We start from the raw sequence: 71,167 nt of genomic DNA, 5'->3' as shown, positions 1-71,167 counted from the left end.
CCACAACATGTGTTCTGACCAGGGCCACCAAGCATCAGCTACAAAGCGATCTGCAGTTGGCTGCTACCTGTGCGGGTTTTGGAGGTGTCCAAGAAAGTCCAAGCTGTGAACCAAGGCCACCTGCTCCTGGTGCTGGGCTAGAGGTACTCAGTATTAGGCACTGGGCATGCTGAGTCCAGGTGCTGCTTGTTTAAGAGAGTTTAAAAAAATCTGAAGCATCATCTAAGACAAGCCATTCATATGGAAAAGCTACTGGAAACAGGTTGGGTGGGCCCAAAAGTTGGGTTGGTAGAGCCTCAGGGAATCACCAGGGTGGGGAAAACAGTGTGAGCTAGGTTGATGGAGTCTCAGATATGGCACTCACTTGCCCACCCTGTTGTGGGAGGGCTCAGAAAAAGAACAATGGTTTCTGACAACACATCTACTGTAGAGAAAGCTGCCCCCACCAGCTCCCACCCTGATGCCAGACATTTCAGTCCTTCACTGTATGCCTCTGGTGCCTTTTAGTCTGCTGCTCCCATGCTAGAGCTTAGAGGGAGTAAGACTGAATAAGTCTGTGTGCAGGCCCTTAAAGGTGAACTGCCTTGGACTCTAGCAGTTTGTCTCCCACAGCCTCAGTCCCCTCTGGTTTTTATAACCAGAAGTTAGGGTGACTTTTTCTTCCTGGCACTAGAACCCTGGGCAGGGTGAGTCTGGTGTGGGGCTAGAACCCCTCACTCCCAAGACATTCCTCCCAATTTTTACCCACCACAGGTTGGTGTGCGACCTGCCTGTTTTACATCTCCACCCCTTCTACCAGTCTTGATGTGATTTCTTCTTTAATTCAGTAGTTGCAGGACTTCCATTCAGCTCCATTTCTGGTAGTTCTGAATAATGGTTGTTCTGTAGTTTAGTTGTAATTTTGATGTGGTTTTGCAAGAAGGTGAGTCATGTTTACCTATGCTGCCATCTTGAAAGGAAGTCCAGAAGACAGAATTTCTGTTGGTGTGACAAGATGAATTATTCTTTAGCTACACATAGCTTCTTAGTAATTCTGTCTTCAGAAAGAGAGTCCATAAACATCTTTCCTTGTAATCATCATGTATGCTTTTCTGCAGACTTTATCAACAGCTGGTTGTAAGACCATGTTTGTTTAGACCAGTTCAAAGATCTGGCCCAGTTCAAATCATCCAAAAGTTCAAGAAACAAGAGTGCAAAACAGTTCCTCTGGTATGACTGATCTGGCTTTATTTTAAAATGGCTTCACTATGTCAATTTTCAAAATATCATTGCTGAATGTAAATTTCCTAATTATGAAAAAAGAGATGAGCTAGATTCACCTCTCTAAAGCTTTGTGTGCACATAAAATTACCTGAAATATTAATATTAAATGCAGTTTCACCTGACAATCTAATAGCTCTGAAGTAAAACCTAGGAATTTGCACTTGTATGATTACCCAAGATCACCTTGATGTAAATGGTCCAAGGTGCATTCTTTGAAAAACACAGAATTAGCCCTGGCTGGTGTGGCTCAGTGGATTGAGCACTGGCCTGAGAACCAAAGGATCGCCAGTTCAATTCCCAGGCAGAGGACATGCCTGGGTTATGGGTGCAAGAGGCAACCACGCATTGATGTTTCTCTCCCTCTCTTCTCCCTCCCTTCTTTTCTGTCTAAAAAATAAAATCTTTTTTAAAAAAAGAAAAACACAGAATTAATTTTTATCTCAGAGTGCCTTCATCTTTGACAATGACTGATTTTGTGATTTGACCATCACAGTAAAAGGCCGTTAGTTGCTCTGGTGCTTTGTGACTTGGTGACTAAAGCAGTGAGAGGCAGCAAGAAGAACTCTGAACATGGTATCCCTAAAGCCCTTTTTTTGTTTATGAAACTGAAATAATCATCTTAAAAAGCTCCTACCCTCTCTAATCACAAAATTCATTCTCCAGGAAACCACTCCCATCCTTCGCTTTCCAAAAATCACCTCATTAACATACTGAAAGACCTATTTACATTTACATCTCTCATCAAGGAAATTCCAAGAGTTTTAGAAGGTCTGTGCAAGGAACGGAAGATAAAATTTATTATTATAAATCATAATATCACAAAATATAACTTTATACTAACTGGCATCTGGACTGCTATGGACTGAATTTTGCTCCCCTGACAAATTCATATATCGATGTCCTACCCCACAATGTGATGATATTTGGAGATGGGGTCTTTGGGAGATAATTAGGGTTAGATGAGATCATGAGAATGGGGCCCTCATGATGGGATTAGTGGTCTCAGAAAAAGAGATGTGCTCTCTTTCTCCCTGCCATGTGGGCACACAGCAAGAAGGCAGCCATCTGCAAGCCAGGAAGAGAGCTCTCACCAGTACCCAATCATGCTGACATTCTCGTCTTGGACTTCCAGCCTGCAGAAGTGTGAGAAAATAAGTATCCATAGTATAAGCCACCAGCCTACAATATTTGTTATGGCAGCTGTGGACCCTGAGAAAGAAGATACCTACTAAGAAGGGCTCCTGGTGGCTTCACTGGGTTCAAAATGAAAAAGAAAAAGAAAACAGCCTAGCAGCAATTTTTATGACCTCTCACACAAACTGCACTGCACTTCAAGGAGAAGTCTCCACTGTACTCCCTGACTTTGCCCTGAACTGCCTGCCTGCAGTGTGAATCTGCCAGTCTGCCATCTGAGCCAGCCCTCCTTTATAAGGAGTTTCTGGAATCCTATTTCAACCAATAGAACTGAGGCTTTCCTCATCCAATCAGAACTGTGCAGCTGTTCTGATTGGATGATCTATGTCTCTGATCTATCTCTCTTTCCCTCTCTCTCTCTCTCTCCACCCCACCATGCCCCCATCTACATTTTCACTGACCAATCAGATCAGCTCCAGTCCAACCAATCAGGACAGTGCCTTTTGGACCAATCAGACTGTGAAATTTGGAGTCCTAATTTGCATGAGGATAGACCAATCAGGGACCAGGGGCAAGGACTTCTGTCTGTATAAACCAGCTCCTCTCTAACTTAGAGAGCCTACTTTTCATTCCCTCATAAGACTGAAAGTGTGTTCCCCTGAGCAGACTAATTATAACAGACCAGCGCAGGCCAAAGCAGACCAGTGCAGTGCAAAAACAAATCAGCACAGAGCAGGGGTTTCTAGCCAGAAAGGGGTCTGGCCCCAGACACTGGGGCCTGCCTCACAGCTGTGCAGTTTTTTCAGCTGTGCTGTATCACAATTGAGCTATTTTTCCCTAAATAACATTTCCTCCTGAATTGATGCCAAGACCCCTTGGTTAGCACAGCCCGAGCTAACACAAGGACTTTGTGACTTACTGGGTAACTAAAATGTTTGATAAGTGAATAAATAAAAACCTTTCCTAAATTCTGCATCCAGACCCAGAAGAAGCAGTACCAGACTGTTTCCTTCAAAGCTGCTTTCTCTGCTCCTGAGAAAGTATTTGTAGGTGGTGAATTCCCTGGTCCTGGGAATTTCAAATGATGCCAAATGGTCCTTTGGTGGACTGGCAGTTAATAGGAAGGAAAATTAAGTATGTGGAAATGTTATGAGATCAAATGTTATGAGATGTTATGTATCAAACACTGACTCTACCAAAGAGTCAGTGTTATGTGTGCCAGAAAGAACCCAAGATGTGAGGTAGAATAACTGGATTGGGGACTGAGGGTTTGCAAGATCGTAACCTTAAACAGACCACTCAACCTGTCTGAGTGTCTGTAAAATGGGGACAATAAGTTCACCTCACAAAGCCTCTGTGGAGCTCACAGCTGTAAATCCCTGCCTAGATAGAAGTCACTGTTGTGCTTTATGATCTCAACCAACCTGAGAGTTCCTGACTCAGTGCTTTGTGCCACCTGCATCCCACAGGTGGTGAGCTCAGGCAGGCTCACTCAACCCCTACTGGTAAGCAGCAGCACTGCACCTTATCCATGTCATTTGGAGCCTTTCCAACCAGAAGGTTTGAAGTTTCCTGAGAGAGCAAGCATTTGCCTCGCTCAATCGTAGTGCTGTACAGCTAGCCTTGTGGGCGATCCATATTTTCTAAGAAAGATTCATTGAGCCCATCATAGTTTTTACAAAAGAGGGCCACAGAGCACCCCTGTAACCTTTATGGACATTAGACTAGAAGGAAGTACACTGACTTTGAAGTTAGGCAGGCTTGAGTTTGAAGACCCCACTCTGTGCCCTTATCAGCTGGGCCACATTGGGCTCCTGATTAGCATTTATTGAGAGCCACTTGGTTGTCACCTTTCTGAAGCCACTTGATCTTTTAAGAGAATACCAAAATATGAAGAGATAAAATATGTTAGCTGAAAACAGCAAACAATTCCATATTACTAATTATAATTTCATATTACTAAATAAAAGACTGTCACTCCATCACCATAGAACACAAATTTCCCATATCAACCATCATACAGTTGCAGATGAAGAAACTGAGGTTCAGACAGATTAATCTATCCAAAAGCAAAAAGTTTATTTTTATTTATTTATGTTGTTGTTGTTGTTTATTTTAACTGTGATGATCATATTAAATTCAATTTTAACCCGAGGGCCTCTCTTGTGCCTTATCTGCAGTGAAGCTCACCTCTCACTTTCCTACTCCCTCACACAAACTATTAAGCAACTACTGCATTCAGGAGCCAGTAGACACTGAAGACACAAAGATGAATGGCTCACAGGTTCTAGCCCTGTAGTACCTAAAGTTCTAGTGGAGAAACAAACAGATAAACCACCAATACCATTAGTTCATTAACCATGCCACAAACATTTATTGATCTCTTAGGAGTTGGGAAGTATATCTCAAAATAAGGCAGAACGTCAGCCTCTTCCAAGCTCACAACCTTACAGGTAATGTAAAGAAATAAGACAAAATCCCAACACAGCATGAAAAGCAAGAGTTTCCAGAGTCTCAAATTAAGGATGTCTGTATTAGAAAATTCAGGGATATCAACAGAAGATATTGTGCTGGGTTTTTAAGAATCACTGGGCTGTCAGGCAGAAGAACAAGGAAAGAAACACCCAAGAAGATGAAATGGCACATTGAAAGGCAGAACTAAGAACAGGTCCGGTGTGTTCAAGGAACAGGTGCACTGGTTGTGTCAGGAGAAAACTAAGGGGTTGATGAAGGGAGTGGATGCAGACTAGAAGATCTGAGCGCAGACAGTGAAGGGCCTAGTGTGCCAAGATAAGAAGTTTCTATTTTATCCTATGGGTAATGAGAAATCAGCAAAGGCCTGACAGGTCAGACATGTTTTCTGTTTGTTTGATTGATTTTTTCTTTTATTTTAAGAAAGACTACACCATCAGCAGTATAAGAAATGAGGAGCCAGTAATGTGACTAGTGAAGCACTTGGGTAAGAAATGATGGCAACATTAACTCAGGTCAAAGCATGGGAAAGAAAGGAAGAATCAGAAGCCAATTCTGAGATCAGAACCATAAGACTTGCAGCTCATTGCTTGTTAATAATAGTTAATATTAATTAGGGCCTATAATGTTCTTGACTGCTACTAGGCGTTTCATCTGTATCATCTCATTCTTCACAATAGCCTTTTAGGTTATGTATTTGTATAATGTATTCTGCAGATCTGGAAACAGAGGCTTAGATTTGGCCTCAGTTCTGTCCAGCTCCAAAGTACAAGCCCTGAGCTAGTAACAATATTGCGTCCCATATCGGAAATGGGTGAAGAGGGGGGAAAGAATGACACACAATTTTTCAGCTTGGAAAAGGTTTTTGGGAAAAGGAAATACATCCACTGCTGGACATGTGAGAGCCAGGATGGCCACTGCACAGCTCGTTGCATAGACAAATCTGGAGCTCAGAGAAGGACCTTGCCTGGAACCACTACCTATGGGTCCAGCCAATAGTGAGAAGTTAAAATTATGAGAGAAGATGAGATAATCTGTGAAAGAGTAGAGAACAGGAGAAGGAGGACAAGGACAGAGCTCTGGGGTATTTTGATATTCCAAGCAGGTGGAGGAAGAGCACCTGTGGAGGAGATTAATAAGAGGTAGCCAAAGAGGCAAGAGAAAGACCAGGAGCAGTATGTTCCTTCCAGTGGTTTCTGTCAAGTGGGTTTTCTCTACCAGGGAAAGCTTGGTACAATCTGCAAACCTGGATTTCAGGATACAGTTCCAACTATCAATCAAATAAACAAACAAAAAATGCATTTGACCTACTGTCAGTCCCTTGATGGTTCTCTGTTACCCTCAAGATAAAATTTCAATGAAAACACTGAAATTACACCAGTTTAGGGCCAATCTCTCAAAAATACAAATTTTTACACTTTTCCTTCTGTTAGAGTTTTTACTTGCATACTTAGGACAGGACTCTGCAAATGACAAAACAGTCTCTCCCAGAGCCACTCTGAGTCACTAGCATAGAACACTATCAAAATGTGTTTCAAAGTCCAAACAGGTTACACTTCCATGTTCACCCCCTCAGAATGCTCTCATAGAGGAGACAGATTGGTTTCCACCCAAAGAAAGCATTTTGCTCCCTCAGCTATGCCAATCACCAATCACACACCCCAGCTGGGATGGTCTAGATCAACTTTGTCTGATAGAAATATAATGTGAGCTACAAATAAGAGCCACAGATATCCAGAATTGTGAAGATTGGGAAGAAAGAAATAAAACTATGTTCAAAAATGGCAGGATTGAAACATAATTATGGGACTTCCGGCAAGATGGAGGAATAGGTGGACGCATCGTACCTCCTCGCACAACCAAGAATAGAACAACAATAATTTACAGACAATAACACTCAGAACTGACAGAGGATTTATCTGAATGGAAGTCAGACAGCCAAGAAGTTGAAGTACACCCGTACATCCAGACTGGTAAGAGACGAAGAGCCGGGTGGGCCCAGGGCTGGCGCGGGCTGGCGGAGTGCAGAAGTCAGGGAAAATTTGGCGCAAATTCGGCGCGACAGCCATCCAGGGAGCAAGAACGCAGCGGTGATCCCTAAGTACGCAAGCTGCGGCTGGGGGACCCAGTGAGGCAGCGATTGTGGACCAGGGCAGAGCTCGCAGCCCAGGAGCCCAGAGAAGGGTCTGAGCCCAGGAGAATGGAACTACCACCATTCTTCCCTCTCGTCCCCACTCCCGCTCCCGCCCCCACCCCCACATATAACGTCACAATCTAGCGACTGGGGTGCCCAGCCACGGTGAACACCTAAGGCTCCACCCCCCACCATAACAAGAGCAACCAGATTGGGGGGGGGGGGGGAGGAGAGACAGGGAAAGACATAAGATATGTTTCCAACAGAACAGATCAGTCCCCCAGGACTCATCCTTTTGAGCGACCAAGAAATAGCCAATCTATCAGATGCACAGTTCAAAACACTGGTGATCAGAAAGCTCACAGAATTGGTTGACTTTGGGCGCAATTTAGCTAAAAGGATGCAGGTTACCATAAAAGAGATGCAGGAAGATATGCGGAGGAGAGCCAATAGTGAAAGGAAGGAATCTGAGTCTCAAAACAATACAGTGGACCAGAAGGAAGATAGAATCAACCAAGCAGGAAAGCATGATGAAATAAGAATTCAAAAAATCGAAGAAAAGCTTAGAGCATCCAAGACACCTTTAAACGTTCCAACATCCGAATTATAGGGGTACCAGAAGGGGAGGATCAACAAGTGGAAAAGTTATTTGAACAAATAATAAAGGAGAACTTCCCCAATCTGGCAAAGGGAACAGTCTTCCAAGAAATCCAAGAAGCTCAGAGAGCCCCAAAGAAGTTGGACCCAAGAAGAAACACACCAAGGCACATCATCATTACATTAGCCAAGGTAAAAACGAAGGAGAGAATCCTAGAAGCAGCAAGAGATAAGGGGACAGTAACCTACAAAGGAGTTCCCATAAGAATGTCAACTGATTTCTCCAAAGAGACCTTACAGGCAAGAAGGGGCTGGAAAGAAATATTCCAAGTCATGAAAGACATGGACCTACATCCCAGATTACGCTATCCAGCAAAGCTCTCATTTAGAATGGAAGAGAAGATAAAGTGCTTTTCAGATAAGGTCAAATTAAAGGACTTCATCATCACCAAGCCCTTATTTTATGAAATGTGAAAGGGACTTATCTAAGAAAAGAAGATAAAGAAAAGACATGTATAGTAAAAGGACAGCAAACTCACAATTATTAACAACCACACCTAATGCAAAACCAAAAGAAACTAAGTAAACAACTAGAACAGGAACAGAACCACAGAAATGGAGGGCACATGGAGGGCTAGCAGCAGGGGGGTGGGAGGAGGAAAGAGGGAGAAAAGGTATAGAGAATAAGTGGCATAGAATGTAGGTTGAAAATAGATAGGGGGAGGGCAAGAATAGTATGGGAAATGTAAAAGCTAAAGAACTCATAAGTATGACACATGGACATGAACTAAAGTGGGGGAACGTGGGTGGGAGAGGGGGTACAGGGTGGAGGGGAGAGAAGGGGGGAAATGGGACAACTGTAATAGCATAATCAATAAAATATATTTTTAAAAAATGGCAGGATTGTCTATGTGGAAAATCCCAAAGATTTGACCAGAAAAAAAAAAAAACCCCTCCTGGAGTTTTTTTATAAGCACAGCAAAGTTGCAGAATATAAGGTTAGTATGCAAAAGTCAATCACTTTCCTATATACTGGAAATGAACAGCTGAAACTTGAAATTTAAAATAATTCAATTTACAATATCACCAAAAATAATAAAATATTCAGGGATAAATCAAACTATATGTGTGTATATATACATATAGAATGTATATGCAGAAAATTACAAAGCCCTAATGACAAAATGAAAGAGAACCTAAACAAATGGAGAGATATTCCACATTTGTAGATTGGAAGAATCAGTGTTATTGATATGTCAATTCTTTCCAACTTGATTTATAGATATAATGTAATCCAAGTCAAAATTCCAACAAGCTATTTTGCAAATAATTGCCAAATTGATTCTAAAGTTTATACAAAGAAGCAAAAGATCTACCTAGAATAGCCAACAAAATACTGAAGAAGATGAACAAAGTTGGAAGACTTACACTACTTGACCTGCTCAGATTTGTTAAAAGCTACAGTAATCAAAGCTGCATGGTATTTGTGAAAGAATAGATACATAGGTAAATGGAAGAGAATGGAAAGTCCCAAAATACATCTATACAAATATAATTAACTTATCTTTAACAAAGGAATAAAGGCAATGCAGTGGAGAAAAGATAATCTTTTTAAGAAATTGTAGTGGAACCACTGGACAGTGTGTAGGAAAAAAAATAAAGCTAGATATAGACTATACCTTTCTCACAAATAACTCAAAATAGATTGATGTGGACACCAGCCAACAGTGTCCATGGTGTTGTGGATGAGATGAGGTAAACTCACATGGACTACCGAGTTCTGTGGAGGAAAAGGAACAGCATGGCCACTCTCTCAAGGGGAGAGCACCTTGATCCTTGCTTTGACAAGCTTTTATTGGCTTTCTAATAGCATACATAAAAGAGGGTTTTCATTCATTATACTTAGGTGTGCTTTAGATAATTACTTTTTACAGATGGCAACAGAAAGGGTGTTACTGATTACTTCTGATAGATTAACAAGGAAAAATGTTGCAAATGCAAGGGAACAATAAGAGTAATTGGTCTGGTTACACTTCAATCCTTGGGAGAGTTAGCACAGACTTTGGGAAGTTACTGTAAAGATATGCAGTAAGCATTTGCTGCCTCAACTCAGGGTGAGGGAGTTTTAGCAAGGGCAAATCACAAAGCAGCCTAGGTATAATGCAGGCCTGATTTTCCACAGGAGAACCAATCCATGGGTTTGGCATCCTGTGTGCCACCACGCACCTACTGGGCTTCTCAATAGGGCTGGGCTCCATTTGCCAACCCACGTGGATAGGTTCCCTATAATAGATCATAGACTTAAATGTTAAGTTCAAAACTATAAAGCTTCTAGAGGACAACATAGGAGGAAAGCCTATGTGAACTTGGGCTTGGCAATGAGTTTTTAGATACAATACCAAAAGCACAATTCATGAAAAATTTATAAGTTGAGCTCCATTAAAATTAAAAACTTCTGTCCTGTGAATGACAATGATAAGAAAATGAAAAGACAAGCCACAAACTGGGGAAAATATTTGCAAAATACGTATCTAGTAAAGGACCTGTATCCAAAATATTCAAAGGACCCTTAAAACTCAACATTAAGAAAACAAATGAAATTTTAAATGTCTAAACAGACATCTCACCAAAAAAGATATACAGATGCCAAATAAGCATAGGAACAGATGCTAAACAGCATTTATTATTAAGGAATTACAAACTAAAACAATAATGACATATTGCTATGTATCTATTGAAATGCCTAGAATTTTAAAAACTAAGCCAGTGAGGTTGCAGAAGAGCACAAACTTTTGTACATTGCTGAACATATTGGGAACACAGATGGTATAGCTCTTTTGAAAGACAATTTGTCAGTTTCTTACACAGTTAAACATATAGGCTTACCATATTATCTAGCAAGCATGCATCTAGGAACCTATTTAACTGATTTGAAAACTTAAATCCACACACTTATATGCAAATATTTATAGCAGCCTTATTCATAATTGCCAAAAACTGGAAGCAACCAGTTATCCTTCAATAGGTGAATGGATAAATTGTGGTATATCAAACAATGAAATATTATTTAGCAACTAAAAATAAATGAGCTATCAAATTACGAGAGGACATGGCAGAGCCTTAAATGCATATTTATAAAGGAAAGGAGTCATTCTGAAAGGGCTACATACAGTATGATTCTACTTACACCACATGCTGAAAATGAGGGTATAGAGATAGCAAAAGATCAGTGGTTACCAGAGGTCAGGGTTTGGGGAGAAGATTAAATACTTTAACTACAAAGGATATTTTAGGGACATAAAACTATTCTGTAGGACACTGCAATTATGAAACATGACTGCATTTGTCAAATGCCATTGAACTTCAGCAAGAATGATCCTAAATGTATGCAATTTTTAAAAAGTCATTTAGGAGGTAGGAAGAATTCCAATATAGAATGCACACTGTATTTTTTAACAATTATAGGTGATTTTTATTTTGGAATTTTTTAAATATATTTTATTGATTATGCTATTACAGTTGTCCCATTTTTCCCCCTTCACTCCCCTCCGCCCTGCACACTCCCTCCCAACCACATTCCCCCCTTTAGTTCATGCCCATGTGTCATACATGTAAGTTCTTTGTCTTCTATATTTCCTGTACTATTCTTACCCTCCCCCTGTCTATTTTCTACCTGCCATTTATGCTACTTATTCTCTGTACCTTTCCCTCCTCTCTCTCCCTCCATTCCCCTGTTTATAAACCTCCATGTGATCTCCATTTCTGTGTTTCTGTTCCTGTTCTAGTTGTTTGCTTAGTTTGTTTTTGTTTTTGTCTTAGGTATGGTTGTTAATAATTGGGAGTTTGTTGTCATTTTACTGGTCATATTTTTTATCTTCTTTTTCTTAGATAAGTCCCTTTAACATTTCATATAATAAGGGTTTGGTGATGATGAACCCCTTTAACTTAGCCTTATCTGAAAAGTACTTTATCTGCCCTTCCATTCTAAATGATAGCTTTGCTTGATAGAGTAATCTTGGATGTAGGTCCTTGCCTTTCATGATTTGGAATACTTCTTTCCGGCCCCTTCTTGCCTATAAGGTCTCTTTTGAGAAATCAGTTGACAGTCTTATGGGAACTCCTTTGTAGGTAACTGCCTCCTTATCCCTTGCTGCTTCTAGGATTCTCTCCTTCATGTTTAATCTTAGGTAATGTAATTATGGTGTGTCTTGGTGTGTTCTTCCTTGGGACCAACTTCTTTGGGACTCTCTGAGCTTTCTGGACTTCTTGGAAGTCTATTTCCTTTGCCAGATTAGGGAAGTTCTCCTTTATTATTTGTTCAAATAACTTTTCCACTTGTTGCTCTTCCTCTTCTCCTTCTGGTACCCCTATAATTCAGATGTCGGAATATTTAAAGACATCCTGGAGGTTCCTAAGCCTCTCCTCACTTTTTCAAATTCTTGTTTCTTCATTCTTTTCTGGTTGGATGTTTTTCTCTTCCCTCTGGTCCACACCATTGATTTGAGCCCCCAGTTTCCTTCCCATCACTATTGGTTCCCTGTAAATTTTCCTTTATTTTACTTAGTGTAGCCTTCTTTTTTTCATCTAATTTGCAACCAAATTCAAGCAATTCTGTGAGCATCTGATTACCAGTGTTTTGAACTGTGCATCTGATAGGTTGGCTATCTCTTGGTCGCTTAGTTGTATTTTTTCTGGAGCTTTGATCTGTTCTTTTGTTTGGGCCATTTTTTTTTTTGTCTTGGCACACCTGTTACATAGTGAGGGGCAGAGCCTTAGGTGTTCACCAGGAAGGGGTAACCCAGGTCACTGGGTTGTGACACTGTATGTGGTGGAGGGGTCTGAGAGGAAACAATGGTACTTGCCCCACTCTATGCCAGATTTCAGTTACTTCCCCCACTACCCATAAGCAAATTGGGCCCTTTTGATGCTGATTCCTGTGTGGGTGGGTTTGTGTACTTTCTAGGACCCTGTGGATCTCCCCACAGGTGTTTTCAATCAGTGGTTTGAGGGCTTATTTTCCCTCACTGGGACCCTGGATTATGCAGTCTGTCCTGCTCCCCAGTTTTGCCTGGTTTATCTGCACGCAAATATGGGACCACCCAGTCCGCTAGCTGCCACCTTGCCAGCCAGCTGCAGCCTTGGACATGCTGCCCCACAATCCGCTGCCTCGCTGGGTCTGCCAGCTGCCACCTTGCAGCAAGTCCTTTCCTCTCCTGGCTGCCCATCTCCACTCCTCCTACCGGTCTGGATGAATGTGTCTTCTTTAATTCTTTGGTTGTTGGACTTCCATACAGTTCGATTTTCTGTCAGTTCTGGTTGTTGTTTGTGTTTAAATTGTTGTCCTTCTTTTGGTTGTGTGAAGAGGCACAGTGTGTCTACCTATGCATCCATCTTGGCCAAAAGACCATTTTTTTTCTATTTTGGAATTTTTTTATTATTGTTCAAATACAGCTGTCTCCATTTTTCCTCCACCACTCTCCCCTGCCCACAATGCATTTTTTTTTTTATCTAACTGTATTACAAATGTGTGAAACGACCCCACTCAAGGGAGGGGGCAATGAGTCTGGAGCACAGCGAGGGAGAGAAATAGTAGGACATGCAATCAGAGGTAAAATAAGAAGCCAGTTTGTATACAACCTTTTAGGTCATAGTAAGGACTTTGGCTTTGATTCTGAGAGACATGGGAAGCCACCAGGGAGTTTTGAGTAGAGGAAAGACATGATCTGACTTGCATTTTAGCAGGATCTCTCTGGCTTATGTACTGAAAATAGAGTAAAGGGCTGGGGCACAGCAGAATCTGAGAGACCAACTAGAAGGCCACTGCAGTGCTTCAAGTGATAGATGATGGTGACTTGAACCTGAGTGACAGCAAGGGAGGTGCTGAGAAGTGGCTGAATTCTGAGTTTATTTTGGAGGTAGAACCAGTAGCTATAAGAGAAAGAAAAGAGTGATGGTCCCAAGGTTTCAAGAAGCATGGCACCACATTCACTGAGCTGGGGAAGACTGTGGTGGGAGCAGTTTTAGAAGTAAAGTGTGAGCTCAGCTTTGGACATTAACACTTAGATGCCTATTAGACATCCAAGTGGAGAAACCACATAGAGTTTGAACCTAGTGTTAAAGGAAGGTTCTTGGGCTATAAGTACAAATTTGGGAGGTAAAAGTGGTAAGTTAAAAAGGGGGAGATTTCAAAAGGGTGTGAATATGAGGAGATCAAGGGAAGAAGTGGAAAGTTGGACCTCACAGGAGAGAGGACTCATCACCAGCTGAGGATGATGTGAAGAAAGCTCTGGGCATTTGGCCTCAAACATTTTGGAGGTCACAGGAAGTTGAGAGAGGTCCTGCTGGTGGGCCTCGATTTTCTCTGTGGACAGTAAGAGGGTTGGAACGGAAGCCCAGGGAAGGAAGTGAAACATGAGCATATTTGTGAGGAGTGTGGGAACAGAAGCCAACCAAGAGCAAGTGGAGATTTGTCCTCAGGCAGCACTGGAGATTCATCAAGGAGGTGAGCATGGCTCCTCTCTGACCTCCAAGTCTCAGGACAGGCTGCCTGGCCACTGGATCCTGATGTGCCATGAGCAGATTTGCAGCTAGAAGTACCAAAATATCAACACCTAGACATACCCCTGCAACAAGTGCCCCAGCGGATTTGCATCTCCAGCCATTTTCCCTTCTTTTTTGTGCCTGCACCAGGCAGCATCCCACCTCCTCACTTGGCAGGTCCTGGAAACCACACCCACCAGGACCTGCAGAGTTAGTTCCCAGCCCTGGCCTGGGAGCTGGCTCACCTGCACCACCTACTGGCCAAACTGGGCCAGAACTCCAGTTCACTTCTGTCTCCTAACCAACCTTCCACCCAAACAACTGCCATAGTCAGGGGCCACACTTGGACCCTTAGACACTGAAGCACTTCAGGTGCGGAAAATTGCAAGGTCACCTGTTTCAACCCCACTGTGGCAGAGAATATACGGAGGACATTTATGTATTACACAAATATTTATTTGGCTACCATTATGTTTAGTGTACCTGACACCATCTCAGGAGCCTTGGATACACTGGGGAGTCCCTTGGCCCCATAAAGCCAACAGTCTGGTGAGGAAGACAAATGTAAAATAAATAACCAAACCAAAGACGTAGTTCCAAATTGTGCAATGTTGGAATGGGGCAAGTTTCTGAATGAGTACATGGCTGAGCTGGGGTTGTGGGGAGAGGGGTTTCTCTCTAAAAACATGACATTTAGCCCTGGTTGGTGTGGTTCAGTAGATTGAGTGCTGGCCTGTGAACCAAAGGATCTCTGGTTTGATTCCCAGTCAAGGCACATGCCTGGTTTGAGTGTATGAAGCATCCACAAATTAATGTTTCTCTCCCTCTCTTTCTCCCTCCCTTCCACTTTCTCTAAAAATAAATAAATAAAATCTTAAAAAAAAAAAAAGACATTACATTTAGACTGGAAACTGAAAGATGAATAAAAATTGGCCAGGCAAAAAATAGAGGGAATGCTAGAGAGCATTCCAGACAGAATGGGCCCAGAAAAGGTCCACAACCCATGGCCAGTAGGGTAGGGCTTGGTCTCACATGTTGGTTCCCTGATGGGTGCCCTCCTTCACCTCATTTCCACCCCGCCCCTGCCTTTACTTTACCTGGTGTGAGAACATGTGGGTATTGTACACTTAAATCTATTTGTAATTTTGCAAGTTTTTTCTTTCATCTTTGAGTACTAACCCAGAGAATTTCATTATGAGCTAAATTTGACAGACTAACAAACCAAGAGGGTGGAACAAGTATCCTTGGTTTCATTGGAACTAGAATGTAAACCAAGATTGCCTGCAATTTTAAGCCACAACACACCTTTAACTTCTTTAGACACAGGAAGTTTACAGGTTATTAAGTTCTATCCAACCTCCACAAGCCAAGCCAGTCAGAAAAGTCCTATACTCCTCATATTTGACTCACTATAGAAATACAACACTATGCCCTGTGTGCCTGGCTCAGTAACAGACTCATGTGTCTAGAGTTAACTTGAAGGATTCAGGGGTCATAGCCAGATCAGTGGACACAATGCCAGAAGATGCACACTTGAGATGTAAACCTCAATATATGTATATAAAAAGACTAAGAGAGAGGGCATGATTAAAAATGGAGTCAGAAGATACACGTGCATCTTAGTGAAAAATAAAAATTTCAGATTAGAATTCAGAGTATTGGTGATAACTGAAAGGATGACTGTGGGTGTTCAATAACAAAAATGAATTAATTAATAGTAATGAATAGAGATATTAGTATACCACATATGCCTTAGCATGCACACACACACACACACACACACGTGATTCACAGAATCTCCCTCTCTCCCTCCAGCAGTCACAGAATCACAGGAAGTGAATGACAGATAGTCCCTGTCAGTGCATTGGTGGTTGGTGTATCACACAGCAGAGGCCTGTGGTTGATGGATTACTGTACTCCTGGAGTTAGATTTCTGGAAAAGCTACACAATGCAGCGATGGTGCAGGGAAACGGGCATTCGGCAGGTTCTGGAGCACATCTCCTTAGTTATCCATCTGTGAAGTGGGGACCACAGTGTCCTCCTGGCAGGTTCTTGGGAGGTTCAAATGGGGCGATGTATGTAGGAGTGCCCGGTGCTCATCACCCAACATATGTGGATGTTTGAGGAATGATAATGAAGGAGTTGAATAAAAATGCTGAAGATAACAAAGGAAACATTGCTCATATGACACTAAATCAAGACAAACCAGAGTCCTGCACGTAGGCTGAGAAATGTGCCTGATGAGGGCATGATGGGGTGAGAGGTACATTACTAGCAGTCATGGAAGGACCTTCTGGGCCAGTGAGGCTGGCATTGTGACCAAAAGGTACAGCAATCTTGGATTGCATTGCTATTATTACTATTATGTAATAATAGTAGTAATTGCTATTATTGTATTACTATTATGATTGTATTACTATTATTACTATTACTATTACTATTACTAACATGAATTCAGAACTGTACCATTTGCTTGGAGTTTTTACATATCACCTTGTTCATTGAAGAATATAAATAAATCAAGGGAAATAATTAGTTCAGTGAACTCTGAGTCAGGAGACCCCTGAGTATTTTGTCCACTTCCAGTCACCAGTTGTAGGAATGTGAGCAACCTGGAGGACAGCCTGATATTGTATAGACAAAGGGACAGAAGTTTGGCTCAACCCTGGCACACACTAGCTATGGGAACTTACAAAGTAACTTTGTCTCTTGAAGCAAAACCTCAGTTTCCTCAGCTACCAAATAAGAATGACTGCCCCTGCCCTACGAGCTGTCTCAAGGATTAAATGAAATCACAAGTGTGTACCCAGCACAGAGTCTGCACAGAGGAAAGTCCACTGAATGTTATTAGGCATTCAACCCTCTCAATTATCCACTTACAATGCCCATACTGTGGGTCTGCTGTAATCTGGTTTGATCCCAGGTGAGTTTCTTTCTGATCCCTCCATCTTCATACCCTGGGCCACTTCCCCTCCTCCACCACCACCCCCTACAGGATAAGCCAGTGGGAGCTCAGTGGGGACAGGCCAGACAAACCACCTGTGTTTGGTACCTGCTGCTAGACAAGTCAATAGACAATCATAGCACTTGTTCCCAGACCTTGTGATCACACACATCTGAAAAGTCTACTTAGCACCTACTATGCACCATAAGCAGGTATAGGCATGAATGGGGTAAGCATGGCCTCTGTCCTCCTGGCACTTATAATCTAGTGGGAAAGTCAGACAGTAAAACCAAGGCGGGGGGGGGAGCGGAGAGAGAGAGAGAGTGAATGAGAACTAGGAGAATGAGAATGAATTACAAATGAACAGAGTGCCAGAGAAGAATAGAATAGGAGAATGTTAAGTTGGGAGCTTCAAGAGCCAGACTCTTAGAAGAAGGGACATGTGAGCTGAGCACTGGAGAATGAGTGAGAAATATACCCCCACCCCCAGGCACCATCAGTCTTGGGTACCAAAGGGCTCTTGGCCATGCTAAGGAGGAACCTTCAGGTCCCCACCATGGGAGGCACTTCTTACTCCACCCCACTGTAGAATGTCCCCCAGAGGCCCTGCCACACCTCCCAGGGGCTCCAACCCCTGCCCATCACCCCTCCTAGATAATAATACCCTCCCTCTTTCAGAGCAGCTCTTCTAATTGAGGCCTTGCCCCATTCAGCCCTGCCCCGCATTACCTGCTGGACCAGAAACACACCTGTTCTGATTCTGTGTGCCTCAGAACCTCTGGAAAATGTGTACCTTCCCCAGAGCAACCCCACCCTTGGCCTTCTGCCCCCTCCTCCCACTCTTCAGCATTCTTGGCAACCTTGGAACAGGTAGGACTTGATTTGTGGGCAGAGTGAAGCCAATTGGTGGGAGTCTGCAGGGGTAAGACCCAGGACCCCTTTTCCCACTGATTTTTCCACACTGCCATATTCTAGAGCAAAAGAGAAAGGCAAAGACAGGGACAGTCACAGAAGCAGAAGGGCAGGCAGAGAGAAAATGAGAGGCACTGAGGGGTAGAGAGGGAGGCAGTATGAGAGGAAGAATGTAAAAGACAAGCCAAGAGGTGCAAGGAAGACAGAGACAGAGACAGAGGCGCTAGAAGGAGACTAAAATGTGGAGGAAACAAAATCAGGGAGACAGAGGAACAGCCAGGGAGCACAGGGAGAAGGTGGGCAGGAACCCACCTACCAGGAAGGGAGAAACCTTTCCTGATGGGCCAGCAAGCCACTGTTGGCCACAGGCTGCGGTTACCAGTGAGGAGGTCACAGAAACCTGAGTGCAGTGGGGGAACATGGGTGCTGGAGAGTGTCTTCCCCCAAATCCCACAATGATGGGAGGGCACTAGAGAGCACGAGCAGTGAATGGCCTGGAACTAAGATGGAATTAACCTGAGAAATCTGACATGTCACTGTAGTAGGTGGCTTTCAGGGAACACTAAGACACTGGGATTTTCCACTCTGTGACAAACGTCCCAAGAACAGCTAAGGGAAGAGCTGCTTCTACTCACCCCACCCTGCTGACATGGATCTTACCCTCCCATTCCACAGACCCATAGGTGGCCCCCAGTGTGCCAAGCCCTGCACTGGACCCTGGGAATACAGAGGCCAGGAAAGTGAAGGCATATCCTTGGAGTCCAGATCAGGAGAGAAAAGGCCAGGGGGATGTTGAGGGCAGTAATAAACTACCAGAAGGCCCAGACCAAGCCCATGGACACCCAGGGGACTGGGTGTTATTTCTAGTCTGAAGAAGCAAGAAGCATTCTGGAAGATCTAGCCTTGTTAAGTATCTTAAAACCTGGTGGAATTGGCCCTGGCTGGTATGGTTCAGTGGACTGAGCGCCGGCCTGCAAACCAAAGGGTCATGGATTTGATTCCCAGTCAGGGCGTGTGCCTGGGTTGTGGTCTGGGTCCCCAGTTAGGGGCACCCAAGAGTCAACCAGGTTGTTGACATATCTCTCACACAACAATGTTTCTCTCAGTCTCTTTCTCCCTCTCTTCCCATTGCTCTGAAAATAAATAAATAAACACAATATTTTTTTAAAAACTGGTGGAATTGGAGAGATCAAGAGTGAGGTGGGAACAGTGTGGGCCCCAAGATGGACAAACCCAGGAGGTGAGCCTGTAAATTGCCCACTTGAGCTCATTCTGTGGAAAAGAAAGGGGTGGAGTGTGACTGTGGAAAGTCCTAAACACTGCTAAGATAGTTTACTTTACTCTATCACACAGGAGGGGCCATAAAGTCATTTTGACCAGAGGGGTGACAGGAGCCATGCCATGCTCGGAACTTGACTGTTCCTTCCTTTACTAACTTACTGGGTGAACTTGAACAGGCCATCTGTGCTTTGTGTTTGCTTTTCCATAAAATTAGGGGGTTAACCAGATTAGTGTTCTATTCCACAACCAAAGAAAAGTTCATTTGGCAGTCATTTGTTTTTTCAAGCTAACAGTTGTGGAACACAACTGACAAGATAAGCTCTAGACACATACACACACACACATGCACACGCACACACATGTGAGACCTTCATCAGGAGCTCCCACAGTCCTGCCCAGCCGCTCCTCCCTGCTCATATAAAGGTTTGGGTTCAGTCTGCTCTCACCAGCCTGCGCCAAACTCCCCCCAGGGCAGCTGAGACTGGTGTGGCAGAAGCAAATCCTTCCTGCTACAGTCACACGGGAGTCCTAGCAACAATCACAATAGCAACAAGAGTAACAAGACCTCTGCTGACCTTAATGAAACCATTATTATAGGCAAACTGTAAATTTTAAGACCCTAACACATTTAATTCACTTAATCCTTACAATAACACACTGGGTGGAGCGGGGGTGGGGGGGGGTGGAGTGGAGTCCAGGTGTTGGTATGAACTGACTTTAAGTGATTAAGAGGACTTGGAAATAATCTTTTTACACTAGGGAGGCAACTACAAGAATTTGCCTTGAAAAAGCAGTCACCAGCTGAGTGCTCTGAGTTTAGTTTGTGTCTTTAAATCCAATAAAAAGTATATAATTTTGAGAAGGCAATAATCCAGACTGTGCTACACTGTTGATTTGAGAAGGGCTTGATGAGTGCTCATGGAAATGGGAGCATCTACAGCTTCCTTGTCCAAAGCCTTCCTGGGCTGGGGCTGAGGGAGGCCAGTGAGACCCTGAGGCCTGAAAGTGGAGTTTGAATTGAAGGGAGGAGCACTGTGTGGCAGACGATGGTAAAGAAGGCCAAGATATCTGAAGGGCAGCCTTTTTCATGAGACCATTCATTTCTTAGCATCTCACATCCAGCTCTGTGGCTACTTCCTATATGAGGGGCTATTAAACTCGATATTGTAAGATAAGGAAACACATGGTAGCAGCTGAGGAAGTTTCCTCTAGGAAGTCTCTGCCCAGCTGCACCCCGGCAGGGAGGACTAGGTTGGCCTCCAGTAGACTACCCACTCATCCTGGGGGTTCCCCTCCAGGACTCCTCCCCCTGGTGTGGAAATCTGCAAGGGGCTCTAAGTCCTCTGGGCCTAATTGACCCTCCAGATGACCTGAGGGCACATGAACAGAGGAAATCCAGTGAAATCTGAGAGACAGTCTTTGTGAAGCTGTTAAAACCTGCCTGGTTGTCAAACTGAGCAACTCAGGGTTCCAGTGTGGGGAAATAAAGCCTCAAAACCTTGGGCTGTAAAAATCTGTGGGGGTTGCAGTGGGTGGGAGAAACTCCCAGCCTCACAGGAGAATTTGTTAGAGAAATACACAGGGTTCTAGAATGTACACAAGCCCACACACCCAGGAATCAGCACTAGAAGGGCCCAAGTTGCTTGTGGGAAGTGAAGGAAGTGACTGAAAGACAATCCAGAGCCAAGCAAGTGGCACTGTTCCCTTTTGGACCCCTCCCCCACATACAGCACCACAAGGCAGCAAAGCAGGTTGCCCCACCCTGGTGAATGCCTAAGGCTCTGCCCCTTACAATGTAACTTGCGCAGGAGACAAAAAAAAAAACGGCCCAAATGAAAGAACAGACCAAACCTCCAAAACTAGAACTAAGCAATAAAGAGACTGCCAACCTATCAGATGCAGAGTTCAAAACACTGCTAATCAGGATGCTCACAGAAATGGTTAAGTATGGTCACAAAATAGAGGAAGAAGTGAAGGCTATACAAAGTGAAATAAAGAAAAATATACAGGGAACCAACAGTGAAGAAAGGAAACCAGGACTCAGATCAACGATTTGGAGTAGAAGGAAGTAAACAGTCAACCAGAACAGAATGAAGAAAACAAGAATTCAAAAACAAAATGAGGAAGGACTTCTGGCCAAGATGGAGGCATAGGTAGACACACTGTGACTCCTCGCACAACCAAGATAGGGTCAACAACAATTTAGAAGCAGAATAACAACCAGAACTGACAGAAAATTGAACTGTATGGAAGTTGGACAACCAAGGAGTTAAAATAGACACGTTCATCCAGACCAGTAGGGGGGCAGGGAGAGGTCATGGCACAAAAAATGGTGGGACCAGGTGCGTAAGGCATCCTGGGTGTGCAAGACCGCAGTGGGTGGACCCTGGGTAGGCAGGCAGCAGCTGGCATACCCCGGGAAAGGGGTGGCAACTGGCAGACCCGGCAAGGTGGTAATTGTGAAACAAGGCACTGAGCATAACCCAGGGTCCCAGGTCTGGGAAATAGAGTCTTGGGGCACTGATTAAAAACAACTATGGGAGTTGATGTTGGGGACCGCCCTGCCTGGTCTCAGGAAGCTGTAATCCCCCGTGACTTAGGCTGAGTGAAAGACCTCCGAACCAGGAGCCACTAAGGAGACAAAACTTATTTCCCTGGCATAAACACTGCCTGTTCCAATGCCTGGCTTCCCTATTACATGATCAGCCATCAATGACGGGTAACAATTCTCTAGGAAAGAGAATGAATCTAAAGATGGACGCGATCGTGTGGGAATGCCCTAAGGGAAGAGACTCAGGGGGGCTGTGGAAATGACGGGGTGATCGACACCGACCCCTGCCCCCAGGCCTTTGCCAAAGCCTGAGTCCTTGAGGAATCCAAGTCTCCCAGCTGCCTTTGTCTCCTCTGCCTGACTCAAACCTGTGGAAATAACAGGGGTGGTGCAGTCCAGACCAGAAACGGCAGACCCCCGGGGTAATCAGGCCTGAGACATAGAATATGAAAGACCCTGTGAGATCTGCTTGCTGGAGGATGCTCTTTAATTAAAATATGAAGACACAGGGAAGAAACGAAACTAAGTTTTTAAGTCCTGTAGTCTTTTTAAATGGTAAAACTCCAAAAACTCTGGCTTAGGTTCCCAGCGGGAGATCCACCAGCACCTTTCAAAGTTAACTACTTGTAATTTGCAAAGGGTATTGGTATTCAAGAACAAAAATCTGCCTGGGAATGGAGACGGGGCGCTCTCCCCACTAGAGAGAGAGTGGCCATTCCGTTTTTACTTCCCCACAGAAACCGCTTGTCTCTGTGTATGTCTTTCTCATGTTTCAATGAGCCATCCACAACGTTCCGTGCTCACTACAGGCAGGTGAGCATGCATCAAGTTGAGGCACAGGGAAAGACTCCCAGCCTCACAGGAGAGTTCATTAGAGAGACCCACGGGGTCCTAGAACATGCACAAGCCCACCCACATGGGAATCAGCACCAGAAAGGCCCAGTTTGCTTGGAGGAAGCAGCAGTAGGGACTGAAGTCTGACAGAGAGTGGAGCAAGTGCCATTATTCCCTCTCAGACCCTGCCCCTACATACAGCATCACAACCCAGCAACTGGGTTACCCTGCCCTGGTGAACACCTAAGGCTCCACCCTTCATGCATAACAGGTATGACAGGACAAAAAAAAATGTCTCAAACAAAAGAACAGATCAAAGCTTCAGAGCAAATACAACTAAGCGACTAAGAGACAGCCAACCTATCAGATGCACAGTTCAAAGCACTGGTGATCAGGGTGCTCACAGAATTGGTTGAATTCGGTTGCAAATTAGATGAAAAAATGAAGGCTATATTAAGTGAAATGAAGGAATGTGCACAGGGAACCAATAGTGATGGGAAGAAAACGTGGACTCAAATCAATGGAGTGGACCAGGAGGAAGAAAGAAACAACCAAACAGAAAAGAATGAAGAAATAAGAATTCAAAAAAATTAGGAGAAGCTTAGGAACCTCCAGGACATCTTTAAACATTCCAACATCCAAATTATAGGGGTACCAGAAGGGGAGGAGGAAGAGCAACAAGTGGAAAAGTTATTTGAACAAATAATAAAGGAGAACTTCCCCAATCTGGCCAAGGAAATAGACTTCCAGGAAGTCCAGGAAGCTCAAAGAGTCCCAAAGAAGTTGGACCCAAGGAGGAACACACCAAGGTACATCATAATTACATTAGCCAAGGTAAAAATGAAGGAGAGAATCCTATAAGCAGCAAGAGATAAGGAGACAGTAACCTACAAACAAGTTCCCATCAGACTGTCAGCTGATTTCTCAAAAGAGACCTTGCAGGCAAGAAGGAGCTGGAAAGAATTCCAAGTCATGAAAGGCAAGAACTTACATCCAAGATTGCTCTATCCAGCAAAGCTCTCATTTAGAATGGAAGGGCAGATAAAGTGCTTCTCAGATAAGGACAAGTTAAAGGAGTTCATCACCACCAAACCCTTATTATATGAAATGTTAAAGGTATTTATCTAAGAAAAAGAAGATAAAAAATATGAACAGTAAATGACAACAAATGCACAGTTATTAACAACCAAACCTAAAAACAAACAAAAAATAAAACTAAGCAAACAACTAGAACAGGAACAGAATCACAGGAAGGGAGATCACACGGAGGGTTAGCAACAGGGGAGTGGGAGGAGGAGAGAAGAGAGAAAGTACAGAGAATAAAATATATTTTTTAAAACCCTGCCTGATGGTAAGAGGCATAAAACACTCTAGAAGCAAAGACAGTATAAATACCAAATGTAGAGGGAAAAGTCCATATTTCTGGCTGCTTCTATTTATCTCTCTCCTTCCTCCTCCTCCCTTTGTTTCCAGATCAAGCAAAACAAGAGCCAGCTCCTGTGCTGCTAGTGACCAGCAGTACTAGTCTGCCCTTGTCTCAAAGGAGGGGTCACAGCTCAGCCTGCTGCTGAGCTGGCTAGGCAGGGGCAGGCAGCAAGTGCTGGGAAGCTTGCATGGACTCAGCCCAGGCTTGGGTCTGGAGGAGCAAACAGTCCCTGTCTTTAGGGAGCACTGGGATGATAAAAACACAGCAACTATTACAAACAAGTGACCAGAGCTGGCTGTGAAACTGGGAAGGAATGGGAACAGAGAATGTGGGCAGGATTGGGGACTGTTCAAGAAGGGTTCCCCAAAGAGGGGATGATGAACAAATCTAAAAGGAAATGGAGACTTGGGTAACTCATTCATTTATTCATCCAGTTCTTCCACAAATAACTGCAGCATCTACTGGTTTCTAGATAATACTGAAGGACTGGGGACACAGAGGTGAGTAAAACCATACCACCTCACAATCTAGTGGAGACACACATGTCTAGAAGCAAGTCCTGAATAAGGATTGCATCCATGTGTGGACAAGTCAGTGTGTGAGCAGACAGAAGGGGTGGGGGAATTGACCCAGGTCTTGTGTGAGGCTCAGGGTTGCCACCCAGACAGCAAGGAAGGTGTGCAGGCAAAGGGGTGCATACAAAAAAGCAAGAAGTCAACCAAGGTCCAGCCATTGTGTCACTGGGCTAAAGAGGTGGGCAACAAGGGGAGAGGAGAATGAGAAGGGAAGGCTGGGCCCAGACTCAGAGGGCTGGCATGCCTCTACAGGGGTTGGTGGCCACTGGAGGAGGATAAAAGGAGAGATAGGATCACAGGAGGGATAGGATGGGGTTGGCAGGGAGCGGACATGAGGTGTTGAGCCAGGCTGCAGAGTGAGAACAGGGGAGGTCCAGCAGCCAGGTGGGTGGCAAGTGCAGTCTCAAAAGGAGCTGGTGCCTCCTCTCTGTTTGAAGTGGGGCCAGGTACTGATGATGTCGTACAAAGCCTTCCCAGGAGACAGAACGTTGACAATATCACTGTGCCCCACCAAAAGGTAGTTGGGAATCAGGTACCCCTCGTCCACTGCACACTGGATCAGGCTCTGGGCTGCCTCCAACGCTGCAGCATTTGGTGGCTTTTCTGAAAAATACATATACCCATCAATCATCAGAGTCTCAAGGTTACTTGCTCAGAGCAGGGCCAAGCACCTGCATTCCAATCTCCCTCTCCCATACCCCCACCACCATAGCCAACAAATTCACATAATCTGTGGCAGCCAGACACAATGAGAAAACAAGGTCATTATGTTCCCTGACTCCTCTTTGCAAAGCTTCTTCTGGAAAGTTGGAAACTGCTCTGGATGAGAACTGCAGCACAGCACACCACTTCTCAGCAGGCACCAGGAGGCAGACATGGCACCCCTGGACTATCCATGCTTTACCACAACAGGTGGTGATGATGGTCCTCAATATTGTTGCCATGGCTACCAAGGAAGAAAATATCTTTGCTGACTGAGCCATAAAAGCACCAAAGTTTGCAAAAGATTATGTTCCCTCTTGCTCCATATTTGCCTTTGGCATGGCTATAAAGATAGATGGAACTGGGTTTGCAGATGGGTAAATTTTAGGGAAAACTTTCTGCCTGGAAGGGACTCCTGATGACCTGCATCCTATATTGAGTCTCTGAAAGCTAAAATGCACCACTGACACTGCCAGACACCACAAGGTTGCCTTGTCCTTCCTGCTCCCCAGACGTTCCACATGAAGCTTCACCACCCAGAACCCTCCTGCCCCGTGCTCACTCCTTACCTACAAAGTTGCCCATGAAGGCAATTCCTAGGGCAATATCATTGTATCCATAGGTGTGAGAGCCTTGGATATGCCAGCCAACTCCTTCATACACACCACCATCCTGACCCACCAGGAAACTAGGATTGGGCAAAGAAAAATGCAAAAAGTTACTCTGGGAAGAAGAATTGGCTTCATTTACTCCTTAAATCAGTCATTCATTCTTTTATTCATTTGTCACATATTTACTGAACATCTCTTATGTGCCAATGTATGCAGAGACAAAAAAAGAGAAACAAACAAACAAAAAATCAGTCACAGTCACAGTCTCTGAACCCGAGAAGTGAGCTCAGACAGTGACAAGCGATGATAACAGCAACTTCAGTGCACTGCAGCGTGGCCTTTTTTCCCCACAGTGCCCCTGAATCGGACCCTTCCAAGATGACCAGTGACCACCTTGACACTAGTACATTTTCTCTTGAGTTACACTGACCCTGCTGACCCCTCTTTTCTTAAAATGTTAACTTTCCTGGGCTTCCAGGAGCCACACCTTCCAGATTTTCCCCTACTCAGCTGCTTTCTTGCAGGCCCTCTCCTGTCCCCTACCCCTTCCCTAGAAAGTGGTGCTCCTCAGGATTCCAGTCTAGCCCCTTCTCTCATCTCACTCAGCATATTTTTCCTACACAATCACCCAGTCCCATAGCTTCAATTACTATCTATAAAACCAACATATCCAAACCAACACAGCTTCTCCTGTGATTTCCTCAGCCAGAAAATTTGGGCATCATCCTGAACATCTCCCTCTCCCTCCCCCAGCCCCATCCAATCATGAGTCATGGCTTGTCAAATGTCTCCCTTCTCTCGATGCCAGCTGCTGCCGCTATGATGCTCCAGGTCACCACCACCTTTTGTCTGGATTTCTGCAATAACTCCCTGCCCAGAGTTTTGCCCACTTCCATCCCATTCCTAAAATAGCACCTGGAATGACTTTGTTAAGATATTAATCTTATCATAGGGCATGACTTTCTAGTTGCTTTCAAATTCAATCTATAAGAACCCACTTCAGGGCCCTTTGTGACATGGCTCCTGTTGGCCTCTCCAGTCTCACCTCTCACTATTTTCCTCTGATATCTACTGTTATATATGAGTTAAAGTTCTTCAGTTCCTCAAAGATACATGCTCTGTCTCGACCCCGGGCCCTAGCATATGCTGCTGTCCTCACCTGGACATTTCTTGCTCCTCTTTGCCTAACTAACCCCCACTCCTTATCCATGCCCCAACTTGGATGCCCCTTTACCTGGAGCCCTGCCTGCCACACTCACTCCCCCAAAAGTTTGCTAATGATTCATCCTGTGCCCATCCTATTCCTCATCCATTACAGTGCCTCACTCTTACTTGTCCTTACGAAGTTTGCTATCTTCCTTCTCACCTCCACAGGGGAAGGAACCATATTTATCCTGCTGAGCACTGGGCATGTAGCAGACACCCAATGAATACTGGTTAAAATATTAGAAAACAGTGAGTGAGCGGGTGCTTTGTCTTGATTATAGTCAACATCAGGATTAGAGATGCATCATGAGGCTGGAGGGTGAGGGGGCACCATACCAGGTTTTGAAGGTCAGGGGACAGGATTGAGCCCCTGAAAGCTGAATGAGAAAGGAAAACTAATATCCCTTATATTAGCTAATAGCTTCTGGTATTTTCTATTCAGGGTTTTCAAATTTATAGTCCATTCCCTGTTATCTGTGCTGAACAACCATGGCAAGGCTGTGGAAAGTCCTGCAAAGGGCAATAGCAGCTTCTTCTATTTGCAAAGGCTGCTTTTACAGTGGGAGTTAAGAGGAGAGGCAGCCAGTCTAGAATAAGTCACGTGCCAAAGTAAATTCACTTGAGACTTTGCAAAAGCTGTTGTGATTAAGTCACAGATGAATGATTGCAATTTATCTTCACCTAACCCTGCATCCCTTCTATGAAATTCAAAGGCAACTTCTATTTAGCTTATGCTATTCCATTAACTCAATGTGTTTCTTTATGATAGACCTGGCATTAAAGGAACCAAAAAATAATATTCAAATTTCACTCTACATCTTCAAGTAGATATAGTATTGCTGTCCCAATTGCAGAGATGAGGCTAAAGGGCCCAGAAAGGTTAAAAAGATCCTGTATGTATAAAATGGTGTAAATAGTACCAGAGCTATCGCAGGATTCTAACATCAGAGGCAGCAAGTTGTGGTTGTGCCAGACTGAGGAAGAGGGTGAGCAGGGCCTGTGTCTCTAAGTGGTTGGAAGGGATTAAATAAAATAGGCAAAATCTTCAGTGGTCTTCCATAAGGGTCTCACAGTCTTGCTTTGCCACTATTACTTCTAATGTCTCCTTTTTAGAGTCTCCCCTTGAAGAGAACATGCCCAGGAGAGATACTAACCCTTAGCTATGTCTGAATAATAATCCAGAATCTCACCCAAATAAAATATCATGTCTTATGTAAAGCCTTTGGCACAAAGGAAGGGCTCAGTAAATATCGATTCCCTCCCACAGCCCTCTTTCCCATAGCGTTGAAGAAAAGGAAGGTCAGATTTCCACCAATCCCACTTACTGATATCCAATGTCACAGAAGTTCCGTTTGTCCATGTGGTAGGACTGTGTGTCTCGGACTCGAGCCTGGCAGTCCATAGGTGTGTGGCAGGTTGCCCCAGCAGTGTGGATGATGATGACATATTTGGCTGGGATGTTCATTTTAGGGCAGTATGTCTCTCTGGCTTCCCAAGATGACCGCATGATGATGCTGGGGCAAGCTGTGGCAAGGTGAAAAACCAAGGCCATGGGAATGCGTCTGTGCCCACAAATGGATAATCACACCACCGCAGGCTGAGCTGCTCCTCAGTCACCCCAACCTCTGGCACCATGGGCACATCCTAACATGAACTCAGCTGTGGGGCACTAGGAAAGGCCAGATAGGGAATGTCTGGGTCAGGTGGCTACAGCCAGTGGACAGGGGCAAAAATTTACAGGTTTTGATTACAACTATGGAAACCAGTGTGTTAGCAGAAGTGAAAGAACTATTGATCATACAGAGTCGGCCATTCCATTCAAAAGACCAAGTGTACCTACCTGCCTAAATATGCATTTCAAATGTATGCAGGTGTGTGTACTTACGTAAGAGGACCAAAATGCAGAAATCAGCTGACTCTCTAAACTGATCACTTGTACACATGGAAGTAATTTGAAATCTATAAATAACTCTACAAATGTGAAAAGATTATCATTATTGAAGATAGCACCTATCTGAAAGCAAGAAAAACTTTAGAGATTTACAATATTTAAAAGGTTAATACAAAATATCCTTGAGTCTGACTTCCAGCAAGATGGAGGCATAGGAGGATACACCATACCTCCACGCACAACCAGGACTGGAACAACAACAATTTAGAGGCAGAATAACACCCAGAACTGACAGAAAATTTATCTAAATGGAAGTTGGACAGCCAAGAAGTTAAAATACACCCATTTATCCAGACCAGTAGAAGGGGCAGAGAGAAGCAGCCGGGCACAGGGTCGCAGCACGGAGAACAGGGAGAACTAGGCACATATGGCCACTGGGAGCACATAAGGCATCTGGGACGTGAAAGATCACAATGGGCAGACCCTGAGTACGCAGGCGGCAGCTGGCAGACCCAGCAAGGTGGCGATTGTGGACCAGGGCAGAACTCGCAACCCAGGATCCCAGAGAAGGGACTGAGATCCCACAGAGAATGGAGCTACTGCCATTGTTCCCTCCCATCCCTGCCCCCACCTACAGCGTCACAATCTAGCGACTGAGGTGCCTAGCCCTGGTGAACACCTAAGGCTCCGCCCCTCACCGTAACAGGAGCGACCAGTCCCCCCCCCCAAAAAAAAAAAGGAGAGAGAGAGAAAGATGGCTCAAACAGAAGCACAAATCAGTGCCCCAGAACTCATCCTTTTGAGCAACCAAGAGATAGCTAACCTATCAGATGCACAGTTCAAAACACTGGTGATCAGGAAGCTCGCAGAATTGGTTGGTTTTGGTTGCAAATTAGATGAAAAAATGCAGGTTACTATAAAAGAAATGAAGAAAGATGCACAGGGAACCAACAGTGATGGGAAGGAAACTGGGACTCAAAACAATAGAGTGGACCAGAAGACAGAAACAACCAAACAGAAAAGAATGGAGAAATAAGAATTCAAAAAAATGAGGAGAAGCTTAGGAACCTAGGATGCCCTCTAGGACATCTTTAAACGTCCCAACATCCTAATTATAGGGGTACCAGAAGGGGAAGAGGAAGAGCAACAGATTGAAAACGTATTTGAACAAATAATAAAGGAGAACTTCCCCATTCTGGCAAAGAAAATAGACTTCCAGGAAGTCCAGGAAGCTCAGAGAGCCCCAAAGAAGTTGGACCCAAGAAGAAACACACCAAGGCACATCATAATTACATTAGCCAAGGTAAAAATGAAGGAGAGAATCCTAGAAGCAGCAGGAGATAAGGGGACAGTAACCTACAAACAAGTTCCCATCAGACTGTCAGCTGATTTCTCCAAAGAGACCTTACAGGCAAGAAGGGGCTGGAAAGAAGTATTTCAAGTCCTATAAAAGACAAGGACCTATATCCCAGATTACTCTATCCAGCAAAGCTTTCATTTAGAATGGAAGGGCAAATAAAGTGCTTCTCAGATAAGGTCAAGTTAAAGGAGTTCATCATCACCAAGCCCTTATTTTATGAAATGTGAAAGGGACTTATCTAAGAAAACATTAAAAAAAAAACATGGATAGTAAAAGGACAGCAAACTCACAATTATTAACAACCACACCTAATGCAAAACCAAAAGAAACTAAGCAAACAACTAGAACAGGAACAGAACCACAGAAATGGAGATCACATGGAGGGTGAGCAACAGGAGAGTGGGAGGAGGAGAGAGGGGAAAAGATACAAAGAACAAGTAGCATAGATTGTAGGTAGGAAATAGACAGGGGGAGGGTAAGAATAGTATGAGAAATGTAGAAGCTGAAGAACTTATAAATATGACACATGGACATGAACTAAAGTGGGGAGAAGTGGATGGGAGAGGGAATTCAGGGTGGAGGGGAGTGAAGGGGGGAAATGGGACAACTGTAAGAGCATAATCAATAAAATATATTTAAAAAAAGAAAAAAAATATCCTTGAGTCCAAGAAAAGATCCACTCTAGCAGAAAGCATTAAGCTACTGAAGTGTCCATTAATTGTACTGGTTTTAGGTTGCTGCTTGCTCACCCCCAAACAGGGCATGATTTTCATCATCCAGTTTCTTGAAATATTCACTATGATGTCAGTGTAATCTGTGAAGGCAAGTTTTTTTCACCACTCTGGTCATGTTGCAGGTTGGCTGAGTTTTGCACTTAGACAGGTTGTGTGTATGTGCTCACTTAGTGTACACAAATTTGTGTGTGTGTGTTTAGTTCCCCATTACCACACTGTATTTTTCTCTAAGCCTTCCTGCCATCTGACATCACATGTATTTTACTTGTTGATTTCTTTATTTTCTGTCTTTCTTCACAGAAATATGAAGTTTTTTCTGTTTTTTTTTTTCATGGCTGTAGCCTTAGTACCTAGAAAAACACTTAGTATTCAGTAAATATCTGTTGATGAAGTGAAAAATGTGTGTATATACATATTTATGTCAAAAATGGCTCCATGGCTATGTCATTCCAATGAGAAGGAGAGATCAGGAAAGTACCCTCTCAGAATTTTCTGGATCTCAGCGTGAGGTGTCCTTGGTCCAAAATCCTGCCCCTAATGGTTGAGTGTCACTGAGAGGAAGGCGAGCTGGGACTGAGGACCTTACCTTTCCTGGGCACTGGCTGCTTATGGGCTGGGCACACCTCTTCTTCCAAGAGAAGTGGCTGAATATACCTGGGTGACAGATGACCTTTCCGGATGGCGTAGAAGATCAGGTCCTCTGCAGCTGATAAGGCAGCTGGGCTGGGACTGCTGCCTGGAAGAGGATGACATGGAACACCAAACTGTCACCAAAAAACTCCAACACGGTCTAGATCTGGAGGAAGGATAAGGAGGCCACCTGACCCTAAATAGCTGATGAATGGGAAGAGAGGAAGCTGGTCCAGTAGCCAGGACAGGGAGTCTAAGAGGCAAGGAACTACTTGGACAGAGCTCTTGGAGACCAAGTTGGTGACCTCTTTCAAGTGCTAAGACTTTTATTCACACCATCTTTAGGTGGAAGAGCTGGGAGGCAATAAAAGCTACATGCAAAGAGAGGCCTACATGACCAAAGCAGGCACTCCCTAGCATGGAGAAAGGGGTGACAATACTTACTTAGTGGCTCCCACAATCCAGCATGTGGCAAGTGCTCTCTTCATCCATTAACTCATATAATTCTCAAAGAAAACCTCTAAGATAAGTGTTGTTCCTAGCCCAGTTGGCAGATGAGGATCTGGCAGGTGCCAGTCAGTCATTTAGCTATTAGCTCTTGACTCCATCCTGCCCTGTGCTTGCCTCTGTTTTGCAGGGAGCTAAAAAGCTGCAAAGGACATTCCTCAGACTTCCTTGCTTGCTGGCTTTGGTTGGGTCTTCCCCATGGGAGATGCTGGAGGAAGAGAGAGGCCATGCCTGTCTGCCTTTGCCAGGTGCAGCTCAGTGTCACACAACTTCAGACTCCAGAAGTGATGGCAAAATTGAGCTCAAGCAGTGTCAGCCTCACCAGAGCACAGACCAGAGAAGAGGAAGAGGACAAAAAGGGTGCCATGTCATAGAATCCAAGCAAGGAAAGAACTTCAGGACAGTATGAGATAGGCTGAAAGGAGAGGAGCGTGGGCAGCATTTGAGATCTAACTTCCCAAGCCTACATGGTCAGTTTGACTCAAACAAATTCTATAAAAAATTCAAAAGAAGAAAATGAAAAGAGAGGGGTGTGGAGATGAGGGAGCGAAGGAAGTATAGACAACACTCTGGCAGAGGGACAGAGGGGATGACCATTACCTTCCTTGGTGCCAAAGAAGGCAAGGCCCAGCGAGATGCTGTTGTAGCCCTGAGTGTGCAGACCTTGGACGTTCCAGCCAACACCTTCATACACCCTGCCATTGTCCCCAACCAGGAAGCTGCCAGGCAAGGAAACATGGATTGAATGGCAAATCCCTATGACAGGCAATCTCTCACCCATCCTCAGAAGGAAAAGTGTTCTAGGGGCTCATAAAAAAATGCACTAAGCTTCAGTGACCTAACAGTGAGGCCGGGGGGGGGGGGGGGGGTCACCCAGTTTAGACTTCCCAGATGTCTTTAAATGTTGTTGTGACTTCATTTACATGTGCTTCACAGAACCTCTCTTTAAAAATGCTCATTTGGTTTGAAGTGGAATTTGAACCTCAGGACATTAGTTTAACATATTTCAAGGGTGTAAGAATGCATTCGTCAAGTTTTTAATTATAGAATCAATCACTTGAACATTTAAAACAACTTAAATTCAGGACTTCCTTTTTATTACATGACTTTTTCTTCAGTTTCTCTTCGGGAGTGCCTGTAAACTCTTCTTTATCACAGAAACTTCTTTAGAATCTTCCCTTTTTCACTTTATATTTTAATATATTTTATTGATTATGCTATTACAGTTGTCCCATTTTGCCGCTTCACTACCCTCCACCCTGGACACACCCTCCCACCCACTTTCCCCCTCTTTAGTTCATATCCATGTGTCATACTTATAAGTTCTTTGGCTTCTACATTTCCTATACTATTCTTACCCTCCCCCTTTATATTTTCTACCTACCATTTATGCTACTTATTCTCTATACCGTTTCCCCCTCTCTCCCCCTCCCACTCCCCTGTTGATAACTCTCCTTGTGATCTCCATTTCTGTGTTTCTGTTCCTGTTCTAGTTGTTTGTTTTTGTTTTTATTTGAGGTGTGGTTGTTAATAACTGTGACTTTGCTGTCATTTTACTGTTTATATTTTTTATCTTCTTTTTCTTAGATAAGTCCCTTTAACATTTCTTCGTTTTAATATATTTTATTGATTATGCTATTACAGTTGTCCCATTTCCCCCTTCACTCCCCTCCACCCTGTACCCCCTCTCCCACCCACGTTCCCCCCCTTTAGTTCATGTCCATGTGTCATACTTATGAGTTCTTTAGCTTTTACATTTCCCATACTATTCTTGCCCTCCCCCATCTATTTTCAACCTACATTCTATGCTACTTATTCTCTATACCCCTTCCCCCTCCCTCCTCCTCCCCCCGCCTACTGCTAGCCCTCCATGTGCCCTCCATTTCTGTGGTTCTGTTCCTGTTCTAGTTGTTTACTTAGTTTCTTTTGGTTTTGCATTAGGTGTGGTTGTTAATAATTGTGAGTTTGCTGTCCTTTTACTATACATGTCTTTTCTTTATCTTCTTTTCTTAGATAAGTCCCTTTAGCATTTCATAAAATAAGGGCTTGGTGATGATGAACTCCTTTAATTTGACCTTATCTGAAAAGCACTTTATCTTCTCTTCCATTCTAAATGAGAGCTTTGCTGGATAGAGCAATCTGGGATGTAGGTCCTTGTCTTTCATGACTTGGAATATTTCTTTCCAGCCCCTTCTTGCCTGCAAGGTCTCTTTGGAGAAATCAGCTGACAGTCTGATGGGAACTTGTTTGTAGGTTACTGTCCCCTTATCTCTTGCTGCTTCTAGGATTCTCTCCTTCATTTTTACCTTGGCTAATGTAATTATGATGTGCCTTGGTGTGTTTCTTCTTGGGTCCAACTTCTTTGGGGCTCTCTGAGCTTCTTGGATTTCTTGGAAGACTGTTCCCTTTGCCAGATTGGGGAAGTTCTCCTTTATTATTTGTTCAAATAGCTTTTCCATTTGTTGCTCCTCCCCTTCTGGTACCCCTATAATTTGGATGTTGGAACATTTAAAGGTGTCCTGGATGCTCTTAACCTTTTCTTCGATTTTTTGAATTCTTATTTCATCATGCTTTCCTGCTTGGTTGATTCTATCTTCCTTCTGGTCCACTGTATTGTTTTGAGACTCAGATTCCTTCCTTTCACTATTGGCTCTCCTCCGCATATCTTCCTGCATCTCTTTTATGGTAACCTGCATCCTTTCATCTAAATTGCGCCCAAAGTCAATCAATTCCGTGAGCTTTCTGATCACCAGTGTTTTGAACTGTGCATCTGATAGATTGGCTATTTCTTGGTCCCTCGAAAGGATGAGTCCTGGGGGGATAAGTCCCTTTAACATTTCATATAATAAGGGCTTGGTGGTGATGAAGTCCTTTAACTTGACCTTATCTGAGGAGCACTTTATCTGCCCTCCCATTCTAAATGAAAGCTTAGCTGGATAGAACAATCTGGGATGTAGGTCCTTGTCTTTCATGACTTGGAATACTTGTTTCCAGCCCCTTCTTGCTTATAAGGTCTCTTTTGAGAAATCAGTTGACAGTTTTATGGGAATACCTTTATAGGTAACTGTCTCTTTATCTCTTGCTCCTTCTAGGATTCTCTCCTTCTCTCATTTTTACCTTGGCTAATGTAATTATGATGTGCCTTGGTGTGTTCTTCCTTGGGTTCAACTTCTTTGGGACTCTCTGAGCTTCCTGGACTTCCTGGAAGTCTATTTCCTTGGCCAGATTAGGGGAGTTCTCCTTTATTATTTGTTCAAATAACTTTTCCACTTGTTGCTCTTCCTCTTCCCCTTCTGGTGCCCCTATAATTTGGATGTTGGAATGTTTAAAGATGTCCTGGAGGTTCCTAAGCCTCTCCTAATTTTTTTGAATTCTTATTTCTTCATTCTTTTTTGTTTGGTTGTTTCTTTCTTCCTTCTGGTCCACACCATTGATTTGAGCCCTCGTTTTCTTCCCATCACTATTGGTTCCCTGTACATTTTCCTTTATTTCACTTAGTGTAGCCTTCATTTTTTTCATCTAATTTGCAACCAAATTCAACCATCTGTGAGCATTCTGATTACCAGTGTTTCGAACTGTGCACCTGATAGGTTGGCTACCTTTTCATTGCTTAGTTGTATTTTTTCTGGAGTTTTGATCGATTCTTTCATTTGGGCCATTTTTTTTTTGTCTTGACATGCCTGTTACATAACAAGGGGCAGAGCCTTAGGTGCTCAACAGGGCAGGGCAACCCACATCACTGGGTTGTGACACTATGTGGGGAAGGGGTCTGACAGGGAACAATGGCGCCTGCTCTGCTCTCTGCCAGATTTCAGTCACTTCCCCTGCTTCCCACAAGCAAATTGGGCTGTTCCGGTGCTGATTCCAGGTAGGTGGGCTTGTGTATGTTCTAAGACCCTGTGGGTTTCTCCAGTGAACTCCCCTGTGAAGCTGGGAGTTTCTCATGCTGCCGCCTCAACCCCCACAGGTGTTTTCAGTCATAGGGTTTGAGGCTTTATTTCCCTGCACTAGAACCCTGGATTGTGTGGTCTGTTTCCCTCCCCAATTGTTTCTCCCAGTTTATCTACATGTGAATGTGGGACCACCCGCTCCACAATCCACTACCTCACTGGGTCTGCCAGCCACTGCCTTGCCACGAGTCCTCTCCACCCCAGTTGCCCATCTCCACCCCTCCTACCGGTCTGGATGAATGTTTCTTTAACTCCTTGGTTGTTGGACTTCCATACAGTTTGGTTTTCTGTCACTTCTAGTTGTTTTTTTGTTTGTTTGTTTGTTTGTTTGTTTGTTTGTTTGTTTGTTTTTAAATTGTTGTTGTCCTTCTTTTGGTTGTGCAAGGAGGCACAGTGTGTCTACCTATACCTCCATCTTGGCCAGAAGTCTCCTTTTTCAGTTTATTTTTTAAAACAAATGTATTATTCTTTTATTCTACCTGCACCCTTCTCTTTGCTTCTTTAAATCTTTCTCATCCTCCACTTTCTAACCACAGACTTGAGAATTCATGTTGTTATGACTCTTGCCATATTCAGCTTCCACAGCAAGCTGAACACAGAGAGAACACTCCCCTGAGGTCCCCCAAAGACCCTGAGTGGAGGTGGGCAGACTTCCCGTCCTGCACTGACATCAGCCTGAGGTTCAGGGAGCCTTGGCATGTCCAGCACACCCCTGGCTTTGCTGCCAGCACATTCAACATGTTCCTGTGTCACAGTGATCAGCCCACTGTGAACAGTCCCTCAAGGCTGCTGTCAGCTGCACTGTACCCACAGCAGGCTGTTAAATTGTCACCACAAAGCCTGACTTGGAGACTCAACAGCTGAAATCCCCTGGAAATGCTCTGGCAGAAGAGGAGACCCAGCAGTAACAGCAGTGGAAGTGGCAGTTCTCATGGCAGGGACAGCAGCTGAGCTGTAGTGAACACAGCTACCCCAGAGGGAGGACGAAGACCCTGCTACCACCCCCAGCCTCTGGGACTCTGGAGCTGCAACGGGGCCTCCAACTGCTCTTACTTATTTACATCTAAAAATAAATTAAGAACATGGATTACACTTTCCAAATGGGTAATTCAGAAAGCATTTGTATTTGTCTTTAGAATTCAGGGAGGAAAGCTCTATTCCCACACTCTCTCCTTCCTTATGAAGATAGATAGATAGATAGATAGATAGATAGATAGATAGATCTTCATATATATAGGAAATCTTGGCCTCCACTGATAATCCTCAGCATAGATACCCAGTCTCCATGCCTCACACTTGTCTTAACATGGGGCTGTCCTCACTCCAACCCCAAAGCCACGCCTCCTATGGAACCACAGTGTCACTGTGAGGTGGCCTCGCAGGGTACCTGGTGGGGACTGCTTCTCAGCATAAAAACCTGTCCGTGTGTGAAAATGGAGCAGGCAGTCTGGGAAGAGTTCTGGGTCCATGCTCCCCAGTGGTGTGACTCTCTCTAACCTCCCCAGACCACGGTGTTCTCACCCGAGAAGCAGGACTGGTAATGTTTCTCCTGCCTGTTCCTCAGAGCTGCTGGGAGGGCCCACATGGGTAATTCTTGTGAAGACCTTGTAAACTGTGATGTTCTGCGAGCTGCAAGGGAGCAGCTGTGGGGACTACACGAGGTCCCTTGCTTCCTTCCCAGACCTCCCAGAGTCCTAGACCACATCTGAATAAGTAGCTCACAGCCTCCCTCCTAATGATCCTGGGAGGATTTTGGATTTTGCATGTTTGTTTTAACACTTTGTACTTATTTTTAAAAGCAGCATGAATGGAAAAACAGAACAGGTGGAAGGCTCTTACTTGTAGGCCACATCACACCAGCCTTTGGTGTTGATGGAATGGGACTGAAGGTCCCGCAGCTTCTGGCTGCAAACATTCTGCTCCTGGCACTCCATCCCCATGAGCTGGTCCGAGATGACATAGGCCACGGGTGGGGTCAGCAGGGCCCTGCAGGTCAGTGATTGTGCCCCCCACTCCTTGCGGGAGACAATGGTGGGGATACCTGCAGAGGGTGCAAAGGATGGCACATGGCAGCTCCTACTCACTTCCCCTGACAGGCTGCCAGCGCCACCCTTGTCCTCTCCTGCCCTGATGGGGGGACAGGCCCTGGGGGAGAACTTTGCCACCCACAGCCTCCCCTTTGCATTCTCTATAGTCTGTTTAGGCTAAAAAAATTTCCCCATTGGACTCTGTGTTCAGCCTGGAAGTCAAGTTGCCTTCATTTCCAAACACTGGCTTCTTGTACTTCCCTAGAAGACATCCCATCCTCAACTCCTCTCAGGCTGGCTTCTCCCTCGAGATCTTCAGAAAACAGCCCCAGGGACACTCACGCCCAACCCTGGGGTCTGAGCTACCTTCTCTTGAAGCACCTCACCTGGATGCTTTAGGAAGCACTGTCCTCACTAGCATTTGCCCCGGGTCTCTAATTGTGTCTTTCCTCTGGCCCTCCCCTCACAAAGGTGACTCTCAGGAAGTTCTGCCACTCTCCTCAAACTAAAGACTCCCAGATCTAGAGCCCACAGGAAGTTCCGTGAACATCAGGTACATGGCTCTCTCTTTCAAATGAAAAGTCACTGTGCACAGGGCTGTGAGAGCCCCTAAGGGCCCCAGTTTCCCTGAGGCTCCCTGTCTGTGTCCATCTTGGGGCCTCTGGAAGCTCACTCAGGGACAGGATATCTCCACCCTCCTACTGAGACCTGAGAATAGGGACTTTGTCTTTCCTCCCCAGGGCCACTCTCCCTTCTGCACCTCACCTTTGCCTGAGGGCTCCAGACAATCCATGGCACTCTGGCAAATGCCCCTCTTGGGATCCCACCTGCCCCCACCCCACCACAATGAAGTCCTGAGGAGCATTCTGGCCACCTAAGCAGCCCCAGCCAACCCCAAACCACCTCACCATTGCGACCCTTTTGAATGAACTGCGAGATGCCGACAAACAGGTCCCGAAGCTGCTCCGACACTCCTCTGGCTTGGGTTTCATTCCAGGAGAACCAAGGAGAGTCCCCTACAAAGGAACACTGCACTTGGTGCTGGTCCTTACAGAACACCTGGACCATCCCAGAGGCATGGGCTCCACATCCCCACCCCACAGCCCACAGCCTCTCTGCCTCCCCAAGTTCCCTGGCTTCCTCTAGGAAACAAGGCAGAGATGTTTCTTTCTGGCTTCACCCTCCCTCTGCCTCTCACATCTGTCCCAATGACGCCTTCGTGTTCCCACCTTCCCCCAACCCTCCCTCCATTCCGGGTACTCTGCAATCTCTCTGTCCCTTATCTGAACAGCCCAGACTTTCCCACTTCACCTGCTTACCTATTAATAAATCAGAATGTCCCATGCCAAAATGTCATCATCATTTTGAGCTAACACAGAAACACATACTAAACACCTACTGATCCAGATAAGGTTCTTAAAATATAGAAGTTTTCCAACTGTTGTGACTGCTCTTACAAACTAGGTGTTTTAGATAGGATTAATTGAGGATTAGTCATTACAAATATGTCTCATTTCCCTCTGCCTGTCCAGTACCTGAGGGCATGGGAGCAATAATCCCTAGAAGCAGCAATGTCACCAGCATCGCCACCCACAGGCTGTGCTTTGTTGGTTACAAAGCATTCTCAAGAACACTATCAGATTTGTGGCTTAAAACCACTTTAGAAGATGAGCAAAGCAAATCAACTACGCCCTCTACACAGATGAGAAACTAAGGATCAGAGAGATTAAGTTACTCGCCTAAGAGACACAGGCCTTAAGCCGTGGACTTGGATCCTGACCCAAACTGTCTGGCCCCAGAGCAATGTTCATAACTACTACCTTCTCCAGCCTCCCCAAAGTTATCAGATGACCTTGGACAACTGACCTTGTCACTGCTACAGTGTGGCCTGTTTCTCTGGCTACACAACAAGGTCAGGAAGGGTCTCCACCAAGGCTGAGATTCTGCACTTTTGTAAAGTCATCAGGAACACATACATGACCATGACACTGAGGACAAGGCATGCTGGGCAAACTGGAGAAACTGAGGACTACAGCCATCTCAGCAGGGAGGAGGCACCAGAGCTGGGCTCAGAAGGGGAACATCACCTCACCTCAAAAGGGGCCACCTCACAGTGACCCTGGGGTTCCATAGGAGGCGTTGCAATGGGGATATAGGGAGGACAGCCCTGAGTTAAGACTCAGTGGGGAGGAGTGATGAGTCTGGAGAAGACAATTTGAAAGTGAAACCAGGTTGGGGCTGATGCCAAAAGTACTTCTGACCCAATGAAAGAAATCTTACCCCAGGCACTGAGACTCAGAGCTGAAAAGAAAAGAAGCAACAGCAGCATCCTCACGTGGTCCCAGGACACAAATTAGAACAATGTGGACCACAGCCCTGAAAGAGATACAGACAGTTAATCCAACAGTGCTCACTTTTCCAACAGGATACAACCCCGCATGGTGTCCTGTCTGCCTCCTGCCCAAACTGTGGACCTCCTCAAGGTCAGCACCTGGCCAGGCTTCTCACCATCCCCAACATAGGGCCTGACTCTCAGCAGGTGCTCAGTAGAGGTGAGGGCATCAACACTTCCATCTAGCCACCACCCTTGCCCACCTCCTATAACCTGGGAGCTCCTAGTCCTTCAGAAGAGCCCAGTGCCTCATCTGAAGCCTTCCAGTACAGATAAGAACAATTTCTAAAATCCTTTAGTAGCTGTTATGAATAAACCCTGTGCAGATAATTTCACATATGTGCTGTAAGTTTATATATAATCCTTTAACAATTCATATATTATGAACCCCATTTTTAAAGTATTTTTAATTATATTTTATTGACTATGCTATTACAGTTGTCCTGATTTTTCCCCCTTTGTCACTGCCCAGCACCTCGCACCTCCCTCAGGCAATGCCCCCACCCTTGTTCATGTCCATGGATCATGTATATAATTTCTTTGGCTACCCTATTTCCTGTGCTGTACCTTACATCCCCATGGCTATTCTGTAATCACCTATTTGTACTGCTTAATCTCCTCACCTCTTCACCCATTCCCCCACACCTACCTCCCATCTGGCAACCATCAATATGCTTTCTGTATCCATGATTCTGTCTCTGTTCTTCCTGCTTGCTTAGTTTGTTTTTCAGACTCAATTGATGGTAGATATGTATTTATTGCCATTTTATTGTCAGTAGTTCTGATCTTCTTTTTCTTAAATAAACCCCTTTAAAATTTCATATAATAATGGTTTAATGATGATGAACTCCTTTAGTTTTTTCTTGTCTGGGAAGCTCTTTATCTGCCCTTCAATTCTAAATGATATCTTTGCTGGGTAGAACACTCTTGGCTGTAGTTCTCTGCTTTTCATGACTTTGAATATTTCTTGCCAGTCCCTTCTAGCCTGCAAAGTTTCTTTTGAGAAATCAGATGACAGTCTTATGGGAACTCCCCTGTAGGTAACTAACTTCTTTTCTCTTGCCGCTTTTACAACTCTCTCTTTATCTTTAACTTTTGGCATTTTGATTATGATGTGTCTTGGAATGGGCCTCTTTGCATCCATCTTGTTTGGGATTCTCTGTGCTTCTTGGACTTGCATGTTTATTTCCTTCACCAAATAAGGGAAATTTTTTTCATTATTTTTTCAAATAGATTTCCAGTTTCTTGCTGTTTCTCTTCTCCTTCTGGCACCCCTATGATGAGAATGTTGGAACACTTGAAGTTGTCCCAGAGGTGCTTACACCATGCTTGTTTTGGAGGGCTCTTTTTTCTTCTTGTTGTTCTGATTGGTTGTTTTTTGCTTTCTTATGCTCCAAATTATTAATTTGATTCTCAGCTTAATCTACTCTACTGTTCTTTATTTCAATTAATGTATTCTTTGTTTCTGACTCTATCTTTTTTATGCTGTTGAGGTCCTCACTAAGTTTCTTGAGCATCCTTATAACCAGTGTTTTGAACTTTGCATCTGATAGATTGCTTATCTCCATTTTGTTTAGTTCTTTTTCTGGAGTTTTGATCTGTTCTTTCACTTGGGTCATGTTTCTTTGCCTCCTCATTTTGGCAGCCTCCCTGTGTTTGTTTCTATGTATTAGGTAGAGCTACTATGAATCCCTGTCTTGGTAACATGATCTAATATAGTAGGTAACCTGTAGGGTCCAGTGGCACAGCCTCTCCTATCACTCAAGCTGGATACTCCAGGTGCACCCTCTGTGTTGGCTGAGTACACTCTCCTCTTGTAGTGCAAGGACTTTCTGTGACCACTGACCACCAACTTCTGCCCTCCTTGGCAAATGAGCTATACAGGAGCAGGGTAGTGGTGCTCTGACATGGTCTGTAGCTATCCACTGGGTGCATAGGCTCTGGGGTATCCCAGGTGGTGCAGGCCAAGGTCAGCCTCCACCTGTGTCCTGCCCAGAGCCACCCTCCCTGAGCTATAAAGCATTCTGAGATGGCTGCTACTTGTGCTGGGCTTGGAGATTTCCAGGCAGAACCAAACTATGAAGCTAGGCTGACTGCTGCTACTGCCACGCCTGGGGCCACTTAGCAAAAAGTACAGTAGCTGGGGGCTTACTGAGACTGGCTATTGCTTATTTGATAGAATTTAGGAAGTTGTGAGCATGAGCCAAAACCAACCATTCATATGGAAAAGCCACAGTTAATAGTTCAGGTGGTCCCATAAGTTGGATGGGATGGAGTCTTAGGGATCTCCATGTGGGGCAAACAGTGTTAGCCAGGCTGATGGAGTCTCAGATGTGGCACCCACCTGCTGGCTCTGTGGGAGAAGGGCTCAGAAAAGGGGACAATGGACTCTGCCCACCATTCTTTCTGGGAGAAAGCAATTCCCCCAGCTCCCACATTGATGCCAGACATTTCACTTCCTCCCCATATGCCATTTGTGCCTTTCAAGCTGCTACCCCAGTGCTGGAGTTCAGACAGAGTGAGTCTAAGTACATATGTGGATTCTTTAAAGAGAACTGCTTGGGACTTCAGAAGTTTCTTCCACCAACTTAATCCCTGCTGGGTTTTGCAGCCACAAGTTTGGGGACTTCTCTTCCTGGCACTGGAATGCTGGGCTAGGGAGCCTGGTGTGCAGCTGGAACTCCTTGCTCTTGAGATACCCCTCCTGAATTTTTATACACCATATGTGGATGTGGGACCAGCCCTTTCCATGTCTCCACCCCTCCTGCCAGTCTGGATGGATGTGGTTTCTTTAATTCCATGGTTGTCAGACTTCATTCAACTAGATTTCTGACTGTTCTGAGTGATGGTTGTTCTATATTTTAGTTGTAATCTTTATTAACCCTACTTTTATAAGTGAACACACTGAGGCTCAGAAGAACTAAACTATAAGTAGGGCCAGGACGAGCTTCATCCCCAGCACTATTTGAGAGTCAGAGTTGTGGCAGATCATCCAATTTGGTCCTCTACCCTACAAAAATCCTACCAGATGCTAATAACAGCAATAGTTACATCCTATATTACAGGTGTTTGTGAAGGACTCCACAAATGTTCCATTAAATTTCCTCACAGTGCTCTATGAGACCCACTCTTACCATCAGGAAACTGGGCCTAAGTTACCCAACCAGTAGGAGCAGAGTAGGACAACACCCAGGTCTGTCTGACTTCATAGTCTGTGCCTGAAACTTCTCTGCAACCCGCTTGACTTTCTGGCGGTGGAGTTTCAATGTGGGCCCAACAGGTTAAACTCCAGGACCTCTACAGTCCTTTCCAGTTGCAGGAATCTTTTCTGCTGTCAGGAAGAAATTAATTCTTACCTGCGTTTAATCAAAATGAAATATCGGCTCCCTGGGGTATCAATCAAAACATCAACTCTTCTCCCAATTATCCTACTGAGAAACTACAGGGAGAGGTTTGAGGTAAAATGGGAGATAATCACCCTCCAGAGTTTTTTTTTTTTAATAATCAGTGGTCCTCAGATGGAAAATGTTTAGAACCACTATTTAAGACTTGAGCATGTGGGAGCTTCCTTAAATTAGAACAAGCAATCTCTTGGCAAAAAATAAATAAATAAATAAATAAATAAATAAATAAATAAATGCTGAATATTTCTTTCATCTGAGAAAACTGTGCACTGAAGAAAAAAATAAGCCCATCACAGATGAGGACAGGCACCTAATAAACAGGCAGGACAGTGTTCAGACTCCTTCATGGGCCAAACAAGAGACAAGGATTAACTTGCCCAAGAGGGAAGCTCTGTAGGCTAGCCTCCTGCAAAGCTACCTGGAAACCAACAATCAATTCTAGTCAACAGGTGATCTGCATGCTTCCTCAACCACTAATGTTACCTTGCAAATGTTGTCCTCAGGTGTCACATCTTTGGGCTGAAACTGCAAGGCTTGAGCCTGGCTTCTGATCATGCCAGGGTGTCTCCCACCCCCAGTCCCACTCCCACCTCCAATCACAAATGCTGAGCTGACAGGGTAGGCTGGGGCCAAGGTTCAGCCACCTTGGCTCACATTCTTATGCATTCTGTACACTTTACAAAAGAAGGACGCAAGTGAGACATAATACATAAGATTCAGGGTTAGAGAGAAAGGGAAGAAATTGGGTAGAAGTAAATCCAGGACCCACAGCCAATAGAGAAAACTTTCTTATTAGGAAGAATTCAAGATGAGAGACCAGAGCAACTTTCTCCACTGTGTTAACCTAATAGAATCTAGTTCCTTCTCTGAGAGGCTTCCCAAGAAAACCCACTCACACTCACACTCAGAAATACCTGGGGATCCTGCGCAGGTCAGGGTGCAGGCTGCTCACCCCTCATTGGCTGGCAGCTCCTCCCTTTCAGACTTGGCTTTGGCCCTGCCCTCCTTGGCCAGCAGCTGCCTCCTCTGGCCTTCACTCTCCCGACGCTAGAGGGCACTCTTTCCCTGGAATGAAGCCTTGGGCTCTGGCTTCTCACAGAGGAGGAAAGCTGGATCCTTAAAAATAAAAGGTGAAGAAGCAGAGTTCTGAGGCTCTGAGCCTGCTCCCTCCACAGCACCAAGGAGAACTTGGTGAAACCAGACTCGGGTTGAGAGCAGAGACCCGCCCTGTGAATAAGCCCAGGTGCCTCCTCCCTGGGAAAGGACGAGATTGCCCAAGAGCCATGAGCTCCTTCCTCCTCCCAGACTTCAGGAAGCCTGGACAATGTCAGGGTGCCCATGGGACCTGGGTTTTCACAACCCTGCTGTATCTAAATTACCACTGAGCTGTTTTAAACTGAATAAAGTTTTCTTCACCGTACCTCAAATTGGGTATTCCTGTTAGCATTGAATTGGCACCAAGCATTGGTTGACAGTCCTCATACCTGAAATTTTTATTTATGACTCTGGATGTTTTCTGTTGTGATTAGTAGAAAATCCCTTAAAAGGAGAATGAGCTTGTCTTTGAAACAGCAAGTTAGAGAGAAACTAAGGAGAGGGTCTCACTCTGAACTTAACAACTTGTAAAAAAAAAAAAAGAAAGAAAATCCAAGTGATACGGGAGTGGTGGCAGCCAAAAAGGGAAAGAATAGGTATGACTGAGGGTCCCTGACTAAAGCCTGGGGGTCAACCACAGGGGCAAGGCCACTGCTGGCTCATATGGGATTTTTAAGAGAACTAGAAAAGGTGCTCCTTCCACAGTTAAAAATTGTAGTCACTGATTTCTCAGGAAAAAAAACAATTATAGTAAGTAGTCACTTTCTCTAAGTCACATGAATCAAATGATTAAACATAAAGTAGCACTTTAAATTTTTAACTACAATAATTAAGAACTCAAAGTCACAGAAGTATGATTTGTTATGCATTTGCTTTGCTTTCATGGAAACAAAACTCATTGTGGTAATTTTGACACTTGATCCAATATCTAATTTTCTTAAAAACTGATAACTAGTCTTTGTTGGATCATTTTAAATACATTTCACTTGAAAAGTGAAATTCTCTACTAGTGACCGATATCAACCAAGTTAAATACATTTTAAAAGCTACAACAGTTTTCAAAAAGATAGCTGATGTATTTTTGCTGCCAATATGCTCCAACTTCAGCATGATTCACACTAGATGAGGAAATAACTTAGTCTCCACTCTCATGTGTGGATGTCTAATCAATATCACTTTTATTACTATGTTCATCAGTTAGTTTCAACTGCAAAATTTTACCTAGTAGTAATAATGCATGTTCATCATAATTTTCCAAACTTCAAATGAAATCTAAGTACCAAAAAGGCCATAATATTTTATCTGTATTGTACAATTTTCCTTTAAAAATGATACTGTCATATCCAATTTTTTAAAAGATTGGAACATCAGTTTGATTCATGGGTGGGTTGATATAGACACAACAGAAGTGAGTCATTTTCCTTTTTTCTAATATTTTCTACATTGGAGAAATTATTCTCATAGTCAAGAGATTCTTAATTTGTTAACATCATTAATACATTTTCCATAAACATTTTTGCCTCTAACTTCTTTAAATCATCTGTTTTCAAGGGCATTATGAACACTGAATTGTGCTTCCTACTTAATCTTACTTATAAAAAATAATTTTACTACTTCCGGCCAAGATGAAGCTGTAGGTAGACACACTGTGCCTCCTCGAACAACCAAAAGAAGGACAAAACAATTTAAAAACAAAAAGCAACCAGAACTGCCAGAAAACTGAACTGCATGGAAGTCTGACAACCAAGGAGTTAAAGGAGACACATCCATCCAGACTTGTAGGAGGGGCAGAGATGGGCAGCCAGGGTGGAGAGGACTCAAGGCAAGGTGGTGGCTGGCAGACCCGGAAAGGTGGTGGATTGCAGACCAGGTGGCCCCACATTCGCACACAGATAAACCAGGAGGTACAACTGGGGAGTGGGACGGACCGCACAACCCAGGGTCCTAGGTCAGGGAAATAAAGCCTCAAACCACTGATTGAAAACACCTATGGAGGTTGAGGCAGCAGTGGGAGGAACTCCCAGCCTCACAGGAGAGTTCATTGGAGAGACCCACAGGGTCCTAGAATGTACACAAGCCCATCTACCCGGGAATAAGCACCTAAAGGGCCCAATTTGCTTGTGGGAAGCAGAGGAAGTGACTGAAATCTGGCAGAGAGCAGAGCAAGCGCCATTGTTTCCTCTAGGACCCCTGCCCCATATACAGCATCACAATGCAATGACATGGGTTGCCCTGCCCTGGTGAACACCTAAGGCTCCACCCCTCACTATATAACAGGGGCATAAAGACAAAAAAAAAAGACCCAAAGGAAAGAACAGATCAAAGCTCCAGAAAAAAATACAACTAAGCAACGAAGAGGTAGCCAACCTATCAGATGCACAGTTCAAAACAATGGTAATCAGGATGCTCACAGAATTAGTTGAATTTGGTCGCAAAATAGATGAAAAAAATGAAGACTACATTAAGTGAAATGAAGGAAAGTGCACAGGGAACCAATAGTGATGGGAAGAAAATGAGGACTCAAATCAATGGAGTGGACCAGAAGGAAGAAAGAAACAGCCAAACAAAAAAGAATGAAGAAACAAGAACTCAAAAAAATGAGGAGAGGCTTAGGAACCTCCAGGACATCTTCAAACATTCCAACATCCAAATTATAGGGGTACCAGAAGGGCAAGAGGAAGAGCAAGTGGAAAAGTTATTTGAACAAATAATAAAGGAGAACTTCCCCAATCTGGCAAAGGAAATAGACTTCCAGGAAGTCCAGAAAGCTCAGAGAGTCCCAAAGAAGTTGAATCCAAGGAGGAACACACCAGGGCACATCATAATTACATTACCTAAGATTAAAAATGAAGGAGAGAATCCTAGAAGCAACAAGGGATAAGGAGGCAGTTACCTACAAAGGAGTTCCCATAAGACTGTCAACTGATTTCTCAAAAGAGACCTTGCAGGCAAGAAGGGGCTGGAAAGAAGTGTTCCAAGTCATGAAAGGCAAGGACCTACATCCAAGATTGCTCTATCTAGCAAAGCTTTCATTTAGAATGGGAGGGCAGATAAAGTGCTCCTCAGATAAGGTCAAGTTAAAGGCATTCATCATCACCAAGCCCTTATTATATGAAATGTTAAAGGGACTTATCTAAGAAAAAGAAGATAAAAAAATATAACCAGTAAAATGACAGCAAAGTCACAGTTATTAACAACCACACCTCAAATAAAAACAAAAACAAACAACTAGAACAGGAACAGAAACACAGAAATGGAGATCACAAGGAGAGTTATCAACAGGGGAGAGGGAGAGAGGGGGCAAGTTATGGAGAATAAGTAGCATAAATGGTAGGTAGAAAATAGAAAGGGAGAGGGTAAGAATAGTATAAGAAATGTAGAAGCCAAAGAACTTATTTGTACGACCCATGGACATGAATTAAAAGGGGGGGAATGTGGGTGAGAGGGGATGTTCAGGGTGGAGGGGAGTGAAAGGGGGAATAGAACAACTGTAATGGGATAATCAATAAAATATAATAATAACAATAACTTTACTAAACATAATGCCAAGTTAGTACTGAGAAAATAAATTTTAAAATGGTTATTTTAAAACATATTATACCAGGGGGTGGGCTGGGATGGGAGTAAAAGACAGAAAACTGTATTTGAACAACAATTTAAAAAAAAAAAAAGACAAAAGGAAAAACCAATATACCAATATCGACTATTAAAAAAACATATTATACCTTATGCTCAGTTCTGGAACATATCTTTATTAAAAGCATTAATTTGATTTTTACATCACATATTAGATGAAGGTTTTATACTATTTTTGTTAAATCTCTCTTCAATACACTCCAATGTTTCATTGATGTTGAAAAGTAGCTGTAAGCTCCTGGACAATATAAAAAATATCAGGAGCATCAAAAAATATTTCAGCTTTATTATATACTGCCAAGTTTAAAGGTTTCAGAGGAAAGGGGCCACAGAATTCTCTAGAAATTTTTTAGTATCTTTTGAGAACTTTTAAGTGTTCTATATATATTTGTAGCATTATTGTATTTCTGGTTACTCGATACCTTCAATTCAAACCCATTTTATTTATTTAATTATTCTGTACACATTTATCAGGGCTTGACTCTATGTGAAGCTTATTACCCAAGGAGAAGTAAGAAGAGAATGCATTCACTTTCAAGGAGTTAATAATATAAGGTGCGACATGGGCACAAACACCAACAATTGTTATGACAATACGGTAGAATGTGGAAATTCATGTTCTCTGTAAAATGATGTAGAAGTTCAACGAATTATAAGGAGGAATTGGAAAACCAGGAATAGGTTTTTAAGGCTGGAATTGAGGGTGTTAATTAGGCTATTAAGCCACAACCCTGTGGCTTCCTGCTTGCTCTCAGCAAGGAGTAAAATGGTGGGGAAATTGAAAGTGTTAGAGTCAGAAGAGACTGGGAACATAAAGGACTCTCAATCTGGGAAGTGAGGTAGTCCACAGATATGATAAGCTCTGTGACCAGGGACAGCTGAGACGATGTCAGGGGAAAGCATTTAGAATAGAAAAGGTTGAAGGAACCAAGATAACAGAAGTGTTCTCAGTGTGAAGCAGCCTAGAGGCCAGAAGGATGATCAAGTCTTGCCTGGTTGGAGCCCAAAGGGCAGAATCACAGTCTGAAGACACCTTTGGGCCATGAAGAGTACACTGAGACCTCATGCATAAGAGACATGGGGAGTGGGTAGACAGTGAATGTATTGGACAGTGCAGGGAAGTTTGCAGGCAATAAATTCCAGGCAAAATGGTGGTTGCAGAAAGCCCCTGGAAGGAGACCTGAAAAGAAGGGATAGGATGAGAGGCAGAGAGTTGGAATCCATTCTTGAAAAAACTGGGATCAGGGCCCACCTCTGAGAGCCGTGACCCTCCCCAGACTTTAGATCCCTCTGGGAAGGAGAGGTCCCTGTACACTGATGGGACACGGCATCTTCTGCTGGTGGCGAAGCAGATAAACCTGGATTCAGAAGAGGGCCCTGTAGCCATGAGGCTCATGATAACACAGAATCTAAAAACTTTAATCAGCTCCACATGGTCCAAACTCTGCACTTTAAAGAAAAGAACACTAAAGCCCAGACAGGACAAGACTTTCTTGAGACCACAGAGAAAGTCGTTTTGAGCCAAATCTAGAACCCAGCTGTCATCGTCAGCCTAGTGGGCACCACCTCCCACATCCCAGTGATCCAGGGAGGGTAAGTAACATCGTGTCAATGGCCATTGTTTAATATCTTGAAGGAGAAAAGCTCCCAAAGTCATCAGCAGAATGTGAGGTCATAGACTTGCCCTCTGTCCTGGGAATGGAAAACCTGTTGCTTTGTTCGATTTTGTGTTGGAATCTGAAGAAACTCCAGTGGCTTTCTCCCGGTGACTGCTCAGCACCAAAAACCAGACAGTTACCTCTATTTATGCACTCACAGAATTGTCTTCCTCTCTGATGAGTAGCAACCCTGTGGGGAAGAACCTACGCTTTGTGTCCCCTCATTCTTAACTGGAGGCCTTAGTCACAATGAAGAGGCAAGTTGGGGCAGGCAATTCTGTGTGTCAGGCGAAGGGTGAGAAATTCAAACCCCTCAGCTCTGCAGAGGTTAGAATAATCATCTGCCTGCTACGGCCTCAGAGACATGGGCCCCATCAATGAAGTGAGATTCTGCAGCGAGAACTCCACTCTGTAGTGGCCCACACTACACGTGGGATCCCCACTTGTTGGTCCACCTCCCCCTGCCACACTTCTGATCCTTCTTCCTTCTCCTCTTCTCTCCCCCTCATCTTATTTGCCACTTGAACCAAAATCATCATATGGAATGAGTTATGATTATCATGTTATATTATACATCATGTAATATATATCATATGATTTTATATAACCAGTCAGTGGCTCTGAGCAAAATCACAGGGCAGTGGTGCACAAACCTAGTGTTCATTCATTTATTAATTTGCTCGTTTTTGCTTTTATTTAACAATTACTCATTCAGTACATACTGTGAGCCATGCACTGCCTAGCACTGAGGGTAGAGCCATGAATAAGACCTCTAATTTGGGGATGATGCAGAGATATAAACAACCATAAAGGAGGGGGCTAAGCAGTCCGGCCTAATAGAAGGAGGCACAGTCTTAAGGGAACCTTGAGGAGTCTTCTGCCAAGGAGGCAGGTCCCAGGGTGGGGAGGTAAGCAGGGAGGAAAATTTCAGCAAGGACAATATTTGAAATGAACTCAGAAATCACAAGCATTTACTGAGCTACCTTGAGCCTGATATACTAAGCATAACAGGGTCTCTGCCCTAAGGAGCTCAGAGCCAGAAGGGGGAAGACTAGACCAGCCCACCAACAACTACCCTACAGAGCAGAGGGTGCCCCTGACAGTTTGAAAACTCATTTTATCAGGCCTGCATGCTATTTTTAGTTATGGATTTCAATTAAACCAGTATTGTTGTTGTTGTGAAATCTGGAGATTTAATTTTTAAAAAAATAAAGATGTACTGGTATCTTAGCTCAGGCTGCCGTAACAAAATATCACAGACAGAGTGACTTTGTAACAATATAAATTTATTTTCTCATGGTTCTGGAGGCTGGCAGTCTAAGACAAAGGTGCCAGCATGGTCAGGTTCTGGTGAGATCCCTTTTCCTGGCTGTAGACAGCTGTCTTCTCACTGTGTCCTCACACGATGGGGAGAGGGGCGGAGCTCTCTGATGCCTCTTCCAGTGAGAACACCAATCCTACCATGAGGGCCCACCCTCACAGCCTCATCTATGCCTTTCTTTTTGTCTTATATTAACTTACATGATATTAAACCTCGTTTTCTGTTGCTTATTTTATATAAAATTAGTTTTCCTGAACCTTTAAAGGGTCTGGTTTTGAATAGCTTCCCTAATCACATCACTCTAGAGCTCCCTGTTCATCATTCTTGTCAGGCAAGTGTTCAAAGATGTGGTGGCTTCTATTCAGAGCTTGACTCCCTTTCCTCCCACTTATCCAAACTTTTTTCTTTTCTTTTGTATCTCTGATCTATGATCTTAGAGTCTTTTCCAGATGCTGTCCTCTTTGGGACTTTATTCAAGATGGAACTTTGGCTGCTTTTTTGAGAATCATGGGACCCAGACTGCTCCAGGTCCCTCAGATAGCACCATGAACTCTGTGTTTACTGACCTTGGGGGAGTGTAAACCTCTCCAATGTCAGCTGCTGAGCTGTCTAAACTTTAGGTAAGTTCATCTTGGTCATCTGAAGTCCCAGATCCACCAGGCACCCTGCTCTCTCCCTCTGCTTCCTCCTACACAAATGCCTAAAGTGTATACATCTATGGCACTTAGTGGCTGGTTCCCATCTGCTTGAATTTGGGGTTTGTGAGGAGACTGTGACCTAATTGTGTTGATTTTGCTTGTGGACTTTTTTGTCTCACTAACTTTGTTACTTTATGTCTTTGTTCTGTTTTGTGTTGGGAAGTATTCAAAATTTCTGCTGGTGCTACCATCTTCCACCATGCCTGCTTTGCTATCGAATGTGTATCTGTCAGAAACAATGCTGTAAGAAACCATGATTGTGAATAAGGCATTCTGGAATTTCACAGCTGGTGGTGCCAGAAGCACTGTGTGCAAGATGGCATAGCCCCATCAAGTACCTAGGGAGGACAAGTGACTAACCCTACCACAAGGTAGTCAGCCTGCTGCCAGATCGTGGCTGGATCTCCCAGGTGGTAGTGCTAGCTGGCAACTCATCAATTGTTGGGAACCGCCCTGCCTGGTTTCAGAAGCTGTAACACCGCCCCCCATTGGCTAAGGCTGAGTGAGTGGCTGAAGCCACTAAGGAGACAAAGCTTATCTTCCTGGCAGGAGCACCACTTCTGCTCCTTTTACTTCATCTATAACTGGCCCCCAATGCTTGGTCGTTTGGCCAATGATGGGTAAGATTCCCCAAGGGGGGAATGACCTAAGACAGGCACGATCATGTGAAGGCCCTCAGGGAAGGACTTGGGGGGCTACAGCAAAAGGGGGTGATGGACCCTTGCCCCTCGGCTTTGACAAAGCCTGAGTCCTCACTCTGTCTGTGAGAAGTCTCCTAATCTCTTGGCTGCCTTACTTCCCCTGCCTGACTTAAGTCTGAAACAATGCCAGAGGGCAGTGCAGCCCTGTGCTGGAAAGGGCGGGCTCCCCGGGTGATCAGGCCTAAGAAAGAATACATAAACTCCTGTGAAACCTGCTTTGCTAAAAAATATTCTCAATTAAAGATAAAGGACCAAGCATGAAATGAGCTTGCTTCCCAAAGTTTTGTAGCCCTTTAGCTAATAGACCCTCAGAATAGGCCCTCGGAGTTCTTTGTATGTTATCTATTGTTTGATCCTTACTGCCTGACAATGATTAATGAGCTTTACCTGTATTCCTGTGCAAAATGAACCCAGTAAAAGCCCATTGAGAAAAAGGCTCTTGGCCCTTCCCCTTTGAGAGATCGGCCACCTTTTCTCCCCAAGCAAATCATGTCTTGGTAGACTTATTCTCATCCACGGTGGACGGGGGGCTTTTGCCCTTGGTGGACCCTGCAGGCAAAGCTCCCCAACAGTTAATGACCTCTGCTATGGGCAGGGTGGCCAGCTTGATTTAGTGAAGGGAAATATATTGTGGTTGGGCCCAGGCATATTCTTCATCTCTGCCACAGGGTCACTTTTTACATGAGTCCCTTGAGTAAGTACCCAGGTGGTTAGTAAAATAGACTGACAGAAATCATCTCATCTACCTGGTTATTATGACTCCACTCAGGAACAAATACCTTTGGTGAGCATTCAGGTGGGATATCAATGGTCTGATTTTACTCTTGCCAGTTCTTGGTCATGAGCCAAACCATTAGTCAGTGCCCACAGTAGACAGTTGATAATCCAGGCAAATCAAGAAGCAGACATACAGCTTAAAGTTCTACTCACTTAGGGGGGAGAATTTGGACAGGTGGTAGTGGTGGAAGGTAGAGTTTAGGGAAACAGTATGAGGATATCCCTGAAGATAGGGAAGCAGATATGTGATAGGAGAAGAGAAGTAATACAGTTCTGTTTCCAATCTACTCCTTTTCATACACATTTTTTCTCTTTTATTGGTTCCATCTGTTTTCTTCTTTCTCTCCTCTCCTTTCTTCCAAACTAAGAGTCAGGAAGAAAAATATTTCTGTGTTTCCAATGATAGGTGGAAGAGCCCAGGCAGGGAGGGCTGCAGAGCCCCACAGCTCTGGGTCTTCACTCAGCCCAATGCCCAGTAGGCTGAGGAGGTGGGTGCCGAGAGGAGAGAAAGGTAAGGACAGGAGAAGGCTAGGCCCAGACTCAGTGGGCATATCAGCCCTCTAAGACAGAAGAGACATGATAGGGCTGGCTGGGGGTGGACACAAGGTGTTGAGCCAAGGTGGAATGTGAGGACAGGGTGGCCTAGAGCTTGTGGAGGAAGTTGGCAGAGCAGTCTCCAAAGGAGCAGGGATCTGTGCCCCCTCACTGTTTGAAGTGGGGCCAGGTGCTGATGATGTTGTACAAAGCCTTGCCAGGAGACAGAGTGTTGACAATATCACTCTGTCCCACCAGCAGGTAGTCAGGAGTCAGGTACCCCTTGTCCACTGCACACTGGATCAGGGTCTGAGCTGCCTCTAGTGCTGCAGCATTGGGTGGGGTACCTGCAATACACAACAACCCATCAGTTATAGAATTCCAGGCCACCCTATCCAGAGCAGGACACATGCCTGGATACCCACTAACCCACACCCACCACCAAGCTAGTATAGCCACTATTGCCAGCCACCCTAGACAGGCAGACAGAAAATTAAGTTAAAGCTTCAGCACCAAAGTTCTTCCTGAATCAAACCCATAGAGCATAGAATAAAATATCCCATGACCCCAGGATGCACAAAACCTTTATTCACTGTAAAAGTTTAGCCTGGTAGTTCTCTACTAGGGGCAATTTAGCTCCCCAGGGGATATGTAGCAATGTCTGCAGATATGTGTGGTTGTCACAACTAAAGGAAGGATGTTCCAGGCATCTGGTGGGTGGAGGCCAGGGATGCTGCTAAACACCCTGCAATGCACAGGACAGCCCAACACCAAAGAATTATCTGATCTGGAACATCAACAGTACCAAGTTTGAGAAATTTTCTTTAGGCAAATTTGTGCTTCCTGCACCTGTCCCTTGTCTGGCTCCATCTCTAGGCACATTCCTGGTCACCCTTTGTCCCAGCCCAACACCCATTTTAATATCAGCCTGAACCAGCCTGAGGGGCATGGCCTCTTCTTTCCAGAGGTTCAGCAACAGGCTGAGTCTAAACAAACTCTGGTCAAGAGATATGAGCAATGACAATTCTCAGTGTGCATTCTGGATACAGAGACAGGCTTATCGTGGCTGTGACAGACAAGGCAAGTGTCCTCACATTCTTTCTGTAGTCTAAGTTAGAAAAAATATGTACAAAGAGCTTTCCTCTTCACCTTACATGTGCCTTGGATGTTGGGAGAGAGACATTTGATTGGGTATAAAGGAAGTAGACTTACGGTGGCCATTCTGTGTGGGGCTTACTTCTGGTCACACTCAATTTAGTAAACAGTCAAATTTGAAGCTGGGAAAATCCAGCAAGTGTAGCCACTAAAATGACACCTGAGTCTGCATCATTGTCCATGATGTCCTTCAAACATGATACAATGGCTACAATGACCAATGCTACTCAAAGTCTCCACTTACCTGAGAAGGTGCCCATGAAAGCGATGCCCAAGGCAATGTCATCGTAGCCAGGATTTTGGGAGCCTTGGACATTCCAGCCCACCCCTTCATAAATGGCACCATCTTGGCCCACAAGGAAGCTAGAGGACCAAGAGGAGAGATAGAGATCAGCATGAAAGGGAGGCAGTATGGGATTGTTTCATTCACTCATTCATATACTCATCAGACATTGATAAACTATTAAATTCACTGATTTCCAAAAAAGGGAGTCCTTGCCAGTGGCTTGCTGGTCAACCAGCTTTCATGAGCAGTGGGAGGGCAGGAAGCCCTGATTTGTTTACTGATTTCTGTAGTGTAAAACTTCCACCTCAGTCAATCCAAACTAACAATAACTGGGCAACTAGCTCACAAAATTCCTGAATCTTCAATAACTGGAGCATGCCAAGTGGCTCTCAGGCTGCAAAGAAAAGAGTGACAGCTTTCGACCCCTGCAACCTGGCCTTTCCCACACCTTGCCGATGAAACTGTTTCCCCCAAGGTGACTTATGACCTCCTTAGGACTAAGTACAAAGTATATTTCTCTGATCTTCATTTTCCTGATCTCTCTGTGCATTTGACACTAAGGACCCCTCTCACCTTCTTCAAGTATCCTCTCCCCCTAGCTTCCATCGCACTACATTCTCCCAGCAGTCTTCTCCAGCGGCTTCCCCTCAAACTCCTCTGCACCTCATCTTGATGTGCCCTTTCCTGCACATGGTGGGGTTTCCTCAGGACACTGCCCTCCACCCTCTCTTTCTCTCCCTCCACACATTCTCCCAGGACTAACCCATCTACTTCCTTCACTTCAGTTGCCGTCCAGGAAAGTTCACAGGTCCACACCTGGGCCCATGTTCTTCCCCACATGTTCCTCTTTCTGGGCTCTCCATCTTGATAAAAGGTGCCACTGTGCATCCTCCCATGGGTTCCAGCCAAGAGTATAGGCATCAGCCCACCTACTGCATCCAGTCATCAACTGCTTGTCAACCATGTCTCCCAACCATTCTCCCTGGTCAACCCCTTCACCCTTGGCATAGACCACTATCTTCCACTAACCTCTTAGATTCCACCACCTCTCCATGACAGCTGCCACCCTCCAGCCCCATCACCATCCTGTCTTGCCAGCATTGCTGCACAGCCCTCAGGTGCATCTTACCACCTCCAGCTTTGTCCTTCACACTCTGTTTCAGAAGCTTTGAAGTGAGTGGCCTTTCTAATACAAATCTTATGTCAAACCCTGCTTTTAGTCTCTTGGCACAGAGCCCAGACTCCCCACCTTATGTTACAAGATCCTTCATGGGATGACCCATTTGCTTCCCTAGCCTTACATCCCAATACACCCCCTTTGGCATCTATTTTTAACATGATAAACTTCTCTCAGTTCCGCAAAGGCAGCATGGTTGAGCTGGCATCCAGGCCTTTCCATAGAGTTTTTTTCCCCCTTCCTCCTCTGACTAGCTTCCTCTCACCCATAGGTCCTGGCTAACATGTTACTCCTCACACCCATTCTCCCAGCAACCGAAGGGAAAGGGGTTGGGGCAGATGTAGGAGAGGGTAAAGGGTGAATAAATAGTGATGGAAGTAGACTTGACTTTGGGTGGTGAACACACAATACAACATGCAAATGATGTATTATAGAACTGTACATCTCAAACCTATATAATTTTATTAACGAATGTCACCCCAATAAATTCAATGAAAATTTTTTTAAATAACAACAAAAAGAACAACCTAAGCAAGAGTTAAGAATGCCTCCTGTTCACACTCCATGTGTTTCCTCTAATAACACTTAGTGTACTCAATTAGGATTTATTTGTTTAATTATCTTTCTCCTTCACCAGAGTATTAGTTCCATGAAGGCAACAACCCTACCTGTACTATACCTCGTGACATCCACAGAGCATAGCCTACTGCCCACATGGAGGAGGCATCTAATCATGTCCCACTGGATTAATTTATAGCACATAGGTGTTTACTCTTGACCACAGACCATCTCAAGGTAAGGAAATAGCACAGTCACACAGTTTTGATGCAGAAGACACGATAAAAGGTCAAAAGCCAAAGGACAGGCAACTGCCTTCTGAAACCTAAACAGTGAAAAGGAGAGTACCTCCCTCAGCCCTTATTATTTTCCAGTTTAGGATTTCAAAATTTATAGTCAATTTTCAGGTGTCCACTCTAATTAAACAGAGCAATTCTGTGAATAATCCTAATAGCAAGACCTAGCAAACCACCAAGTAGGTCCTGATAGATGATAGATGCTGGAGAAAAAGCTTCCTCCTCTCTTGGATGGGTTGCTACCCAGATGGGAAGGGAGGAGAAGAGGCAGTGAGTCCAGGAGCATGTAGCAAGTGTTGGTAACTCCATCTAAGGCAGGGCACTGCGTCGCTGCATGTGTTGCATCCTGCACAGAGGTTCTGGGCTGGGGACCAGATGGGACTGAAATCCAGCTCCACTAGCTAAGCCATGAATGCCTTAGAGGAAGTGCTCCTTTGATTAATGTACAAATATGCCAACTGGGCAAGTAGTGGCGCAGCCTAAAACTAGATTTTGTGTGATTATTTCTGTTAGGACGTTAGATGGCTCCTCCTACTTCCTCTAAGGCTGGGCCTCCCCGTCCTTACTCTTCACCTTGTCCCTCCTGTCTCAAGTTAGTGTCATCCTATCCTGCTAGCATCCTCCAGAAACCATATCTGTGAACTCTGAGAGCATCCTTCAAGGAGCTTCTACTTTCCCACAGGTTAGTGTTCTTTATTAAAGGTATTTGAACAACAGTTTTTTTTAAAAGCCCCAGCTGGTATGGCTCAGTGGATTGAGTGCTGGTCTGCGAACCAAAGGGTCACTGGTTCAATTCCTGGTCAGGGCACATGCCTGGGTTGCAGGCCAGGTCCCCAGTAGGACGTATGCAAGAGGCAACCACATACTGGTGTTTCTCTCCTTCTCTGTCTCCCTCCCTTTCCTCTCTAAAAATAAATAAATAAATAATTTTTAAAGGTATTTCTTTATCCACCCTAAAATTTTGGCAACTGTGAATAAATGAGCAAAGAAAAAAAATAAAAAATGTCTATACTACTCCCCCTCAAAAAAGAATTGCAGACCGTGGCATTAGAGAAATCAGAAGATACTGTGTGGGCTGCCCCCTGCCTTCAAATAGGAAAGCTATTCTCCCTAAGGAGGTTGACAACATCCAGGTGCAGAGGAATAGCATGAGTCTACACTAGGGAGACAAACCTCAGGTTGCAGCTGAACTGAAGGCAGAGCCTGAGACACTGAGTAGTAGGAAACAATTATGAGGGGGAAAAAACAACCTTAGGTTATCCTTTCTACAGATTTCACAATCTTGCATGCTCTGATATCTTTCAGCAGAGCCTTGGCTCCCATAATGTCAACATATGACCTTGAAAAAGACGTACATTTTGAGAACATGCTCTGGGGGAATGACTACACCCCAGCTATACCCTAACCAAGGCCCAGCCAGGGTTGTGTGAACAATCTATGGTTACACATGTGGCATCTCTTGTGCAGTGGGCACTCAGGAAACATTTGTCCCCTTTCCCTTCCTTTCAAAGGTTCAGTATCTGCCCCCAGGGGATAGAAACCCACATGTCCTCAGGTCCACTTACTTATATGGAATGTCACATGAGTCAAATCTCTTGATGAGGAGAGACTGCATGGTTTGGACGAGCCTGCGGCATTCCTCAAACGTGTTGCAGGTTTTCTCCGCGGTGTGGATGATGATGGCGTACTTAGCTGGGAGGGTCATCTTGGGGCAATGGGTCTCCCTGGCCTCCCAAGCAGACCGAAGTACAATGTCAGGGCAAGCTGCGTGGGGCCAAAAATACAGGAACGTGAGGATTGATTACGCCCATCCATGTCAACCACCTCACCAGTAAAGGTCTACGTGATCCTCAGGATCCCCCCACATCCGCCACCCTCTGGGTGTCCTGACCTCATCCTGACTAGAACTTGGGAGAGCCCAGCAGCTCTCAGAGTGGCCTACCTGGGAACAGGTATGTCAGCATGGAGAGATTGGGCTCAAGAGGCAGGAACCAAAGAGCCACTGTTTAAAAATCAGAACCCAAAGGACATTGGGACTGTTGATTCTGAGGGAACATTGGATGCTTTGTATTGCAAAGACAGTGTATTTATTTATCTGCATGACAGTCTTGTCTGCTCGTCTGTGTGTGTGTGTGTGTGTGTGTGTGTGTGTGTGAGAGAGAGAGAGAGAGAGAGAGGGAACGTGTAACAGGCCCCTTTGGAGAACTCACTTCAATTTTCATGTTAAAGCATGTCTGTGGGAGTCACTTGTCATCTATAAAACAGTTCATCAATGTAGGCAATTGTTAATATTGATAGATGGTATGAGCCCAAAGGCAAAGATCAAATTTATTCAGAGATTTAATGTAATAGAGCTAAAGGCTTTAAAACTTTATTAAGTCCCAGAAAAGGTTGAAAGTGCTTATTAACTATGGAGAACAAGCCCTCCATGGCTGACTGGTTTTGATGTTGCTGCTTATTGAACTTGAAATTGACCTTTTATCTACCTTTTATTACCTGAGTGATGTGAAACTCCCCCTCTAAAGTCAACCTAAGGGGAGGCTCAAGCACTCGGTCTGCTGGTGCTGTTCCGGGGTTTGCACGCAGAGATGTGCATTTGTGTTTGAGTGTTCATGTCAGATGCCTACCCTCTCCGTGGTTTTCTTTTTTCCCTCCACAGCACTTTTCGCCAATTAACACACCAAATCTTTTCTTGTTTATTTGCTAATTGACTTTCTCTACCCTCTAGGTTGAAACTTCATGAAACTGAAACTGCTTCTGTGTTTTGTTGCTTGGTGCATCTTCAGTGACTAGCAGGTGCTCCGTAAAGAACTGCTGAATGGTTGAAGGAATGAGTGTATCGTTGAAGGGATGAGCACATATACACAGCAGGCCCGATGGCATGGCCCCAACATTCCAGGGGCTTTGCCCCTCAGATTCCTGGAATGGCCCTTTCAAGGTTTGCCAGCAGTAAAGTTTCAGACAGTTGGGTGACCAGTTGTTTATCAGCAGGAATCCAATGAAAGCCTGAAGGAAAAGATCACCCCTGGTGGCCATTTGAAATTAGTGGGGGTGAGTCTGGAGGGAGACCCAGAAGAGTTGAAAATCTTACCTTTCTTGGGACTCCCCTTCTGTAAAGGGACCAGGCAGTTCTCGCCTTTCACAAGAAATGGCTGAACGTACATGGGTGACAGGTGGCCCTTCCGGACAGCATAGGCTACCAGGTATTCCATGGCTGACAGGGCCGCAGGGCTGGGACTGTGGCCTGCAAGAGAGTGACCTGTGGGACACCTCAGCCCAGCCTGAGTCAGGGGGCTGTGGGGAAAGGACAAGGTGCCCCACCAGCTCCTGTATGGCTCTGGGATGGGAAGAAAGGGGAACAGGCTCATTTCCAGGTCAGAAGTCTCAAAGCCAAGGGTCTGCCTGGACAGAGCTCTAGGTGGCCCAGGATAAAGACCTTTCCTATCAACTGCCAAGCCTTCATCCATCCTCTCTCTGTCCCTGGACGAGCTAAAGGAGTGCCCAGCTGGCCAGGTCAGGGTTCCCCATCAGCAGGGGCCCTTCTGGGCAGGTGCCAGCCTCTTTACCTGCATTAACGGCTTTAATCCTCACCTGAAGCCTCAGAGCTGGCTGCTATTTTTAACCCCAGTCTTCACAAAGAGGAACTTGAGGCTCCAAACAGTAATGGGCTCAGGATCTCATAGCTAACAAGGTGACAGCAAGTGGTCACCTAAACAAACCAGGCTGAACAGAGTCCTCTGGCATGCCAGGACCATGGTGGAGCTGGAAAAGGAAGATGGGAGCTTGTGTTCTGACTCCTCTCCTCGAGGCTGAGTCACCTTGGGTCATTCACCTCTCTGAAACTCAGGCTGCATGTTGGATAATAGTGATCATGAGACTTATCTGGACTATTGCTAAGGGTGTTGGGAGGGGACAGTGAGAAACTGGATGTGCAAGAACTGCGTTAAGAGTCAAGGGTGCACAAATCCCATGGAATGGTCCTGGATGTTATACATTAGGGCATGGGGGCTGGGGAAAACAGTAAGACTAGGAGGAAGTGGAAGGGATTCACTTCCCTTCAGAGGCCTCAGGGATCGGAGGCCTCAAAGTGGTTTCTAAAAATTGTACAGAAGGCCTTGGAGTAAGAGAGTTGGGAAGAGGAGGCATTGTCAGGAAACGGGGAAGCATGGACTGTTGCTACAGAAGTGTCAGGGTTAGAGAGGAAGGTGTGACAGTCACTGACACAGAAGTGAGAGCTGAGGCCCAGATCTTTCCAGGACAGGAGCAGGAGGAGAACACGGCTTCAGAGAGAAGGCTGGACATATCTGCTGTGAGAGACCAAAGGAAGAGGACCTGCTCTGGAGAAGAAAGCCAGGCCAGAAGGAGGACCACCAGCATGTCCTGCCACAGAAGTCAAGGAGAGGAGAAGTCCAGGAGAGAGTGGGTCATCGAGGAAGTATGAGAAGGAGGAGAAGACACCTGAGTGTTGAGAAAGAAGCAGAGAACTCTTTGGAGAAGGGCAGCTGGGATGACTGTTACCTTCCTTTGTGCCAAAGAAGGCAAAACCCAGGGAGATGTTGTTGTAGCCCTGTGTGTGCACGCCTTGCACGCCCCAGCCGACACCTTCATACACCCTGCCATCGTCCCCAACCAGGAAGCTGTGAAGCATGGAGACATGGGCTCAGAGGTTGGCTCTGTGGCACGTCCTTGCAGAGAAACCATTTACCCAGCCTATGAAGGAGGAGGGCTGGGGCCACGGCCACTAAAGGAAACTTACATGGACTCATCCCCAACAATGGCTAGAAGTCATTTATACTCATCCTTAGAACTCAGAAGAACCCACCCCCACGCTCCCCACCCCACCCCGCCTTGTTCAGACACCTGGGTGTCATCGTACTCAGAGGGAAAAAATGTCTGGAGCTAACACAGACCCAACCACACAACATAAGGTTCTTCTCGGTCCCCACATTCCCTCTCCTTCCAAAGTGTATGCTCTCTGTGTAATCTCCACGCAGGCTGCCCATGTGATTTCTCCCTGCCAGGGCTCGGTCTTACAAAGACTTCCCAGGACAAGGATGTGGATGCAGACAATTTACCTGGGAAGAGATCCCAGAAGCCAGAGTGAAGGAACAAGGAGGAGATGGAAGGAAGAACCCCAACAAAGTGTGGGAGTTGGGCTGGCTTCACAGTGGCCACCTGAGGCTCAGTCCCCTCCACCTCTGACATGTAGCCTTACAAGGAACTGTGTACATACACCTTAGCATTGTCCCTCAGAAGGGCTGGGAGCTGAGGAAATTGCCCACAACTCCTGCCCTGCAGGGACATATTACTCACTGCCCTTCACCATGCAGGACTTGGGTGAAAGCCTGGAGCAGAGAAAAGAGAGATGCACTGGGCACTTCAGAGGTAAAGCCATTGCCATGCACAGAAACTGCCCACAACTAGCAGATGTCAGAGGCCACGTACCCTTGGCCACCAATTGGGTCTACTAGAATAATCAATAGGGTAAGAGATTGCCTCACCAAGGTGAAAGCCCCATACGTGTGGTGTAGTGGAACACGCAATGGGTAGAGAGACAGTTCTGGGCCACATTGGGCTCCATAACTATCACACAGCTGTGTGACTTTGAGGAATCAACCTCCCCACCTCGGTCCCCTCACCCACAGCACAGAGATGGCAGTGCTTGCCCTACTGACCTCACCCGCTGTCGGGAGCAAGTCACTCCTGTGCATGGAGGTCACTGATAACCTGCAATGTGCCTGCTGTGTGCACTAGGTGTGGAGACATTAGAAAGTACCATCATTACTTAGCCTTCCTTGCTTCCTTTTAGAAGATCTCTGAGTCAAGGATCTCATAGAAATTCAAAGGATTTGAAAGTTTATAGGGTTTTTTTAATCTTTTATTCATTATAAACCTGATGTAACCTCAACCCAGGAAGTCAGGAAATCAAAGAAAGGGCAGGAAGAGAGCCCTAAGGAGCAGCTTTGACCCCGTGCCCCCGCCCAGTCACTCACTTGTAGGCCACGTCACACCAGCTGTTCTTGTGCACGTGATGGGCCTGCAGCTCCCGCACCCTCTGACTACAGGTGGTCTGGTCGTGACACTCCAGTCCGGGGATGTGGTGTGTGACGAGGAAACCCACCGGCATCGTCAGTGAGGTGTTACAGGCAACAGCTTCTGCCCCCCACTCCTTACGAGAGACCAAGGTGGAGACATCTGTGGGGGAACCGCAGGAGGGGGTGTCACTCAGCACACCTTGCCCCATCATTTCAACGTCAGCCTTCCTGGGTCCTGCGTGCCATCATGGGCTGTGTCTGCCCCATGCTGGTGGAGGCCCCTAGGAAGAGACCTTCAGCAGCAGGCACGCCCTCCTCTTCTCACCTGCACACCCGCATCTCACCTCTACTCACCCTCAATGCAGACTCTGCTCCTGTGCAGAGGAGCCCAGATGCTTTGCTCCCCATCCCAGGCAGTGCCCTCCCTGCTGCGCCCCTGGAGGCATCTGCTTCCCACCACTCACCCTAGGGAAAGCCCTCAGCATCCTCTCAGTCTCACCTGCACGAATGCCCTCTGTGCGCACTGTGCTCTCCAAGTGTTTCCTCTGTGACTCTGATTGACTGAGTCCTTTGTCCTGACTGAGCACTCCCTGAGGGGGCTACTCAGCCTGGGGGCTCCCCCAGGCAGGACCTGGTAGGGCAGGACCCTGCTCCAGTGAAGACCTGGCCTTTCCCCTTCCTGGTTCCTGTCCCTTCCTGGCACCCCCATACCCCCAGGGGCCAAGGCAACCTGTGCAGTTGGTTTGCCAGTGCCCTTCTCCATGCCTCCACCCCACTGCCCCCCAGTCTCAGTCACTGTGCTGATCTCAGAGACATCTGGTCACTTGAGGAACCCTGACGCCAGCCCGCTCGCCATACAGACCCAGTCTGTCTTTGCCAGTGAGCTGGGAGATGTTGCCAAACAGATCCTGGAGCCTCCCTGACAAGTCCTTGAGTTGTGTTTTATCCCAAGAGGAATCGCCTGCAAAGGAACATTCCATTTTGCCTGGGTCCTCAAGAGGCCCAGTATCAGCCACCTGGGCACACAGGTTCAGGCCCCTCCAGGCTTCCTCTGCCTCCCCAGACCCCATCCCCTCCAGGAACCCCTCTGGGATGACCAGAGGGCCACCTCCAACAGAAGCACGTGGTGCTGTTTTCTCCAACACCAGCTCCAGGTAATTGCCCAGGAAGTTAGATACACAGGCAAGGGCGGGGAGTAGGAAACATACCCTTTCCTCAAGACCTACACCTATACACACAGATGGGAAAAAACAACTGGAAATGTATCCAGGCACTTCAAAACCACAGTGTGTGAATTTTACCTAAGGGAAGTGATGGGGAGACTAAGTGGAAGAGGGGTAGGATAACCTGCAGGATTCAAGACAGTTCCCTGGGACCTGGTTCTGGGGGCATTTGTGGTGCCCTTGCTCCTGTGTGAAGGACCATAGGGATGGGCATCCCTACTCCCAGGGACTTTCTCTTACTGACAAGCATGAACCCCAGTCACAGGTTAGCCTCTGGTTAACACAACAAATAGAATCGCTGCTCCCAGCTGCAAAGTTCTTCCTGTGAATTACAGTATCTCCTATCACCCTCATAATAAGTTTAGGAGACCACAACATTATCTCAATTTTCAAGTGGTAAAATTAAGATTTAAAGAGCTGAATAACTTGTTTAAAATCTTTGCCAGAGGCAGGGCAAGGATTTGAACCCAGGTCCAGAGATTCCAAGTTCTGGGCTCTTAATGAAAAGCTATTCTTTCTCCATATGGGAGAGCCAGCATTTAAAGAAACCTGTAATGAGACTTTAAAATGATCTTCCTCAGTTACTCTCTGATTCAACGATGGAGCACTTACCCCAGGCACCGATACCCAGAGTGGAGAAGACAAGAAGCCACGGCAGCATCCTCATGCAGTCCGGGGACACTGGGGGGGAGAGTGTGGACGGCGGCCCTGGCAGAGGCGCAGACAGTTGACCTGACCTTGCTCACTCCTCGGACTGGCGCCTCCCGCTGCAGGGCACCCTGCCCGCTCCCACCAACTGTGGGCCTCCTGAGGGCCAGCACCCAGTCAGACTTCTCAGGGTCCCCAGTGTTACAGGGTGCAGCCAAGATGGGGGATCCCAAATAGGCATTTGAAATGGGGTCCAGAACTCAAGGTGTCCAGGAGATTTTAAGGTGTCTTCACCCCTTCCCCCACAGGTGTGAGTTGGGGGAAGGGGCACACAGAGCAAGAACATGCAGGGCAGCTTTGCAGCTAACCCATGGCATGGTCATTTAGCATACCTATAGCCTTTGGCTGGTCACTTAGATATGCTAAATAGCTATGGCCATGCTCAAGGCCAGGGGGATGGAAAGGGATCTCCCCCTCAAGATGTGACTTGGGGGCAGGTCCCCTGAGTTACAGCGCCTGCGTGGGAGCTGGGAGAAGATTGGCTCCATGACACGGGATGACACCTGCCCAGGCCCACGATGGCGACCAGAAAAGCTGGAGAAGACAGCAGATTGAGGGCAAGTGTGCCCAAGTGTAGGAGGAGTCGGAAATGGGGCTGCAGAAGAAGATTGGCGCGGGGGATTTAAACCCAGACACGGCAGCCATTGGGGGAGAACCATGAGCAGCCCTGAGAGGAGAGAACCATGTGGCTGTGGAGGTACAGAGAGGATCACGGCCATTGGAGAGAGAACCACACAGCTTTAGCAGAGTGAAGACTCCCGCAGCCCTGAGAGAGGAGAGAACCACGCGGCAACCCTGGAGGAGAGAACCATGCAGTTTTGGCAGAGTAGAGACTCCTTCCCTCAGCCCTGAGAGAGAGAGAACCACGTGGCCTGGCAGAGTGGGGACTCCTGTGGCCCTGGGAAAGAGGACCACGTGCCTGTGCCAGAGTGGGGACCCCCACAGCTTGAGAAGGGGGAACCACCACCTGGTTTTAGCAGAGATCCTGGCAACTCAGCCGAGGGTGCCGGGAACCCAGGGAGGTCTCCCAGTCAAGAGGGATTACTAACTGAGAAGAACCAGAGGACTGCCTGAGCCATGGACTTCTATTTCCTTTCCTGAGATACAGTACTCTGGACTGGGCAAAGGGGGAAGGAAGGAAGGACTGTGTGTTTGTGGGTGTTTTTAGGGACTTTAGGATTTTTTTGATAAAGACTTTAGGTCACTACTTTAAGTTAGTATAGCATTAAATAAACATTTCCTTTCCTTTTCATGAATCTCTGGCATTGAGAGACATCTTTCCTAGGGCAGCGGACATAACGGACCGGGGCCTTCTTTCAATAATAGTATATCATCCCAGGCCCCCCCTGTTTGTTCTGTAACACCAGGACAGGTAAGCTGCTCATCGAATAGGTAAACACCCTCATCCTGTTACCCCAGGCAACTCCATTTCACTGAGGCCCTACTCAGTACAGGGCCTGTGTGGATACTCGCACATGCAGTCTTGTCTAATCCTCACACCAGCCCTGCAATGTAGGATTACCAACCCCCATTCTCACAGAAAAGGGCCGTAAAACCCAGGAATACGAGAACCAAGAAATCCAAATGCATAGGCCTAGTGCAGAGACCTTCCCAGCTGGGGAGGCGGGAGGGGGTGAGGGGAGTGGAACAGTCCCAGTTCTGAGGCAGAGGAAATCTGATCTTAGCTCTCCATCTAGTGGAAGCCAGTCCCTTCCCAAGAAAAGCCACTCACACTCACACTCAGAAATACCTGGGGATCCCGTGCAGGTCAGGGTGCAGGCTGCTCACCCCTCATTGGCTGACAGCTCCTCCCTTTCAGACTTGGCTTTGGCCCTGCCCTCCTTGGCCAGCAGCTGCCTCCTCTGGCCTTCACTCTCCCGACACTAGAGGGCACTCTTTCCCAGGAATGAAGCTTTGGGCTTTGGCTTCTCACAGAGGAAAGCTGGATCCTTAATAAAAGTTGGAGAGGAGAAGGGCAGAGTTCTGAGGCTCTGAGCCTGCTCCCTCCACAGCACCAAGAGAAACTTGGTGAAACCAGACTCGGGTTGAGAGCAGGGACCCGCCCTGTGAATAAGCCCAGGTGCCTCCTCCCTGGGAAAGGATGAGATTGCCCAAGAGCCATGAGCTCCTTCCTCCTCCCAGACTTCAAGAAGCGCGGCCAACGTGGGGGTGCCCGTGGGACCTGGGAGTCGTGTCCCACATCTGGGAACTTCCTGTCCTGGAGACAGATCTTCACCAGGAGTGTGAAGGCTGCGGGTGGAGGCCCCTCACCAGCACCCTGCCCCACGGGAGACTCTGTGGGGACCAGGAGAGAGGTGTCCAGGGTGGCAGAAAAGAAACAGAAAGATGTGTTCCAGGAGACAACTGCTATGCCCAGCTCTGGTGGGCCTCCATGCCCATCATCCCCCCTCCTGCCACACCCCCACCCTCAGCACCCACTGTCACCACCCAGGGAGCCTCCTACAAACCGAGAATACCCAGGCCCTCACCCACTCCCAGCTCAAGGCCATATTACACTCGTCACCTAACCAGTCCCAGGGGGTGCAGTCTGTCTCGCAGAGTCCTTGAATCCTCCCTGAGGAAACTCTACATGACACTCTCCACGGGTCAGTAGGACCTGTGTCTGCACTGGGACCCACCCGGGGCTCCCACCTCCTGGGGGTGGGACAGCCTGCTGAGGCTGAGGATAGGACCCTTCTGAGGGAACGCTCCAACCCAGAAAGGATGCCCTCGTCAGAACTGCAGTCCCACCCTCAGGCCCGGGGTCCCTGGGGGCCTCCCCCAGTGTTCTCCCCAGCAGATCCACGCAAGCCCAGGCCGGGAAGAAAGGCCAGAGGGCACCTGCTCAGAAGAGCAGGGGGTTACTAGTCCTGGGGCGAGGATGCAGGGGCGGACAGGCCTGGAGCCAGAGGCGAAGGAGATGAAGAGCTAGCCTGGGGCCCAAGCTGCAGAGACCCCGTAGTTCCACAGACAAGGGCTGATTGCTGTCTCCCCTGCCTCAGCCATCTCCCAGTCCTGACTGGCACTAAAACTCTTACACTGAGCAGCCCTGTCGGCTTCCATCCCTGACATCAAGTTAGGGAGTTAAGGAGACTGGTTCCCCTCTGCAGAGGGGCTTGGGGAACGGGAAGCCTGGGGAGAGGCTGGGCGGTGGCTGCTGAAGAGAGGAGAAGGGAGCCGGTAGAGCAACAGACTCCTGGGGACTAACAGACGGGGGCGGGGGTGGGGGACTCCCTGAAGCAAATACCTATTGTGAGCCAGGGCATCAGGAGGGAGGAGGAGTGCCAAGTGGTTCTTTGCCTTGGGACTAAAACCCTAACAGGACCAGCTAATTTCCAGAGTCCCCTTCCCAGCCCCTCCCACCTCTCTCGGAAAGAGTGGCTCCCTTCCCCACCTGGGCCCGAGGCTTGCCTGCAGCCTGGCCTCTTCCAGACGCCTCTGTGAACAGGGGTGACTGACTACTCAGGCCTCGAAGCCCTTCTTCTGCACAGAATTCATCATAAATTGTAGCAGTGTAATTATGAGCCCTCGGTGATGGCAGCTCCCAAGGCCATCTCCTTACCAGTGCCTGCCAGAGCAGAGCACACTTCAAAGGTGTGGGAAGAAGGAAGGAAAAAGCAAAGCAAGCCAGCACACAGGTGTGGTTCACGTGATCATGGCCAATGGCAGTGGTTCTCAAAGAGAGGACCATGGGGTCCCCAGAATCTTGCAGGGGCTCCGTGAGGTCAAAACTATTTCCAGAATACTATGTCACACCCTGATGACACAAAAACAACAGGACATGAAATTGCTAGAGTCTTAGCCAGAACCAAGAGATGGCACCGAACTGCACTGGCAGTCAATGTACTCCTTACAACTCGCTCTTTCAAAATGAAAAAAGTTTCGCCTGCCCTGGCCAGTGAGGCAGTTAGTTGGAATGTCGCCCCATCACCAAAAGGATGCGGGTTCAATTCCTGGTCAGCTCACAGGCCTACGGTGGGGGTTCGATCCCCAGTCAGGGCGTGTATGAGAAGGTAACCCATTAGTGTTTCTCAGTCTCTTCCCACTGCTTCCTCTCTCTCTAAAATCAAAAAAAATATATCCTTGGGTGAGGATTTTTAAAAAGTTATTTTTAATGTCCTCTGGTGAAGATTTTAAAAAGTTTCACTTGAGAATGTTCTTGATGAAACACTGAAAATTATTTATTGTTTTACACCTTTGATTTTATTAAAGCCCTCATGTGACTGAGCGGTGAGCTGAACTAGCTGCTCTTCCCTGGAACACCCATTTTACCCAAAGAACAAATAACAGCCAAAATGTGGGTTGGATATTCACGCTGGGGTATACGTGGCAAACATTTTCTCCGAAATGAACAGAGTCAGCCTTTTTCGCTTCAAGGAAAACAGCCAATGGGATTTGTTAACATAATAAAATTGGAGCTTTCAAGCAAAAATAGAACCTTGGAATATTGTGTCTGCCACCATGAGTTCGACAGTTTCCCGAAACTTGAAGACTTTTCTGAACATAAGTGGTGATGTTAATAAATGTTATGTTGTATATCTGTATATTAAATAGTGAAATGTGTCAGTTTTGGGAAGATGTGATAACTCAGCACAGTGAATCATTACTTTCCAAATGGCCACATACGAAGTTACAGAGTCACAAAAGAGCCCTTCAATTTCATGGTGGACCAATGGATTCCAATGCAACAGAGTACAAGGATCCGGGATATGGTTTCAGATTCCACACTGTAACTAACCTTTAGGAAACCCCCACTTGTTGAGTTTACATGAATGATTAGAAAGTCATATCCATGATGATCTTTAAAGACTGTTCATATGTTCCTCCATTTTTCAGCTACTTACCTGTGTGAGGCTGAATTTTCTTCATATCTTCAACCAAAACAACATATACAACACTTTGAATGCAGAAATAGATATGAGAATCCAATGATCTTATTTTAAGGCATACATTAGCGAGGAGTGCAAAAATGTTTTAACTTACATCACTCTTGTTACTAGCTTTGTTTGAAAAATTAATTATTTTTTATTTAAAAAGTTAAAAATGTTTTACTATGTAACGGGTTTACTAATACTATTTTAGGTGAATCAATAAGTATTTAACATTTTAATCAATGTAACCCACCTAAACCAAAGCTCTTTAAAATACTCAATAATTTTTCAAGTGTAAAGGGTTTTAAGAACAAAAAGGTTGAGAACCCCAGCCAAGGATTGCCACAAACTGTCCTGATG

The 71,167-nt window shown here is 45.5% G+C and overlaps 2 protein-coding genes across 5 annotated transcripts; both read right to left on the bottom strand.

Moving 5' to 3' along the window:
• Positions 1 to 24,398: 24,398 nt before the first annotated feature.
• On the bottom strand, positions 24,399 to 67,737 carry LOC114489123 (peptidoglycan recognition protein 3). 2 transcript variants are annotated; one of them, XM_028503128.2, is made up of 9 exons: positions 67,687 to 67,737; positions 40,563 to 40,658; positions 39,191 to 39,298; positions 38,095 to 38,296; positions 32,906 to 33,024; positions 31,755 to 31,904; positions 28,509 to 28,707; positions 25,936 to 26,054; positions 24,399 to 25,267 (listed from the first exon to the last, which is right to left on the bottom strand). In XM_028503128.2, exons 2-9 carry the CDS (start codon positions 40,609 to 40,611, stop codon positions 25,068 to 25,070), a joined length of 1,146 nt encoding a protein of 381 aa, XP_028358929.1. In that variant the 5' UTR covers positions 40,612 to 40,658; positions 67,687 to 67,737; the 3' UTR covers positions 24,399 to 25,067. The 2 variants fall into 2 exon arrangements, with proteins under 2 accessions (XP_028358929.1, XP_035871097.1); XM_036015204.1 differs by lacking the exon at positions 67,687 to 67,737 and adding an exon at positions 44,993 to 45,292.
• Positions 54,352 to 67,814, bottom strand: PGLYRP4 (peptidoglycan recognition protein 4). 3 transcript variants are annotated; one of them, XM_036015203.1, is made up of 9 exons: positions 67,687 to 67,814; positions 65,841 to 65,936; positions 64,859 to 64,966; positions 63,964 to 64,165; positions 62,489 to 62,607; positions 61,062 to 61,214; positions 59,536 to 59,734; positions 55,898 to 56,016; positions 54,352 to 54,845 (listed from the first exon to the last, which is right to left on the bottom strand). In XM_036015203.1, exons 2-9 carry the CDS (start codon positions 65,893 to 65,895, stop codon positions 54,667 to 54,669), a joined length of 1,134 nt encoding a protein of 377 aa, XP_035871096.1. In that variant the 5' UTR covers positions 65,896 to 65,936; positions 67,687 to 67,814; the 3' UTR covers positions 54,352 to 54,666. The 3 variants fall into 3 exon arrangements, with proteins under 3 accessions (XP_035871096.1, XP_035871094.1, XP_035871095.1); XM_036015201.1 differs by having other exon boundaries at positions 67,725 to 67,807; XM_036015202.1 differs by having other exon boundaries at positions 54,353 to 54,845; positions 64,868 to 64,966; positions 67,725 to 67,807.
• Between the last annotated feature and the right edge of the window lie 3,353 nt (positions 67,815 to 71,167).

This window comes from Phyllostomus discolor, chromosome 14 (assembly GCF_004126475.2).
Source record: "Phyllostomus discolor isolate MPI-MPIP mPhyDis1 chromosome 14, mPhyDis1.pri.v3, whole genome shotgun sequence".
Classification (NCBI taxonomy): domain Eukaryota; kingdom Metazoa; phylum Chordata; class Mammalia; order Chiroptera; family Phyllostomidae; genus Phyllostomus; species Phyllostomus discolor.
The sequence above is the reverse complement of the archived record's forward strand: the minus strand, read 5'-3'. Positions and strand labels throughout refer to the sequence as shown.

Coding starts and splice junctions, on each gene's coding strand:
- PGLYRP4 (XM_036015201.1), bottom strand. Junction 64,166..64,858: donor AGACAGACTGGGTCTGTATG/GCGAGCGGGCTG, acceptor GTTCCCCCACAG/ATGTCTCCACCTTGGTCTCT. Junction 56,017..59,535: donor TCATGTGACATTCCATATAA/GTAAGTGGACCT, acceptor TTGGTCCTCTAG/CTTCCTTGTGGGCCAAGATG.
- LOC114489123 (XM_028503128.2), bottom strand. CDS start 40,611: ATGCTGCTGTTGCTTCTTTTCTTTTCAGCTCTGAGTCTCAGTGCCTGG. Junction 39,299..40,562: donor TCTGAGTCTCAGTGCCTGGG/GTAAGATTTCTT, acceptor GTTCCTTTGTAG/GGGACTCTCCTTGGTTCTCC. Junction 38,297..39,190: donor CATTCAAAAGGGTCGCAATG/GTGAGGTGGTTT, acceptor CACCCTCTGCAG/GTATCCCCACCATTGTCTCC.